Source organism: Octodon degus, unplaced genomic scaffold (genome assembly GCF_000260255.1).
Source record: "Octodon degus isolate 3935 unplaced genomic scaffold, OctDeg1.0 scaffold00211, whole genome shotgun sequence".
NCBI classification, from domain to species: Eukaryota; Metazoa; Chordata; class Mammalia; order Rodentia; family Octodontidae; genus Octodon; species Octodon degus.
This window is the reverse complement of record NW_004524787.1, coordinates 3,258,461-3,330,549: the sequence shown is the minus strand read 5'-3', so window position 1 is coordinate 3,330,549 and position 72,089 is coordinate 3,258,461. Positions and strand designations below refer to the sequence as shown.

Sequence of the window (72,089 nt, the reverse complement as noted above, 5' to 3'; positions counted from 1 at the left end):
TTGAAAGACAAACACTAAATGTCCTGGAAAAGAAAGTAGGAGGAACTCTTGAAGACATAGGGGTAGGCTAAGAATTCATGAACAGAAATCAAATTGCATGGGAAACAGTTGAAAGATTAACAACTGGGACCTGCTCCTATTGAGAAGTTTTTCATGTCAAAATAAATTACCAACAAAGTGAAAAGACAACCCACAAATTTGGAAAAAAGATCATGACAAATAAGTACTCAGACAAAAGTCTGCTCTCTAGAACATATAAAGAACTAAAAATCACTAGGGCCCCAAAATTTAAAGACCCAGTCCAGAAATGGGCATCCGAGATGGACCCACACTTCTCAGAGGAAGAAATTAAGGAAGCAAATAAATAAATGAAAAAATGCTCCACATCACTGGCCATCTGTGAAATGCAAATTAAAACAACACTGAGATATCATCTCACGCCAGAAATAATGGCTGTCATAAAGAAATCATCCAACAACAAATGTTGGAGAGGCTGTGGGGAAAAAGTAACCATTCTCCACTGGTGGTGGGAATGTAGAGTGGAGCAACCATTATGGAAATCAATGTAGAGACTCCTTAGAAAACTTGGACTGGAAATCCCATTTAATCCAGCTATTCCTCTACTGGGAATCTTCCTGTAGGATCTGAAAGCATCATATCATAGTGATATATGTGTGCCTATGTTTGTAGCAGCACAATTTGTGATAGCCAAATCTTGGAAACAACCAAGATGCCCATCACCTGAGGAATGGATGTAACACATGTGGTATTTTTATACAATGGAGTATTACTCAGCTATAAAAATGATAAATTTGAGGTCTTTATATTGAAGTGGATGCCACTTGAACATATACTCATAAGTAAAATAAACCAGACATATATTTGTGAATATTGTATAGTTTCCCTAGTATAAGAACACAAAAGAAGAAATACAAATAGAAAGGTATAATACAACTAAAAGGAAAGGAAGAATTTGAGGACTAGGCAATAAAAAGAGAGCAAAGAGAAGAGTTAGGAAACATGACAGGGACAAGCCATACAGTTATATGTAGAAGATGGGTAAGGCAATGATCCTGAGAATCTCCAGAAGATTTTTTAATCTAGCAGTTAATTGGAATAATTCTCACCCTGACTAACTATATATACAGACACCTGTGAATTAAGCAACTGCACTGAAGATGGCAATTTGTAATAGTAGGTTCATGCTTGGAGTGCCTGTCATTCTGGGCTTCTGAATACAGGCTGCTTGTCAGGACATGCCAGTTGCTGCCATGCTGCCTCTCGGATAGATGACTGTTCAAAAAGAAGGGGTTGGTGAATGAAGGCAGGAGACAGGAAAAGGAATGTTGTGGGACTGTCCTGCTACAAGGTTGTATATGGTTAGATTTCTTGACTTATGTGTGAACATAAGAATTATATAATTCTTTATGCATATTTTTAAAATATATTTTAATTTTTTAAACATTTTTTCATCATATTCTGTACGGACTTAATGTTCAACATATCAATTCTTGATGAAAAATACCTGTTCCATGTTATGCCTAAGATGTTTGATATGCAGACAGATAGTGAGGTTAAGCTTAACAGCCTAGGTTGTATGGCAATAACAATAAGCTTCTTTTCTGGAGGGTTAACAACCTAAGTTTGCAGAACAAAATTAGAGAAAAAGGAGGGCCGCAAGGAAAACCAACGTTTAGGCCCTAGCCTTCCAAGGTCAATTAAGACTCAGGACATACGAAAACTTGTACTGTAATGTCACGTAACTCAGTAGTGTCCCAAATTTTCTGATCAAGATTATGGGGCCAAAGAGGAAAGTGTTTGATGATGTAGAGTGTGCCTAAGGAGAGTCACATGGAGAGAAAACATTCTCTCAGGCTGTCACAGACAGCATAATGTCTAAGCAATGGCTGTGACTCATCCACATGCCTGACACTGAGAAAGGATCTACAATGTGAGGTACAGGGTCTCAGGATAAATCCTGAGGGGATTTGACTGACCTTATGAGATACAAATGCTATAATTCTTGTTACATATGTCTTGCTTTATGTTGGTCTTAAGCATCCAGCAGAAAAGTATAACATTGAAGTATAAGAAGTAAAGCCATGCTGTTATGTTGAGCTGTAGGGGACTCTTGTCAACAATTTCTGACACTGCCAGTCAAGCGGAAGACCCAATACTATTTTGGACTACTGGACTCTTAGAATATTTTGCTGTTTTAACACAACTATAATATTCAAATGATGGACTAAACAAAAAAGGGTATACAGATGAATTTCCACTTTGTATCTGTGTATTCAAAATGGTTAGGATAGATACATAGTTACATTCTCTTAATGAATAGAGGGATTTGTTGTAATAGTGTTTATAAATAGGATATCATTTCTGCATCTTGTATAGCAAATAACCATTAGGAAGAGAGTATGCAATGTGTTATTTATTGAAACTGTCATAACAATTTGATTTGAAACTGTCTCATTGCTATTTGTCTCTCAATAAAATTATGGCAAAAACAATCCATTTAGCAATAAGTAACGCAAGTACATCCTTCTTTATGGCTGAATCATATTCCATTGTATTAAAAAAAAACTTTATTTTTAAAAGTCTGTCCATTGGCTGATGTCCATTGTGGTTGTTCCGAAGATTTATCAATTACAAACTGTGCTGCTACAGATATGGGTGCACATATATAGCTATGGTATAATGCTTTTAATTCTTTTGGAAAGATCCCAAGAAAGGGAATAGCTGAATCAAATGGGACTGGTGGTCTTTAGTTTTTGAGGAATCGCTACATTGATTTCTGTAGTGGTTGCACCAGTCTACACTCACTCCAATAGTGGATAAGGGTTCTTTTTCTTCACATCCCTGTTAGCATTTGTTATTGATTGATTTCTTTTTTCTTTTTCTTTCTTTTTTTTTTGTTTTTGGCAGAACCAGGGATTGAGCGCAGGCCCTTGTGCTTGCCAGGGAAGCACTTATTCTCTGTCTCCCTGGCCCATTGATTGATTTCTTGATAATAGAGATTTTTTTTCTGGAGGAAGATGGAATCTTAGTGCTGTTTTTATTTGCATCTCTGGAGTGACCAGTTATGTTAACATTTTTTCACATATTTTTTGTCATTTGCATTTCTTCATGTGATAAATATGTTTTCACCTCTAATGGCCATTTTTGAATTTGGTCTTTAAATTTTGGAGGTCTGATTGTCTTTGAACTTTTATATGTTCTGGATATCAGTCCTTTCTCTGAGGAAAATATGGATAAAAGATTTCTGTGCAAAACTTTTTAATAAGATTGAGTTCCCAGTTGTTGACCCCTTGTAGTACTACTGGTGAATTCATGGTTTCGTTCCTGAAGTCTTTGCCTATACATGTATCTTCGAGAAAACCAAGCCTCTCTTCTAGCAGATTTAGCATTTAGATTTTATTTTTATTTATTTATTTTTTTTTTTGCATTTTAGGGAAAGGTCTACAGAGTGTTCAGGATCTCACTGCTAGATGTGACTCGCAGTGATTCTCCTGTTACAGCCTCCCAAGGACTAGGATTACAGGCACGTGCCACCACGCCCAGTCTCAATCGTGGTCTCAGTGTACCCCGGGGCAGGGCTGGAACAGGCCCTGGGATTGAACCCCCAGGCCCTGCGCCTGCTTGCAGGCCCTTTAATCCACTGAGCTATTTGGCTGGCCCTTAGTGTTTAGATTTTAATATTTAGATTTTAATCAATTTTAATTTTAGCCTAGGGGATAGTGAAAGATGTGGTTCTAGTTTCAAGCTTGGAAATGTGGAAAACCATTTTTTTCAGCACCGTTTATTAAAGAGGCTGTCTTTCTTCAAAACAAATTGTTTAGCCTTTTTGTCAAAGATAAGGTGGCTGAGTGTGCTTGCAGTTGTTTCTACATCTTTTAATTTCTTCCATTGATCCTCAGGTCTTGTTTGTTTGCTGTTGCTACTGTTTTGCTAGTACTGTGCTATTTTTATCCTAGTGATGTAGTATAAATTCATGTCAGGAATAGTGACGACTTTTGCCTTTCCTTTGTTGTACAACAATGTTTTTGCTCTTCTAGGACTCTTTTGGTTCCAAATGAATTTTAGGAAGGTCCTCTCTAGTTCTATGAAGTATGATAATGGTATTTTGATTGAGATTTTATTAATAATCTGTATAACAATTTCAGAATATGGCCATTTTCACTACTTTGGCCCATTTACCAAAAAGCAATGAATATCTTTATATTTTCTGACATTCTCTTCAATCTTCTTTTTCAGAGTGCTGTACTTTTCAGTGTAGAGATCTTCTACTTCCTTTGCTAGAGTGATTCCTAAGTATTTCATTTTACTTGATCATACTGTGAAAGGTATTGTTTCTCTAATTTCTCTGAGTGAATTTACTTGTGTACAGCAATACTACTTATTTTTAAGTTTTTGGTTTTTGTGTGTGTGTGTGTGTGTGTGTGTGTGTGTCCGCGCGCGCGCAGGGTCTCACTATACAGCTTGGACTCCACCTTCCTCTTTTCTGCCTCCCTAATGTTGGGATTACAGGTGTGCACCACCATGCCCAGACTGTATTTTTAAGTTTTGACTTTGTGTCCAGGTACTATACTGAATCTGGGTATTAAATCTGGAAGTCCTTTGGTGGAGTTTTTGCATTTTTTTTTGTAGAGTATCATGTCATCTCCAAATAACAATTCAGCTTCTTTCTTTCCTATTGTTATATCACCTATTTTCTCTCTTTTCTAATATATCTTGCTAACATTTCCAAAACTGTATCCAATGAGTGTGGTAAGAGTAGGCATCATTGTTGTGCTGCTGACTTTAGAGTGAAAGATAATTATTTCTGATATGCATTGGCTCACCCTTTTCATATTATTTTTATGCTGTTGTTTCCCTATCCTTCACTTCTGCTCATTACTTGCCTGACTTGGTGGCTTCTTCCTAACAGTGTTTTTTAAAAAATTGTTGTCTTTTCTATCTCTTTCTGGAATATCTTTCAAAAATGTATTGATATGATTTGGTGGTTATGAATTTCTTCAAGTGCTCTTTCTCATGGAAGTATCTTATTTCTCTATTAATTCTGAAAGATAGTTTGCAATGTACATCAATCTGGGTTGAAAGATGTTTTCTTTCAGGACTTGAAATACTTCACTCCAAGTTCTCCTTGATTTGAGGGTTTGAGGTGAGAAGTCTGCCATGATTGTGATGTGCTTTCTTTTATAGACGATTTGTTTCTTTTCTGCAATAGCTTTTAGTAGTCTGTTCTTTTGCTGAATTTATGAAATCTTGATTATTATATTTCTTTGTTATAGATCTGTTTTGGTCATGACTAACTGGAGTTCTATATAGCTCACTTAACTTTATGTTAAATTATTTTTCCATGCTTGTGAAGTTTTCTGCCATTACTATTTTAAGCAGGTTTTTTATGTCTTCTGTGCAGACTCCTTTTTTATTGACTCAAATCAATCTTACTGTTCTTTGCATCATTTAGCAGCTTTTGGATTGCTGTTTCATTGTCCCTTGTTATTTTTAGGAGATCTTTCTTTTTGTGACCACTAACTGCAATCTTGTCTTCCACTTCTGATATTCTGTCTTCAATTTTGTTCAATTAATTTCGCACACTTTAAATATAATTTTTTTATTTTCTGGATATCTGTTTGAATCTGCTCATGGATTCCATTTCTTTCCTATGTTGGGCATTCTTATTTTCCATCCTTTTCCTATGGTCCTCTAATCCCATCTACTCTCAAGTCCTTCGTTATAGTCATCATCTGTTTTTCTTCCTCAGATTTCCTGTATTGTCTCATATATCTCTATACATTTTTAATTCTGCAACTATCATTTTATAAAATTCATGTGGGTGTTTTCTGATTTCCTCTATCTTATTGTTCGCTGGGTGTGTCCTGGGTGGGATAAAAGTCTGGTGTTGCATTTTGCTTTCACATTTTGTTCTTTTCTTTTTAATTTTAACTTGTTTTCTATGTTGTTCCTTGTATTTTTCTTATGTTAAGTACTTTTATCGCTGGTATTTAGGCTTTCCTTGGAAATATCTATTCCTCAGAGGTGCTTTGTAGGTGTAGGTGCCTCTTGGTTTTTGTGTCTTTCTGAAGATCCAACCTTCCCCCTTTAGTAAGGAAGAGAAGTTGCTATGTATTTGGATCAGCACCCAGTCCTTTTGTACTTGAGTATGGGGATAGGTATGAATCCAGACAATCACTGTGTTGTCATATAAGGGTGAGCAACTGATTGCAACAGCATCCTGGCTAAAGTAGTACAATTAGCAATAACACTGTCATCAAGCAAGCATAGAAACCGACAAACTATTATAACTGTTAATTTGGTATCTCTAGCCATAGGGGGGAAAATATAATTACATAACAACATCCAACCTAAAACAGGAATTTGTATGCAGTAAGTTTTCTCCTTTTGGTGAATGAAAATTTAAGAGGGATAGAGGACAAAACAGAATAATACCTAAAAAGAAATATAATAAAAGCAAGGCTGAAGGACCAAGAACAATCACCCAAGCTTTGTGAAGCTGCAGAAGAGGACACTAAAGAAACAATGGCCTCAAGGGCCAGGGTTGGATCCCTGGTGTGCTTTGCCAGCCCTGCCCCTGGGAAGTGCTGAGATGGCAATTGAGACTAGGTGTGGTGGTGCGTGCCTGTAATCCCAGTGCTTGGGAGGCTGAAAATAGGATAATCACTACGAGTTTGATCTACATAGTGAGACCCTGTGAACCCTGTAGGCCCTGCCTTAAATACATAAAAAAGAAACAATGGAAAAAGGAAAAGAATATTAAGGTGAATCAGAAAGACTAGAGACCATGTTCATTTACATGAAAGTATCAAAAAAAATCTAGAAAGCCAATTGAGGAAAATGATAAACAGGGCAAAATAAACAAAACAATAAAAGTCAAAATCTAAACCCCCAACAAAGAAAAACATGAAGACAGAAAGAGTGAAATAAAAGAATCTAATAAATGAAGAGAGATAAAGGAAGAAAAGTAAATTTCTCTGGTGCCTCCCAGTTCTGTGTTAGTATCCAAGTCAAAGCTGGAATTTGTGTGCTGAGTAACCTTAACAAGACTGCAGTAGGATTATTGCTGGGTGCAGGGCTTATCTTAGACACACCACTGACTCCTCTTACAGATTGGTTGTAGATCAGGGGGATTTTCCTTGTCCCACCACCAGCCAAGGCCACTAGCCTGCTCATGCTGCTGGTTATAGCTAGGACTGAAACTAGCTTTTGATGGCCACTGGAACAGAATCTGGGTGTTCCCATCCCCTACGCAGTAAATTTCCCCTCAGTCTTCTGTCCAACTGCTGGCAGTCTACTACGACTGGAGAGTCCTTTCCTAATTCCTCTCTTGGAGGCTGGCAGCGAAAAGACCTGGGGGCTATTCTGTTGCGGGAGTTCTAGCATGCAGCCCTTTGAAATAAAATGGTGGCCCTGTCCACCTGCTGCTGCTATTCTGTGTGACTGTATGCCAGAGGTCCACTGTGCCTCAGTCACTGACCACTGACACTGGGGACTCTTGTGAAATCGCATCCTGTGTTCGCATTGCTGCCTCCAACTGCATAAGATTCTCCCAGTGTAGGTCAGTTCTTCCTTTTTGCTGTCTCCCCACCAGGTTGGATACACAGCTACTCTTGCTGAACTGTGCAATCTCTGGTCTGAGTTGTGAGCTAGTTCTTTTGCAGCAATCAATCATATTTTGTTCTTCTCCTCTGTCAATTCCCTCATGGTTCCTATGAGTGCTCCACTCAGTTTGGTTTCTCTCTTGGCCATTGTATTCTAGATATTATATTTCAGAACTTACCACTCTTCCAATGTTTTTGCTCTCTCATATACACCTTTCTGTTATAGAAATAGGTATATAGCCAGTGACAGTGAACATTTGAGAGACTGATGCTCAAACTGAAAATCAAAGCATTTTACTTACTGAAAAGGGCCAACACTGCAATTAAACCTGATTGCTTCCCTTCTGGGGCAATGCTGGGGCAAACTGCTCATGTATCAACAAAGAGTACTCTGCATACCTGCTGCGGCATGTATGCCATACTTTCACTATTACTGTTCTAAGATTTTCATTATTGTTATTCCTTTGTTTTGTTTTAAAGGCAGAGTCTTACTATGTACTTCAGACTGCCTTAAGCTCATTATGTAGCCCAGGCTGGACTCAAACGAGCAGTTTTCCTTCCTCAGCCTTCTGGGTGCTAGAATTACCGGCATATGCTGCCATACTCTATAATATTTCATAATAAAAGTACCCACATTTTATTAAATTCTGTGCTTTCTTTTTTTAAGCTAAAAAGTTTAACCATTCAATCAAGACATGGGTAGTTGAGGCCCTCTTTGTACTCCTGGGTCAATAAATATACCATGTCAAGTGCCAGCTTCTTGTGGCCTCAGTTCCCCTATCTGAATCAGGATGGTATTGGACCTGATGAGATTTCCGGCTTTACCAGCCCTGACATTTTATTTGGTTCTTTTTATAATGTTCTGTGGCATTCTATGTCCCTTTCCCCTTACCAAGTAGAGCTAAGTCATTTTTAAAAGTTTTTTTCAACTTTAATATCTAATCCTACTCATTCAAGCTTCCAAAACTTTCCATAATATGCTAGTCCCACTCATATCTTTTAGACTATATCCACCACTGCTGCTGTCTGCAGCAGGGTACAGACTTCTCTAATCTATTTGTAAGTGCTAATCACCCACCTCTGATGCTGGTGAGATACAATATTCCTCTGAGGTGATGGAACTCCCAGCTCTGTCATTTTTTCCATTTGTTCCCTTTACAAAATTCTCCCCTTTTTTATTTCCATTTGTTAACTTTAGAAAATTTTCCCCCTTTTTAGACACCATTTTCTTTCTTCTGTAGCTTAAAGTGAAGTAGACTAGAACTGTCTCTGAAATTGGAGTAGCAAATTGTTCCAAAATCTTCTCCTAGGAAAGAAAAAGATAAATATTGCCTTCAATATTTTACAGTGATCTCAACTCCCTTCAGTACTTCTTAAATAGCAAGCTATCTCCCACCTCTGGTAAGTACCCAGGATTTTTACCAGTATGCCCTAAAGAGGTCAGCCAGCCTTCTCTTCCCCAATTCTTGGACCTGTTTTCTTCCCTTCCTACCACATTCCCAGAACAAACAAAATGTTTTATCTTGAAGTCAAGCTATCTGTGATTGATAATATATATTTTTCAATAATTTTAATGAGAAACCAATAGCAATGAGACAGTTTCAAATCCGATTAGTAGGATAGTTTCAATAATTAATACATTGTAGGGCTGGTGAGATGGCTCAGTGGTCTAAAGCACCTACTTAGAACAAGCTTAGCAAAGCACAGGGACCGCGGTTCAATCCCCCAGCACCACATGCCAGCCAGCCCCGCACCCTGGTGGGCTGAGCTGGCCACACACACACACACACACACACACACACACAAATAAATAAATTAAAAAAATAATTAATACATTGTATATTGTTGTCTTAGTGGTTATTCATTGTACAAGATGCAGACATGATATCCTGCTTATCAACACTATCAGAACAAATTTTTCTATTCATTGAGAGAATGTAGCTGTATATCTATCTTATTTTGAATATACAGACACAAAATGGTCCTTCATTTGTATCCCCGTTTTTGTTCAGTTTTGTCAGAGAAGGGCATTTCATTGTCATTTAAATATTATGGTGCATGAATTCAGCAAAATATTCCAATATAATCCAGTAGTCCATAACAGTAGTGGGTTTTCCATAAGACTGACAATGTCAGAAGTTGTTGAATTGAGCATTTTACAGCTCAGCATATTAATATGGCTTTACTTTTTATATTTTGTTTTATATGTTTTTCTGCTGGACGGTTAAGATCAAGATAAAGCAGGATCTATATAACAGGAAATGTAGCTAAATTTCTAGGTTTTTTTGTTATTGTTTTTCTTTCTTTTTTTGGGGGGAGGAACCGGGATTGAACTCAGACACTTGTGCTTGCCAGGGAAGCGTTTATTCTACTGAGCCATCTCCCCAGCCCCTATTGATAATATTTGATTGTGGAAAACAGAGTAAGGGTAGAACACTGATTTTTACTCTATCAAATGATTTGCCTACAGGCTCATTTCATAATTTTCTTGTACCAAGTATATCACTTTTGATGTCTACAAGCCTCTCTCAGAAAATCCACAGAACACTGTGGAATGGAGATTTCATAGAATATTTTACTAAATTTTTGTGAAATAATTTATTCTCATAGCTTCAGCAATGGTGAAGGTTCATTTCAACCTTCAAGCTCAGTTTGGTTGTCTGGGTTACTTCCAAAGACAGCCCAATGTCTTGATTTAAAGTCAGAACTGATCAATGAGGATTCAGGACATAGGAGAACCTATACTGTAACATCCTGTAACTTAGTGGTGCCCCAAATTTCTGATCAAGGAGATTATGGGGCCACAGAGGAAAGTGATCGATGATGTAGAGTGTGCCTAAGGAGAGTCACATGGAGAGAAAACATTCTCTCAGGCTTTCACGGAGAGCAAATTGGTCAAGCAATGGCTGTGACTCATCCACATGGCTGACACTGACAAAGGATCTACAAACTGTGGTACAGGGTTTTAGGATAAATCCTGAGGGAATTCGACTGACCTTGTCAGATACAAAAGTTACATTTATTGTTGTATAGGTCTTGCTTTATCTTGGTCTTAACTATCCAGCAGAAAAGTATAAAAACAAAGTATAAAAAGTAAAACCATATTAATATGCTGAGCTATAAAAGGCTCAAGTCAGCAACTTCTGACATTGCCAGTCCTACAGATAATCCACTACTACTATGGACTACTGGATTATATTGGATTATTTTGGTGAATTCACTCATCTACAATATTTAAATGATAATGGAATACCCTTTTCTGACAAAACTAAACAAAAAAGGGGATACAAACGAAGGACCAATTTGTATCTGTATATTCAAAATAGGATAGATATACAGCTACTTTCTCTTAGTTCAATGAATAGAAACATTTGTTCTAATAGTGTTTGTGGACAGGATATCATGTCTGCATCTTGTACTATGAATAACCACTAAGAAGACAATAATATGCAATGTATTAATTATTGAAACTGTCCTACTAATCGGATTTGAAACTGTCTCATAGCTATTTGTTTCACAATAAAATTGTTTTTAAAAATGAAGTCAGACCTGAGGAGATTCTTATCTATAACCAGCAACTGAGTCTTGACAAATGGGCTTATTATAGGATCCCACTTGGTCTTAGTTTCTAGTGAGCCAGAGCTATGACATTCTGGTACTGGAAGTTGACTAGAAGCATAGGTATTAACATTAGTGCACAGGTTCAAGTGACTATGACAGCAGCAGTGAGTTGGCCCACAACAGATGCAGACAAATATCCTCATAGCCAGTAGTGCTGGCAGTTATGATAGTCCATTAGAGACATATAAAATATCTCAAGTAGAACTCACCTTGACCTTTCATGAACATGCCCAACAAGTGCACATAGTGCAAGGGTGAGCCAAAGAGGCACACACCTCTTTCCAGGAAGAATGGAAGGAATGAACCAGGACTCTCAGGTCTAGTGACTTTTTAAGAAAGCTCAGGAGATGAACCACTTTTAAAACACAGAACAAATGGCCCCTGGGGTGAATCTAACATGAGTTCAGTCTTGTCACATATCACCAATTTCACTAGCATAGGGAACAAACTAAAAATATTGGCCAAGTTGAGAAGGCTACACAGGGCATAAAATGGCCTGTGCAAAAAGTTCAGTTCCAAATCAAAGGATACAGAGAATGACTAGATGCAGCAGATGTGGGCCACAATAGTAAACAAGACTGTTGATTTGCTGCTTTTGCTGCAGACTTACTCCCACCTTGACTCCATGTCTTATAGGCATGAAATTGACAGAGAAATAATCTGGCTGGATTTCTGTCTCTTGGGAAATGATGACAAAGACCCAAACCACAAAGAGTGTGAAGATCAGGAAATGGCACTGGCAAAAAAGAAGCCTGTCAGAAGGCTCATTAACTAGTTATCCCTCACCTTCCTCACTACACATCAGCCCTTTTTTCCTTTCAAACTGTACTGAGAGGAAATGTACAAATTTATGTCCCAAGTACCCTGCTAAGTGTGAGGTAGTTGTGGTAACTTGGAAGGGCCTTTGGTGGAATAAGACTAGAATGGTGCCACATATTGTTAATGAGTTGCCTTGGCCCTTAGGGATTATTGAGATTGACCAAGAAGTAGCTAGAGCCATAGTTTTCAAGCATTACATAGCCCCTGGCCTTCGGTTGGGTTCAGCAGAACGTGTTTATCAACATGAACATTCTCACAGGCCTTCCTAAGTCAGGAAATCCTGGGCACAGGTCTCCTTTCCACTTAGATTGATCCAGTGGCAAAGTGCCAATGGTGCCTCCATCAGACCCCGAAAAGCCAACTACTCTTCTTGGGCAACACAACATACAGGGCAGTGTAGCTGCCAAGTATAGCAGTACACTAACACACAGCTAAAGAACTCAGGATTTGTGTCAAAGAAAAAAATCTAGGACTGGTGAAACCTGGGCATCTGGGGTGTCAGGTAGGGGTTGCTCCATCATTTTGTAGAGTCAGGTGCTTCAAAAGCCTGCATAACTTCTGACGTAGGTTTTGTAGCACATGCTACCACACTGAAGATCAGTTAATCATTGAAGACTTTCATGGCAATTTGTGAACCTGTTCCATATATGGCTCAGGATGGGTCCTTACTCTCCTTTCTCAGACTTGACCAGGTCAGTGAGTATGTAAATGTCCACAAAATGATATGGCATCTCAGGTAACCATGGGAGGCAACCCAAGGCAGAAAGTTGGACAGATCTTCCCAAGTCTTCAGAAAACAGGACAGCACACTCACAGGTGTGAGTATAGTGACTAGATAGAATCTTTCCTGGGCCCAGAAATTCCAGGAGAAAAAAAGCCCAGTGTGGAAACGTTTCTTTCAGGGGCTCTTGGGAAATGATTGATTCCTTAGAGAGAATAATTGTGACATGTTACACAGCTGGGGAAGTCACAGACAGGCCACCATACACTAGATTCTGAAGAAGAAGACAAGGATGTCACTTAACTCTATGTTAAAACATTGAAAATTTGTAATGAGGTGCCATAAAATGATATGGTGAAGGGTAGATTGGTGAAAGGAGTAAAGAAAAATAGGAGCTTCCAAGGAAAGCTAAATGCAGGGGATGGGGAATAGAGATGAAGATGGCAGGAGAAGCTAGAATTCCTGAGAAATTCCTAGAGAGTAGGAGGTTCTTGAATTGAAAAACTAGCTGGGAGAAGGCAGAGCTGAAAGAAATGCTTTTTTTTTTCTTAAACTCTGAATTCCATGGTACCTGAATTTGAGCACTCAGCAGTAGTAGCAAAAGCACTAGCAGCATCAGCATCATCCATCTTTGCAGGTTTCTCTACCGGGCACCTTAACTCTGCTTTGGGTTTAATGATTTCCTTTCCTGGGAATCGACAGGAATTAAAAACACAGTGGAGGGACAGAGGTAAAAGAGACCAGGAAGAGCACAGAAAGGCAAACCAGCAGTGAGGAGTTCAAACATCTACTCAAATCAACATTTTACTATCTTCACCCACAACAGGCATCATGCCCTGTTTGTCTCTCCATGTATGTTCATGAAAGGAAGAAAGAAGAAAGGGTAGATACTCCAAGCTAGAAAGCCCATCCTCACTTCCATCTAGACCCTGTTCATTCATCTGATTGTTTTGCATGGTTCATGAATATCATCAGTGAAGAGAACACCAGCTGGCCTGGCAGTGGAATTGGAGAAGGTGGGGTGGTTGGTGTGACCAACATTTCTGTCATCTCTGGAGTTTGTTGCTGTCCAGAGGAACAAGTGCCAAGAAGCAACTACCAGACACAGAGTTTATATGTGTCTCTACCTGTTTGTCTAGAGAGGCTGTCCTGGCTACCAGTCTGCATTGGAATCAGATATGTGATCCTGGCCAACTTTTCTGTTCATCCTCCCCTGGCTCAGTTCTGTGCCAGGGCAGAGGGAGAAGAGGAGGCAGCTGGAGGAATAACAGGAAGTTAGGTGTCCAGCCAAAAAGCTACCTCACAAGACCAGATAGTATTTATAAAACATTCCCTTAACCCCACCCAGCCCCTCTATAATTCTCCTGCCTGTCCCCAATTCTAGTATACTCTTCTGGTCAGAAGCCTACAAAGGTGGAAGGAGTATCAAGGAGAAGGGAAAACAAGGGCCAGGAGAGAGTCTGCGAGCCTGATGTGCTCCTGGCTGCATCCAGCTGTTTAAATTTTCTTTCCTTTTTTTTCCTTGGTGCCCACAATGGGGCCAGTGGTATGAAAAGGACTGGGACACAGACAGGGCCAAGACTTCAGCCCCTTTGAGACAGCCACACACCATCTTCTCGTTATCCTGCTTCATTTCTGTTTCCAAGACCACCCCTTCTTGTGGTTAGGCAAGAATCTTGTTTTATGTTACAGATAAGAGTTTGCAAATAGAACACCCAGATGATTCTGATCCAATATAGCTCTGGCCCTATCCCTTCGCCCAGACTTTATGCCTCCTCACAAACATTATGAGAATAAAGATCCCTACCACAAACCAACAATTTCCCCAACTTTTCCTTTTCAACCCATCTCTCTCTCACACAACCCAAATGAACTGAGAATACTAAGACAGGTGAACAGACTTTTTGGGACCAGACCATGTAAGGGTTAAATTGCAGACCATTAAGAGACTTCTGGCCCTGTTGGCAAAGCTCATATTCACAGTGCTCTAAAGTCAAGATAACAGGACAACTAAGGCAGCCAAGGACACAGGCTGTTGATACCCTGTTCCAGAGCAATAAAGCAACCAACTTTAGAGAGAAAAAAAAAAAAACACTTCTCTAAATACATAAAATTTACTGCCCTTGTTCTAACTTTGTGAGTTTTCAACTTTTATACCCTCCATTTCCTGAAATCCCCTAATCTGTCAATTAAATATGGGTGGTTTCAACAAACTATTGTCCTTATCCCCAGAGAGTTACGACCTTCCTGGATTCCCCCAAAATCATACCATTTGTCTCTTTTTATTTAAGCCTTTGCTGTAACTCCTTTAGGGAGGATGGGGGCCTTACTAGTCCCCCGTAACTCTTGACACCTCTTCCTTCTTGGTCACTGTCTTTCTATGGGGCTGAAGGAAAAGGGTATTTGACTTAATATATTCATAACTCCTAAGGGTTAGAATATGGACATTTTGGTGGCTCATATGGCTTGTGTCTAGATGGCCTCCCTAAGCCTCATGCAGTCATGGGGGCGGGTTTTTCAGATGTGTTTGTATCTACAGTGCTTGGTGTTTGGATCAAGGGTGTGTGATTAGTAAATCAGTCCACTGATTGGTTGCACATAGCTCTGGTTAAGTTTAAGGATGTGAGTACTACACTTGCCCTTGGGTGAATAGCTTGTATAACATATAAGAGACAGAAAGATGCTTGTACCCCCATTCCTTGTTGTATTTGCTATCTTGTGGGTACCATCAACTGTTACCTGCAATGTCCCTTTGCCAGGCCACTCTGCCTTGGAGCCAGCCAATTATGGACTGAAATATCTACAATCTGTGAGCCAAATAAGCCTTTCCTCGTTTAACTTTGGGAATCATGCATTTTGTCTCAGGGATGGGAAAAGTAATTAAGATAGGGATATTATTCTTCTTACTGCACTCTTCTGAACTGTGAGTTCTCAAAGGCCTGAACTATGCCTGATTTCTCATTGTAACCCTCAAACCTACATTCTGCATCCAGCCATGTGCCTGGCAATGAGTGAATACTCATTGACTATTGAACAGATATGGTCTAGTCTTTTATGGTTACCAGCTCTCTTCATTTCTCAATCCCATCTGGTTTGTTATCCTAATTGGACTGATATCAGCTCCTATAATGCCTGACCCCATTTGCCATTTGCTCCTAGCTGGTAAAGCCCAACTTGAAACAAAGTACAGGTCTCCAGGATGGCTCTCCTAGCCTAGCCTAGCCTAGCCTAGCCTAGCCTATCCTTCTTGTTCCCAATAGGTCAGATCTTTTGTTTCTACCATCTTAGTTTCTAGAGAGGTACTCTCTTAAGAGTAGAATACATGTTTCAGGAAGGCCCACTTCTGCACAGTGCTCTTCCAGGCTTCTCCTTTTGATCTCTCACGATTCCACCTAGGTTTGCATGTCCCACTTACCTTAACTGGTTTTTTTTTTTTTAGCTTTGTACTTTCATGAGGGAGTGGGACTTGCCTTTTTCAGTCTGGAGGACTGGAACTCTGTCCATATTTTGAGAGTCTTTCCCTTTATAGAGAGCTAGGCATGTGAAAAGGCCAGTGTAAACCCAGACTCTGGCCGCAAACTATTTTTGCAGACTTCTCTTCTTCCATCATCTTGCCACCTCAAACTACTCCCTACTTGCCCAAAACACCACAAATACATTCACCTTCTATTTAGCCTTACGCTAATCCTTCTTTCCAGAATGCTTGCCTTTCTCTCATTTCCTGTTGTTTCTCCTGTCCCTCTTCAGAGTCTTTTCACTTCAAAGTCCAGATCAAATGATTCATCCTCTGTAAGATCTTCCTCACCATCTGATTAGAATTTATTCTCCTCTCTTCTCTGGTGGTTTTTTATTTTTCTTTGTTTACTTATGTTTCCCTACAGGCTGGTAAACACATTTGGAGACTGTTCACCTTGGTTGCCCACCCACCATTCACCCCACTGCCACCTACTACCACAGCCTTGCCTCCCTCACAATGTACCTGGCACCATGTTTATAACTAGTCAGGGTTTATTCAGCAAATGAATGGCTTTCTCATCTTTTCTTTGGTACCATGGAAGACTCAGAGAAAATTCTGCACCATGTCTTGCAAAACTCTCCTGCTTCTCTAACCACTTCCCAATTTTATACAACATGCTGTGACCTTTGTATTTTTTCTATATTCAGTCTTTGTGTTGCAAATGCAAAAAAAGGTCAGGTACATACTTCTATATTTGCAGGGTTATGATGATAGAAGGGATGTCAGTGACTTCTTCCTCTTTCACAAAATGAGGAGCTGAGGCTTGTGGAGGGTAAGGAATTTATCCAAGCACCATTATTACACTGATAATCTAGGCAGAACCAAAGCCCTGAAATTTCTTTCAGGTTTTTAAGTTTAATTTGTTTATGCAGTCCCTTTGCCTTTAACCCAATTACACAGAAATGTGGGTAAATGGTGCCACACAGTGGCCAAGAAGTTTACTTTACCTAACGAGTCTTGTTTCTGGTAAGTGAAATTCCAAGCCACATCCTGCTCTCCTTTTTTCCCCAGAAGAATGAGGGGTAGGGAGGTCATCTTCTATAAATAACCCACAAGATATCAACATGATACAGGTTCTGTAGGCAGGAAACAAGAGCCCACCGTGTCATTCAGCATCTTCAAGAAGGCTGGAAACAGAGATAGCATGCAGCTTAAGAGGCAGTCAGCATTTAATCCTTAAATTCCATTTCTTTTGTTCCAATTCCATCATCTTGGTCTTCTAAATGAGTACTGTTTCTAATGTCATGTGAATTAGTACTATTCTCTCTTTAATGTAAACTTTTTTAAAAGGTATTAAAGGAGAAAGAGAGACATGAACAAGAATTTAAGGGGGCTGGAGAGATGGCTCAGTGGTCTAAAGCACCTACTTGAAACAAGCTTGGCAAAGCACAGGGACCTCGGTTCGATCCTCCAGCACCACATGCCAGCCAGCCCGCCCCCTGGTGGGCTGAGCTGGCCACACACACACACACACACACACACAATAAATAAATGTAATAAATAAAAATAAATAAATATTAAAAAAACAAGAATTTAAGACTTTTTAAAAAGCAAGCAGTAATAATCATGTGCAATCTTACATAACTACATCTGTTAATCTGAGCAACAGATTTGACAATGAAATAATCTATTAACTATTGTCAATTAGCTATTCTTGTTTTGAAAATCTGTAATGTATGTATGGTTGTATGTTACCCTGTTTCTGTCTTTGTTTCTTATTTTTGCTCTTGCGTTTGTTTTTACTTTTCAAAAAAAATACCATTATAAAAAAAGAGGCAGTCAGGTTTCCTAAAAGAATTTAGAAGAGGGTACGCAGAGCTTCCTTCCCTAGGGGAACCAGTTAGAATGTTATTATGGGGCCTGTGCTACTGGGATTGTTGCTCTTCTTAGTGTTACTTGTCACATGTAGCTGCTAAGAACTGACTTCACATATTGGTATGGGCTTTCTCCCCAAAGTATGCAAATCCAAAGGTCTACGCTAGATAGGTGAGCACCATTACATTTTTTTTTCAATAAGGATTTTAACAAGCTAGTTTGGAGGTTTAGAAACTGAGCCTTTCTTTCACAGAGAACTGAGCTCACACTGACCCTCAGGTCTTCATAGTTCTGACCTTAGTAGGAATCTTGGACAATGTAGGTCAGGGGAAACAGAAGAGGGGAGGGGAATCAGGATTTCTCCTACCTGATAAGATCTGACAGCATGACTCATCTGGCAACGGAGATTCTCAGAAGTTTAGGAGAAAACAAGAAGCTCCCTAGAGCTGAATTTTGATGAGAACCACCTCTTTTGGCACTCCAATGAGCCATGGTTCTTGACCATCAGTTGTCTTATGGTACCTACAGGGAAGGAAAGTAAAGGAAGAGTTTGGCTGACTGAACATGAGGCTTGGAATTAGCTAGATTCTGGAATTAAGTTGGAGACAGATGACTGAAAATCTGGTTATGACCCAATGACAAATTATGCAAGAGTTCTGAGATAAATGAATCTTTCCTTATTCCCCTTCTTCCTGGGTTGTGAGTTCCAGGAATCTCTCCAAAGAATGGAGCACTGATTGAGCTGATTCCTAGAAGAATGAGGAGAGTGGAACACTTGAAAACTGGGAGAGTGATGGTAGTGGATGGAAAATAGTGCTTGAGTGTGGCAGGGCTTAGGCATATGACTGAAATGTATTTTGTGGGCTTGGATAGAATTTATGTAGTCAAATGATGTTTACATTAAACAATCCTAAACATTAATTTCCTGGTTGGCTTGGAAATCATAAACACCCTTCCCCACATCTAGGTCTCAGATCACAAATTCCTCTTTCATCCACTCTCTTCCTTATACACAGGGCACATGAAACCATTGGAGGCACTGGTTTTGCTTTTTTTTAACTGAATATGTACATGGGAATTACTCTTTTTTACAGTAATTAATACATGGCATATTGTTGACTTTGTAGTAGTTATTCCTAGTACAAGATGCAGACATGATATCTTGTCTAAACACTATTAGTTCAAAACCTTCTTCTCATCGAACTAAGAAAAAATAGCTATATATTTATGGTATTTTGTATATATAGATTATCTATCTATCTATATATATATTCCGCTATAAAATCATCCATTTATATCCCCTTTTTTGTTTACTTTTGTCAGAGATGTGTATTCCATTGCCATTCATATATTTTAGGTGCATGAATTCAGCAGAGTAATCCAATATAGTCCAGTAGTCTATAATAATAATGGGTTATCCGCAAGACTGGCAGTGTCAGAAGTTGTTGACTTGAACCTTTTACAGCTCAGCATATTAACATGGATTTACTTTTTATACCTTGATTTTATACTTTTCTGCTGGATGGTTAAGAACAAGATAAAGCATGACCTATATAACAAAAAAATGTAAATATTGCATCTGACAATAAGGTCAGTCAAATCCCCTCAGGACTTACCCTGAAACCCTGTACAGCAGTTTGTAGATTTTTTGTCACTGTCAGCCATGTGGATGAGTCAGGGCCATTGCTTGACCAATTTGCTCTCTGTGAAAGCCTGAGAGATGGAGGCACTGGTTTTGGAGCTGGGATGTTTCTGACACTTGTCACTGAAGCCCTTGAATTTATAAAGTAGTCCATTATAGTACATCTACAACCTTTCAGCATCTAACAATTATATCACAGGACTAGTCTGCCCATGACAGGATACCACAAGGATGGCCACCTAACTAGCACTTCATAGCTCTGTGAAGTGGGATAGACAGAGTGGAATTATCTGCACCGCACAGATGAAAAAAATTGAGGCTTGGAGAAATGTTCATTAACTCATATTCTCAGTGTTGGAGATAGCTCAGATTACTTCAGTCAAAATAACCTTTTGATGCTCAAGTCCCAACTCCTCGCACTCCATAATGCCCATTTTCACTAACTGGGTAGCACTATTTAAGTACACATTGCAACTGGGTGATCACCATGATCTGAGAGGCTTTGCCCAAAGCCCACAGCTTAGTAAGTACAATATCAGAACTACAAACCCAGTACTTAGGCCAAGTTCAGGGAAAAGCTGACATATGACTTTTGGGGTCCTTATTATTTCCCACATGTTTTATTCTTACATGGCTTTAGCTAGTTTGTACCAGACATACTCTTATGTTGTAATAAAGTCAAGTCTCAAGCAGGGGAGGGGAAAAACTATCTGAGCATAGAGAATAACAAACAATGAAACGCTAAAATGAGTCATTATCCTAGAACATCATCTGGACCAGGATGAGGATAGGAGATGTGGTGGAGCTGAGGTGGGAGGAAAGAGGAAATCTAACAAATGCCAATAACCCAGGAGACTTAAAGAGTATCTAGCTGGCCTGGAATTAAACATTTGGGTGACAGGAAAAGGCAACAACTGGCCAGATAGCTCAGTGGACTGAAGCACCTGCTTAGGCAGAGGACAGCAGCTGGGGTTCGACACCTGGTGTACTGTGCCGGCCCTGCCCCCAGGGCATGCTGAGAGGGGCACTTGAAACTAGGTGCGGTGGTGCGCACCTGTAACCCCAGCTCTTGGGAGGCTGAACACAGGCAGAGCATTACGAGTCTGATCTATGTAGTGACACCCTGTAGACCCTGTACTAAACACATAAGAAAAGGCAATAACATTGGGTCTAATCCCAATTTGGGGTGCTGCTCTAGTTGGGCTTCTTTGTGCAGACCATTCAGGTTAGCTTCCATGGTGCAGATAAACTCATCCTTTGTCAGAGTGCCAAAGTCTAAAGTTTTAAAAAGAGGAATCCAGTTCTCTTCTAGCTTAAGCAGCTGTTTTGGAGTTAGGGGACAAAACGGGGATATTCCAGAGCCAGAGAAGCTAACCCTGAAAATAACAGTGTCAGTGTTACTATTACATAAATAATAGTTGCCACACACAAAACAATTATTAGTAGGAATAATGTAGCTCAGGGAGAAGTTACTGTGCATATGACAATAAAATTAAACAGAAAAAAATTTTAAAAAAATTAAATTAAACAGACCATTTTGTCAGTTCCCGTCAATATGATTCACCTAATTACTTCAGTGGAAAAAAAGCACTCAACTTTCTTGGCATGAAACTGATCAAATAAACAATTTCTCCAGCAAAAGGTTTTACTTTTCTACTCCTGATTTTTGATTGACAGAGACACTAAGTCTGGGCCTGATTTGATTTTCTGTTGTTCTCATCCCATCTGATATTCAATAGAAAAGGCAGAGGCATTCTTGTACCAATTCCATGGCCACAGCACCATAGTTGCTTCACTGCTCATCCTGCCTTTGCTAGGGCTAGACTCCATCTCCAAGTAAGAACAAGCTCCTACAGGATATCATGGCCGGCATGGTGGTCCACACCTGTAATCCCAGCACTAGGAAGGCTGAGGCAGGAGGATTGCCATGAATTTGAGACTAGCCTGATTTATACAGTGAATTTAAGGCTAGCTTGAACTACAGAGTAAGAAATTGACTCAAAAAAAATCCTATAGGATAGTAATAAGGTTCTTCCTCAGGATGCTAGGGATTTAACTCAAGGGTGGTCTACATTGAAATATACTCCCAGCTCTCCTTATTTCTGAGATAGGATCTCACTGAGTTGTGCAGGCTGAATTCAAATTTGTGATTCTCCTGATTCAGCCTCCTTAAAGTAGCTGTGATTAAAGGCTTGCACTGCCATGCCTAGATCATCTCCCTGTGCTACTTTCCTCTTTCCCTCTTGTGGTGGGTTGACAACTAGCAGTCAACTTGTAACACCCAGCTGAACTGAACCAGTGTGGTGCTGTGTATGGGAGGCCTACTTGAGGATCGCTGCCAACAAAATTAAAAGGACTGAAGAAGAGGAGACGCTATTTGGAGATATTGGTTCTTTTAGGCTGTTGGTACTCTTGGAGGAGCTTGTCATACTGGCTTTCCTGATGAACTTGGCTGCTCTCATTGTCAAAGGAGCTCCATACATTGTTGTTGCTGAGAATGGCTACACTTTAGGGGGCCCTCTGGTCCTTACTTTGAGTATCACTTCTTGGTTCCAGAGAAGATGGTAAAACATTCAATGTCCTGGAGAAGCTTGTCATGCTAGCTTTCCTGATAGGACCTCAGTTATTCTCATCACCAGAGAAGCTTGAGACCTCGCTGTTGCTGAGGCTGGCTGTGGTACCTTTTGGGGGAACTCTGGTTCTCACTTTGAGCACTGCTTCATGGCTCCAGTACAGATCTTGTAGCCTGCTAGCATAGATCCTTCATCCCACTGGAATAGACTTTCTAGCTTCCACCACTGACTTTGGGGCCTTCTTAGTGCAGATCCTTGAATTAAGCCTGCATGAGACATTGTCATGGGCTCTTAGCCTCCAGTTGGACTTGTGGGAGGCATTGTTAAGAGTTCTAGGTCTTTACCTGGATTCAAGCAGGACATTACTGTGGGATCCAGGCCCTCAGCTGGATTCTTGATCTTTAATGTGCAGACAAATTTCTTGTACTCTCTTGGTATATGACTCTGAGTAATTATTATAAAATAATCTTATAAACTATGTCCTGTATTATTCCCCATGTAAACCCCAAATTATAGCACTTCTCCCCTCTCATTTTTTATCTCCTCTCATGGAAATATGAAGGACCTTGAATTTCTGACACATTTCCCATACTTCTGTACATTACTGGTAGGTGCACTACATAATCCAGATTACTCACTCACCATTTACTCACTGTCTTCAGCAGTAGCCCTCTTTAGCGAGAACCAAGAAATTAGTAAGAATAGAAATGATTTCCTTTTCCTCTTGTGACTTAGGGAAACAATGAGGGGAGAGGAGAGCCATTTCCATACTGAGAAAAGCAGTCTCCTGTTCCTCACACTGCCTTCTCTTGGAACACACTCTGGTAAGGAGCCTTTGGTCCATTTTATAGAAAATAAGGAGAAGAAATTTTCTAAGGAGCAAGGACAAGGGAAGGGAAGGGAAGAGAATGGAGTCTTTCTCAATGGAAATGAACAAAACTGAACCCTGAGTTCTCACTGAAGACCCTGACACCAGTGAATGCTCTATATCTGTATCTTCTCCAGCCTATTTTATTTTTCCCAGAAGTTACTGACCCACATTTTGTAGAACTAATTTAACTGAATATATTTATGAGTGTTTATTTTGGATGTTTGTGGTGAAAGAGTGATAGATAAAAAGCTAAAACAATGAAAGATGGAAGGAAGAATCTTGAGGAAGGAGAGTAGCATAAAATGAAAGGGTAAAAGTAGTTAAAATCAGAAAGGAGAGCAGGTTGTCCAGAGCAAAATTTCTTAAAGATAGGTTTGAGTTCCCAGCACCCCCAAAATCAATTTGCTAACTCATCCCACTCTCATATGGTGCTGCCATCTAGAACAATTGAAGAATGTCACTTCAACAAATAAATAGGGAGGTCTGCCTCTTCAGTAAGGGACCAAATTATGAAGGCCACTTGACAACTTCTATAAAAACACTCCACCAAGAGAATAGCTAATGAATACTAAGGTATGCATTTTTGAGATAGATTCATGTCTCTGAAGTGGGATCTCGGAGTCCATTTTACCCACTGCTTCTCTCTTGTCCCACAGCACTGCTTCAGAGGTGAAGAGACTGAAAGTGAAATTATGACAGCAGCTAGTCACAGCTATAGGGAAGATGACGAGAAATGTTGTTTTGTAACCATGACTCCTTAACAGAAATAAGGGTTTTCAAAGGGTAGATTTTCGGTGCACTGGTAGAGTAGGGAGTAATGTATCAGAGATTAAGACCCTCCATCAGAGTATCCCTATACACATATCAAAAGATGAAAATACTGACACGTACAACTTTATACTGAAAAATCCTAATTCTGGATGCTAAAAAGCAGGTGAAGGGCTGGTGAGATGGCTCAGTGGTCTAAAGCACCTACTTAGAACAAGCTTAGCAAAGCATAGGGACCGCGGTTCAATCCCCCAGCACCACATGCCAGCCAGCCCCGCCCCCTGCTGGGTTGAGCTGGCCACACACACACACACACACATACACACACAAATAAATAAATAAAATTTTAAAAAAAGCAGGTGAAGACCATATACACCCCCTATTATCTTGTCCCCATTCCAAATATCCAGATCACCCACTGTTCAGGCCTTCCTGCCAATCAAGAAAGTCATATACCTTTATCTAGAGCCCTGAAAACAACATAGGACAAGTTGACAGTGTCTTAAAATGAATAAAAACCAGGTAAGTACTAGCACTGGACATACAAAGTTGAAAAGTATGCACAGGAAGGCAAAAATCTATTAAAAACCTCCACCTAAACAACAAAGTCTCCTCACTTTTCTAGTTCTTAATATGTATACAAAAACACAGATACACATAGGAGCATGGGAAAGTAAGGGAACAGAAGAAGTTTCCTGAGGTCTCCCAACTCTCCCAAGGAAAAATGCAAGGTCACAAAGGAAGAAGAAAACAAACACCAGGTAGCAGAACCCTGAAAAGTTTTTACAAGGAATAAATCAAATAGCTAAGTTGAAAGAAAAAAAAAAAGAAATCAAAAGTTGCTGCAAATTCTCTCTATGTCCCCATGGAGAATTTTAGGGAAATAGGTAAAAAACTGAATGAGCTAACTAAAACAGTTCAAACTTTAAACTACAGATTTAACAAGGACATGAAATCCTCAAAAAGATGTCAGGCAGACATACCTAACATAAACTGTAGAATTTATAAATTGTAGAAATGACCAATGTGCAGAGTGTCTTAAATTGAGGACAAAATAGTGAATTACAGTGAAGTACTCAAAGAAGCTACAAAGAAAATAAGAGAATATGAGAAAATTATCCAGTAGCTACTATACAACAACAAAACCAATCTAAGGCAAACTGGGTTTAAAGAAAAACTAAAAGAGTGCACAGATTGATTTACTAACATGCTTACAGAAATCACAAAAGAAAATTTCCAAATATAAAAGTTTAAAATACAAGTAAGTGATACATACAGAATACTAAACAAATATGATGAAAAAAGCTTGCCAAGGCACATCCTTATTAAGTTATCAGATATCCAGTTAAAAATGATTTTAAAAGCAGAAAAAAGGAGCCCAACAGAGACCGTGGTAGAAAGGCTTCATCCTTTTCGTCTGGTGGCAGCCAGCAGGTAAGCCAAGATGGGTGCAGACAAGTACATCCAGGAGCTGTGGCGGAATAAGCAGTCTGATGGGATGCACTTTCTGCTGCAGGTCTGCTGCTGGCAGTACCGCCAGCTCTCGGCGCTCCACAGGGCTCCTCGCCCCAAGCAGCTGGACAAATGTCACAGACTGGGATATAAGGCCAACCAAGGGCATGTCATATACAGGATTCGAGTGCACTGTGGTGGCCGCAAACATCCAGTTCCTAAGGGAGCAACTTATGGCAAGCCTGTCCATCATGGTGTCAATCAAGAAGAGATAACGCCACCTGAAATATGGAAATTAAAACAAAACTGAGCACTGGGGTAATAGCTCAGTGGTCTAAGCTCAACAGTCTAAGGGCCTGCCCGGCAAGTGCAAGGACCTGGGTTGAATCCTGTACTGCATGCTGTGAGGACCCTGGAACCCCAACAAGCCATAGTGGCCACTGAAACCAGACATGGTGGCACAAGCTACCGGAGGTTTCAGTCCATACTCAGCTAGCTCCAATGCAGACTGGCACATGGCAGAGTGCAGCAGTTCATGGGGCAGAAAAAAAGGAGGAGTAATGGCAACAATGGCTACAGAAAGCAAGTCTGTCTCCCTTACGTTGCATTCAGGCTGTCCACTCCAGGCTGGGTGTAGTACTCACACCCATAATTCCAGTGGATAATGAGTTATTCAAAAACTCTAGAAATCCACCTAGGACTGCATGAGGCTTTTTGGGGGGATAATTAGACACAAACTGTAACACCTGTAATCCCAGCACCAGGGAGGAGACAGGAGGATCACTGAGACAGGAGGATCACTACCAGTCTGAGCTGTGTAACAAGACCCTGTACTAAATAAATAAATAAAATATAAAAACCAACACTGAGATTCCATCTCATCTCAGCAAGAATGCCTATCATCAGTAAATCAATCAATAACAAATGCTCAAGGGATTAAGGAGAAAAAGGCATCTTCACTTTTGTACAGGGTGTAGACTGTACAACCACTGCGGAAATCAGTCTGGAGATTCCTAAAAACACTAAGATTAGAGGTCTTATGTTACTCAGGTATTCCTCTCCTGGGTATCTTCCCCAAAGAATTAAAAACATCTGAGCACAGTGATATATGTACATTCATATTTATAGCAGTAGAATTTTTAATAGCTAAATTTAGAAACAACCCAAATGTCCACGTTTCGAGGAATGGATAAAAACATGATATTTTTATACAGTGGAGTACTACTCAGCCATGAAAAAGATAACCTTGAGGCTTTTACAGGTAAATGAATTTAACTTGAGACCATACTCATAGCTGAAATAAATCAGACTCCTAAGTGTGAATATCATATTCTCTCCCTGGTGTGAGAAACCAAAAGAGTAATTAAGTTATGTAATACACAGTAGATAGTGTGACATCAGAAGAAATTATTCAAAATGAAAAGGAACTAGGATGTCTAAAAGGAAAAAGGACACTAAGGAAAAGGGAAAAATGCAAGTCAGTTATACTAATAATGTCCTTTAGTTCATTAAAAAGGAAGGTTTGTGCTAATGTCTACTGGAGAAATTTTATGCCCATATTGTATACCCTAAGCAAATAATTTAAAGATAGCAACATGTAATCTATTAACTATTATTATTCTCTTATACTTTCATAATGAAACCTTGTTTTACATTTTTTCCATTAAATAAAAAGTCATAGCAAATATATAAAAACGAAAAAAAGTATGATGTTATCAATAGATAGTGAAAAAGCCTTTGACAAAATCCAACATTATTAAAGCCGGCCAAATAGCTCAGTGGATTAAAGCACCTGCAAGCAGGTGCAAGTACCAGGGCTTTGATCTCCAGGCCTGCCGTGCCGGCCCCGCCCCTGGGGCGCACTGAGATGGCAATTGAGACTGGTCGGGGTGGCACGAGCCTGTAATCCCAGCTCTTGAGAGGCTGTAAACAGGAGAATCACTACGAGTCCGATCTAGTAGTGAGACCCTGAACACCATGTAGACCCTTCCCTAAATATAAAAAAGTAAAAAAAGTCCAACATTATTTTATGATTAAAAATAAAATCTGAGGATAACAGGTATACAAAGACTATACCTCAAAATGATGAATGCTGTTTAAGACAAACCAATAGCTAGCATCATACCAAAACGAACAAAATGAAAATCATTCCCCCTAAAATAGGGAATAAGAGAAGGACATCCACTATCACCCTTTTATTAAATAGAGTAATTGAAACATTAGCCCGAGCAACTAGGCAGTGGAAGGAAATAAAAGAATACATACACAAAAGGAAGAACTCAGATTATCATTATTTACGGATGCTATGATACTCCAGATAGAAGACCTAAAGAATTACACCAAAAAGCTCTTAAAGTGAATAGCTAACTCCAATAACATAGTAGAATGTAAGAGCAGCACACAAACATACGAGTGTATATCAGCCTAATCCATAGTAGCTAAACCCTGGAAGTATCCTGTATGCTTACCAACAGATAATTAGACAACCCAAATGCCCATCAACCGAGGAATGAATGAAAAAGATATGGCATTTTCACACAATGGAGTATTACTCAGCTACAAAAAAGGATAAATTTGAGGGTTTTATTAGTAAATGGATGCAACTAGAGACCATATTCATAAATGAAAATAAATCAGACCTGCAAGTGTAAACATCATATCATCTTGCTACTGTAAGAACCTTAAACAGTAAATAAAATCTGAAAGGTACACTAGATACTGTAAAAAGGGAATGCATATGTTCAAAGGGAAGGTATTACTGGGATGAGAAGAAGGACAGGAGAGTGAGGAAGGGGGGAAAGAAATTTGTGTATGTATGTAAGCAGGATGACTTTATACAATTTACTAATACACTTTAATGAAAAAAAAAGGAAACAGTAAGTGGTGTTTTCTGAGCCTGGACTCACTGCATGGGAGAGGCATTTTGAATCTGCAGACATACAGTAACTGTTGGTGACCCTGGGGAACTCCGCAGAGAAACACACCAGTGGAGCAGAGAAGTACGTGCAGCAGACTGCAGTGGCCAGTGAGTTGTGCCTATTTAGCCATTCCTTAAGAGAAGGCAATTGGCTCAGAGCCATCTTGGAGAGAGGCCAAGTGAGCTTAGGACTTGGAGCAACTGCTTGCTCCACATAGTGGCTCTGAGCCCAGTTCAGATCTTCAGGGGGCACAGGCCTGGCTCAAGCCTGGCAAGCAGAGGTTAGCCTGAACTTCAGTGGAAAGAGGGGTGCAGGCTCACTGGGATTATCCGCTAGCTCCCCATAGAGCTACTGCTGGCTCGTTGGGATTGATTGACACAGATATGGACTCTATCTGCCCCTGTTGCCTACTTAGAGGCAGAAGAGACTTGAAGTGCACATTTTAAAAAAATCTCTCTTGATTTGTTTCATTTTTCCTATTTTTTTTTTTGGGGGGGGGCTGGCTCAGGCTGCCTTAAGGGCAGGTCTGGGAATCTAACTGCAGTATCCTGAGCCTAACTGCATTTGCATAAGCAGGTGCTTAAACAAGTGAGCTAACCAGGAGGCCCCCTCCTATTTGTTCTTGTTTTTATGAGTGTTCGATTCCCAGGGTCGATTCTAGGGTTTTTTGTGGTAGTTGTTCTGTTCTGTTCTTGTTTTTATTTCTTTCTTTTCTCTTTCATTCTAGTCTTCTTCATTAGTTTCCAAAAGTTTGCATGATCCTCATTTGTACTTCAGTATTGCTTCTAATCTCTTGCTTTTCTTCTATTTATCTATTTTTTCCCTTCGCCATTTTTAAATTTTTTACCCTGAGGGTAAAGTTGCTACATCGAGGGCTACTATACTGCATATAATTTTCTGGTTAAGTTTATATTTTGTTATATAACCGGAAATCTAATTCATATGGTTCAATGTGGCAAACTAATACTGCAGTTTGTCATTTTCTAGGTTGTGTTTGATGCTGTTGTTATTGCTGGTTGTACCACACTAGCCAAAGTGGCATAACCGTTCTAACCAGTTGTTCTTTCTATTATACCAAGAGTGTAAAAAAAGTACTATAGGTCAGTGTCAAAGAACCATGGGCTGAGCCAAGTAGTTAGCAACTTCTCATTCCAAACAAATTGAAAAGGTAGGCTTCTGCAAGAGACTCAAATCCCAAAAGTCAGCTACACCTGAATGACACTTATGAGTAGTCACTTCCTAAAGGTTCTAAATACTAGCAACAACTCACCACAGACAATTTATAAGCATCAACCCAGGAATTAAACTAAAAAAATACAGACTGAGAAGACACTTAAAAATGATGCAGGGCCACTGAGCTAGCTCAACAGACTAAAGCACCTGCTTAGGCAAGCTTAGGCAAGTGCAGGAACCGTGGTTCGATCCCTGGCACCACATACTGTGCCAGCCCCACCTGCAGGGCAGGCTGAGCTGGCCAGAGTCTGGGAATAGTGGCACACGCCTTCAATCCCAGTGTAGGGGAGGATGAACGCAGGAGGATCACTAGGAGTCGAAGCTGCATAGTGTGACCCTGCAACAGCCAAATACATTTTTAAAAAATCATGCAACTCCAGACATCCAGCACTCTAAAGGTAAACCCAAGGAGCAATGAGGTAGGACAATGTGAAAGCCACCCTCCTGGACTTTCTGAAGTGGTAACAGTGAAAGTAATGAATGAGTCTCTAGAAAAAAATCAAATCAGAAATAATTACTCAGATAACTGCAGAGATAGTGACCACAATGAAAAACATGCTTAGAGACTCTAGAGCAGATGCTGATGAAAAAATTAGAGGAGCTTATGAAAACTATGGAAACCATCAATACCCAATATAGGAAAGAAATGGAATTCATTAAACAGATTAAAGCAGATATCCAGGAGATTAAAAAGTTCTGTTGAAAGTATACACAACAGAATGAGCCAATGTAAGCACAGAATCTCAGATACAGAAGACAGGATTGTGGTTAATGATCATGAAAAGAAGGATTTCTTACCTGAGTATATATGTAAACACTATTTTCTATAAATCACCTATTTTTTTTCCTCTTTTCTACACTTGTTTAAAGAGGTTCAGAGTTAAATCTTGTTGCTAGCCTAGAAATACTACCTTACCTAAATATTCTGGGTGATTTTTATAACAAAAGGGCTCGACTGTATTTTTCAATTTAAATAAAGTTATTTGAATTTAAAAAAAAGAAAGAGGATTTCTTAAAAATAGCAATGGACCAGAAGAAATTGGGGCCGGGGAGATGGCTCAGTAGAATAAGCGCTTGCCTGGCAAGCGCAAGGGCCTGAGTTCAATCCCCAGTTCCACAAAAAGAAAAGAAATCAATCTAGCAGCTGCTAGATAACTCCAAGAAAAGAACAAGATTGATCAGAGCCAAGTAAAAAGCAGGAGATAGTACAAATGACATAAAAAATCTGTTCACAGAAATTATGGTAGAAAGTTTCCCTTCAATTAGCCAAGATTAAAAAAAAAAAACCTACAGCAAGACACATAATAGTCAAAATTCTAGAACAGCTTTTATAATAGTAAAAATTATTAGAAAAAAACAATGAATCACCTAATAAGGAAAGCCCATCAGAGTCATGGCAGACTTCTCAACACAAATGTTCAAGTCAAGGAGAATTTGGAGTGAAGTACTTAAAGCCCTAAAAGAAAACAAAATGCAATGCACATTTATGTATCCTGCAAAACTATCTTTCAAAATTGATGGTGTAACAAGATACTTTCATACAAAGAACATCAGAAAATTCATGAATACCAAACTAGCACTCCAAAATGCAAAGAATCAATGAATTGAAGAGTTGGTCTTTTGAAAGAGAAAATAAAATCAACAAACTCTTAGCCAATTAGAGATCCTTTCCACAGCACCAGTTACCACAAACATTTGTAGTTGGTCCCCAATTTCCTGCCCAGGTTACAGTGCCTGGTGAGAATAAAAAGAGAGCAAGAGACAAAACAGAGGGATGCAGCATGACTTTGGGATAACCAGTTGCTCACAGGGAACGAAAGGCCCAGTGTCTCAAGCTTGCCACCATCTTTCTTAGCCCATGCAGGGTGAGCGATAATAATATTTTTTTCCTGAAACAATATAGAAGTAGTGGTTGGATGGGCAATTTTAACATAAAGGAAACAAGTTAAGATTCATCACCACAGCTGGCTGTTAGTGTCCCTACACCTGAGTGTTAGTATTCCTGTGTTGTCCTCAGCAGACTTTATCCTGCTTTATGAACCTCAATAACCTAGAGAAATCAGGCTGTTCACATTCCAAAACTGGTCCACAAGACAAGAGCAAGCCAATATATGATTTGTGATCCCCAACACCAACCTTATCAAAAAAAAGGGGAAAAAATTCTCAAATCCATGCAATTAAGAATGAAAAGAGTGAAATCACAACAGATCCTGCAGAAACCCAGAAGATTATCTATACCTACTCTGAAAACTTGTATTTTATCATTTTTTAAATTATTATTTAAAAAATTTTTTTTGGTGGAACCGGGGATTGAACTCAGATCCTTGTGTTTGCCAGTCAAGTGCTTATCCTACTGAGCCATCTCCCTGGCCCCCAAACTTGTACTTTAATAAGATGAAAAATGCAAAAGTAATGGACAGATTCCTAGGTATATATGAATTACCAAAGCTAAAGCAAGATTACATAAAAATTCTAAATAACCAAATATTAGCCAATGAAATTGAAGATGTAATTAAAAATTTCTCAACAAAGTACAGTCCCTGATGGATTCATTGCTGAATTATACAAGAAATTTAGAGAAGATATAGTACTGCTACTTCTCAAGCCCTTTAATGAAATTGAAAGGGAAGCTATACTCTCAAATTCATCCTGGAAGCATTAGCCTGATATGAAATTAGGCTTGAACCCAACCAAGAAAGAGAACTACAAGACAATCTCCCTAATGAACATAGATGCTAGCAAACAGAATGCAGCAAATCATTAAGAAGATTATATAAATGACCAAGTATGCTTCAGCCCAGGGATACGGGGATGGTTAAACATATGCAAATCAATAAACTCAATACACCATATTAGGGAAACAAAAGACAAAAATCATATGATCATTTCAATGGATGTACAAAAATTATTTGACAAAGCCTAACACTTATAATAAAATAGCAAATTGGAATAGTCTTTATCTCCACCTGATAAAAGTAATATTAAAAAAATCTGATAAAAGTTATCTATGACAAAGCAACAGCCAAGGTCAAACTAAAGGGACAGAAACTGAAAGCTTTCACTCTAAAATCAGGAACAAGACAAGGATGTCCACTGCCACCATTTATTCGATACGGTTCTGCAAACATTAGCAAGAGTTATTAAACAAGAGAATAAAAAGGAATAAGGATAGGAAAGGAAGAAGTCAAATTATCATTACTTGTGGATAACATGATCCTCTACATAGAAGACCAAAAAAACTCCAAAAGACTTGTAGATTTACTAACTAAATTTAGTAGCATAGCTGGATACAATATTAATGCTCAAATATCATTAGCATTCCTACACCAGAATAACAAGCTGCAGGGAGAGAAATAAGGGAAACAACGGGCATACTGATCCCTTTCTGTTGTCATGTGAGCCACGTTGCCCAAGCATTACTCCAAAAACTGACCATTCAGGTTTAATTGCATTGTTGGCACTGTAATAAACAACTGGGTTTTGCGTTGCAGTTTTGAAACAGAAGATTAGGGCATGGAAAAGCTAGCTGGGGAATAGGTGTGACCTGCGAATTGCAAGATCCCAGAACACACGTGCAGAACAGTTCCCAAACTGAACTTCTGGTGAGAACACACTCCAGCAGGTTTTTAATAGGATGGCCTACACTTGGTGTCAGCCTGATATGTGAGATTCCAGAACTTCCCTCGGGATCTGTATGTAGAAGTTCTCACAGGTTTCCTCAAGATTTAAACAGCATCAAAGGACACAGATTCTAAGAAAAGCTTGTGATTGTGGCTTTCCTCAGGATAGTCTGCCCTGGGTCCTCCATGGTATAATTTTATTTGCTTTTTCTTCTTTTACTCAGACCAAGCTCAGTGCACTGAGCCAGTTATTCCCTCACTCTTTCACTTATTTCAGATAAACTTTGTCAATGCTTTTTGTGTATTTCCCTCATTTCTCTGTTGGAGATGAGAATAACCTAGAATCCAACTCTAGGAGAGGAAAGCAACTTGAAACCTGGGAACATTTAGCCAATTCTAGAAGGAGCTGCCCAATAACACCTCTGCCATGTGCCCCCCTGTCCGGGAGCCAGCCTAATATGGACTGAAACCTCCACATACTGTGAGCTAAATAAACCTTTCCTTCCTTAATTCTAGGTGTTGAGTATTTTATACTACCAACTAGGGAAAAGTAACAAAGATGGCAGGCTTTGTTAATATCCTCAAATTTGAGGATTCTAAGGAGGATGAGAGAGTATTAGAAAGAAAGGGGCTATGGTATGCCTTTTCCCCTTCTGCCATCTCCCTCTGTGGTTAGAGGCTGGACCAGTGACTCCATTTCACATATCACTACCTAACTCCCATTATTCCAACTGACAGTTTTAATGTTAGATAGAAAGTCATAAAAAAAGAAAGTCATTAGCAAGGGCTGGCTAGAAAGCTCAGTGGATCAAAGTGATTCTTAGACAGATGTAGGAAACACGGTTTGATCACCAGCATGCTGTGCTGGCCCCACCCATGGGGTGGGCTAAAATGGTGACTGAGACTGGGTGTGGTGGTACACACCTATAATCCCTTGGGAGCTAAAAACAGGAGGATCACTATGAGTCCAATCTATGCAGTGAGACCCTATCGACCCTGTACTAAATACATTTTTTTTTAAAAAAAGGCATTAGCAAGCTGGAGATAGGTTGGCTGAAGGGCTATTTAAAAAGTGTAGATAAGATTTTTCTTGACTTGTAATCATTAGCTGTAGATAAGACTCCCATAAGCTTGTGGTTTCAAACTTTAGTTCAAGAGAATGTAAATCTCTAAATGTGCTGATAAGGTCCAGGGTCAATATAAAGTTCAGACTATTAGTGAGGGCTTCAGAAAAAAACTCAAGTTCTTTAAGTGGAGACCTCCATCTAAGTAAATAGGGCTCTACTTCTTTCTGAATTAGGTAAACACAGCCCATTATATTTTTACAAGGACAGTAAGATCATTAGGGATGACAACAGGCATGAACAAAGAGGCAAAATATCCTGGGTTTTTACCTACTCCCCATTAAAAACATGATTTATGTTTTTCCCCCAAGATGGCCAGAGACTTAAAAGACATTTTTGCTATTCAACTTAACTCTTCACTCAGGCCCACAGATGCCCATCAAAGTTTGACTTTCCCTCAGTGTCCCATAAAAAAAATATGGAGATTTGTGTTTCTTGGAGGAAATGACATAAGAGATCAGAATGTAGCAAAGTTGGCTGGGTAAGTAGGCATTGTTGCAGGTAGCTAAGTGTGATAGAACTATTATAGGCAGTCAGATAGATAGACCCTGGAAGGAGCCAGTCTGTGGCTCACTACAGCTGTGAGCCAGACTTCTAGACAAAAGAATAAACAAATGCAGCCAAAATCTCACTGAGGGGGGCCAGGGCAATAGCTCAGTAGAATAAGTGCTTGCCTGGCAAGCAGAAGGGCCTGAGTTCAATCCCTGGTTCTGCAAAAACAAAACAAAACAAAACAAAACAAAACAAAACAAAACAAAACAAAACAAAACAAAACCTCACTAGGGATAGACATCAGGGATTGATATTTTAAATAGGTATCAGGCACCTTGAAAGATCCAGGAAGAGTCACTAACCTAACCGGTCTGTATTCTCATGGTGGCTTGCTATATGACTTGCTTCCCCATTTGATCCTGATTTAATCAATTTTACCTGAGCAATTATGCTTGTAATCTTATTGGTTGACCACTGATTTGTTCCATCTCATGCCCACCTAGCGAGTTCCATGTTTCCCCACCTTAGACCCACCTCATCTTGTGGATTTGCTCTATAAAAATCCCTAGAAAAGGCAGGTTCCTGGGCAAGCCACTTGGTTCCCTTTCTGTCCATCTCAGACAGTAACTTTCTTTCCTCCAATAAATATATTCTGCTCTTAACTTCCATTGTTCCTGAACTTCATTCTTCCATTTTAGAGAACACGAACTTGTCCCATTATCTTCCAGGTTGGGAGTTTCTTTCCCCTATATCAGGAATGACCTATTAATTACAAGATCCTGAAACACATGCACAGAACAGTTCCCAAAGCCCTGCACATGGACTTCTTGGGAGAACTTTGGAGCTTCAACAGGACTCTCTGCTTCCTTTAAGATGTAATTTTATCTACGTTTTTCCTCTTCTATTGAGACAAAACTTGTTTTGCAGGGCCAAGTTTTCTCTCACTTTTTACTTTTGTTTTCCTTTCATTCTTTTTTTCTATGTACTTGGTACAGGGTCTCACTATGTAGCTCAGACTTGTAGTGATCCTCCTGTTTTCAGCCTTCCCAGTGATGGGACTACAGGGGTGCACCAATATACCTGGACTCAGTCGCTGGCTTAGCACACCAGGGGGCAGGACCAGCATGGCACGTGGTGCTGGGGATCAAACCCAGTACCTTTGCTTGCCTAAGTAGGCACTTAGTCCATTGAGCTATTTCCCTGGCCCTTTACTTTTATTTGACAAATAAACTCTGCCATTGCAAAAAAAAAAAATTGACTTTTGTGTCCTTCATTGCTATAAAATTTGCATCACATCTCTTCTCAGCTCTATGTTTACATATGCTTCTCCTTTAGGAATTGTCTGTCCAAAAATTGGCAAGAAAAAGGTTGATTAGGCCTGAATTTACAAAATCTTATGCCCTTCAAGATTAAAGATAACAGTGATATAAGGGAATGGAAGTCCCAGTGTGAAAGATACATGGGACAAGTGAATTTTAAGAACAGAGGTTAAGAGCAGAATATATTTTTTTTGGGAAAGCTTCTATCTCTCTGTCAGAGAGAGGGACAGAAGGGGACCTGAGTGGGTTGCCAAGAAATTTGCCCTTTTGGGGCATTTTTATAGTGCAAAACTATGAGGTGAGGAGGGTCTAAATTGGGAAACATGGGAACTCACATATGAAGTGTTGTGGAGGACCACCTGAGCAGCTCTCCTTGAAAGGAGAGCGATTGTCTCCATTTTGGTCTAGCCTAACCCTATTTCCTTGTATTGATATGTACAGATCTGGTTAAGACTTCGCTTTATCCTTTCAACTGGCCTTAAGCAATGTATGTTGGTCTAGCCGAAGTGCTGGTGATAGTCTTTGAAGGTGGCATGCGTGTTTCCCTGATAACCCATACTTCCTGCTCTCCAATATGAGCTGGGGCGAGACAGGATGAATAGCCAGTGCTCCACGCTGTTGGCTGGGTTTGAGCCTGGAGAACCAGGGTATCACTACCTGGGGCTTGAAAGATTACACATCATAGCTGAAGCACCAGAACCCCGAAACATTAGATATTATCTCAACAGCATAATGCAAATTACTTTCTCCGTATATCCTCTCTGTATATGGCAGAGGTAAACACAGGCCACTTACATAGCCCAGCTCGCAGTACTCACCTACTTCCCACAGTTCTTTTCCTCAAGCACTCCTCCTTCTCAGCTGAATAAAACCCACATGTGAGCCCTGGGTTGGTCTCTTTGTTCTGGAAAGCCATCTTCCTGGCTGGACTTATGTCTTAGTGTCTTTGTTTTTGCCATGGGTTGCACTGGGAGTGACAGATTGTAATTAACTTGGTCGAATTCCAATAACATATTTTTGGGATTATAAATTTAAACTTCTTGGGCAGAGATGAGAAGCAGGAAGGGACTCCTACAAAGTGGGACAAAGTTGTGGTCAATCAATAAGATTACAAGCAAAATTACTAAGGTAAAATTGATTAAATCAGGGGCAAATGGCGAAGGAAGTCACATAGCAAGTGGACATGAATACAGAACAGGGGATTTTCCTATAGGGTTTGACTTAGTGACCCTTTCTGGCTCTTTCAAGGTGACTGATATCTATTCAGATTATCAATCTCTGATGCCCATCCCTAGGAAGGTCATAATGTGGCTGAATTTGTTTAATCTTTTGTCTTGAATTCTGGCCCACAGTGGGAGTGTCTGTCTCCCACAGTTGCAAGGTACCTTGTCCTCTGTATTGTCTCTTTCAAGGACCTAGCCCTTTCTAACTGCTTATAATATTTGTATCTTAACTCAGCTGCATAAAACAGTGATATAGGGACCTCCAAATGATACAGGGGAAAAAAATGAAATTCCCAAACTGAAAAGTAACTTGGATGAGTTCATGCTCTCTAAAACCAAAGAATGAATTTTAGGAACAAACGGAGGTTATGAGCAGAATATATTTATTGGGGGAAAGAAAGCTCTTGTCTGAGAGAGGGACAGGAGGGGGGCCCCAAGCAGTTGGTCCCTGGGAAGCTATCTCTTCCAGGGACTTTTATAGAGAAAACCATGTGGTGAGGCAGAGTTAAGGTGGAGAACATGGGAACTCACTTGGGTGAGCATGAGGTGGGAGAAAACTGGTCATCCAATGAGATTACAATCACCATTGCTCAGGTAAAATTGATTAAGTCCAGGACCAAATGGGGAAGCGAGTCACATAGCAAGTGGGCACAAATATTGAATAGAACTTTGTCCAGTAGCCAGGCGATAGCAGTTAGAATAGTAACTCTTTGTGGATTCCTTAGGGTGATGATCAATCCCAGATGCTAATCTTTAGGGAGGTAAGCATTTGTTTGATATTTGCTCTCTAGGTCTGGCCCACAGCAGGTACATCCATCCTTCTTACAGTTGTAAGATATCTTGCCTTCATTTTTTTCTCCTTGAGGGTCTGGCCCTGTCTGACTGCCTATAATATTTCTATCTAATTTAGCTGTCTACAACAACATGACACAGGCACCCACCTAGCAAGCACAAGTTCCTCAGTTTGATTCCCAGTACCTAAATACAACAAAACCAAACCAAGATTAAAGACAACAGGGTGGGCAATTTCTAGGGACATAAAACTATGTTTGAGAAGTCTCCAGACTTCCTTTACGTGTTTATCTTAATCACCTAGAAACAAATCCATCCTCCAGATGTAAAGATTCCAGAGCTACAGGACTGAGATAATGATAAACTGCACCCAGCTCACCAGCTAATCCCTAAAAGTGGGCCTCCTGCCTCAATGGGTAGGCCAGTATTGAAGTATGTCCCCACCAAAATTATTTATATATTTCTCATATACGTGAAACCATGTGATATTTAAGTTTGTGTTAAAGTCTCTGGCCAATAGAGAAATACAAATTAAAATAACTGAGATTTTATTTACTCCAGAAAGAAGGACTAGGGGCCGGGGAGATAGCTGAATAGAATAAGCGCTTGCCAGGCAAACACAATGGCCTGAGTTCAATCCCCGGTTCTGAAAAAAAAAAGAAAGAAAGAAATCTTCAGAAAGAAGGACTATCAAGAAATCAAATAATCAGAGGCCTGCCCCTTAGCTCAGTTCTTTATGTGGTTGCTTCAACAAAGCAGTCAGGCTCAGGTTGTTGTGGTTCAATCCCCAGAACTCAAGCCAGCCAAACCTGCCCTGAAGGCATTCGGAGCCAAAAAAAAAAATCCTTCAAGAAATCAAATAATCAAATAGTAACAAATACTGGTGATGTGTACAGGAAAAAAAAAGATATCAGCACTTGGGAGGCTGAGGCTGCAAATTTCAGTCCAGCCTGAGATACAAAGTGAGCTCAAGGTCAGCCTGAATTGCATAGCAAGACCCTATCTGAAAAAGACAAAACAAAAAGGAACCCTTCTTTATTACTGGTAGGAATGCAAACTACTACAACTGTTGTTTAGATAAAACAACATAGAGATAGATAAAAAATATAGGCAGTCAGACAGGACTGGGCCCTTGCATGAAGATAAGATACTTTACAAGTAGACAGACAGGCACCTGTACACTGGGACAGACCTCAAGACAAAAGATGAACACATGCAGCCACATATCTCCCTAGGGATGGACATCAAGGACTGATAGTCTAAATAGGTAGCAGTCACCTTGAAAAAGCCAGGAAGAGTCACTAAACCAACCCCCTCCAGGAAAATCTCCTGTTCTGTATTCATGTTCTGTATTCATATTCATGTTCAGGTGACTCCCTTCCTCATTTGATTCTGATTTAATTAATTTTACTTTAGCAATTGTGATTGTAATCTTACAGGTTGACCATAGCTTTGTTCCACTCCATACCCACCTCGGGAATTCCCATGTTTCCCACCTTAGATCTGCCTCATCTTGTGGATTTGCTCTATAAAAATCCTTACAAAAGGCAGGTTTCTTGGCAACCCACTCGGTTCCTCTTCTGTCCCTGTGTCAGACAGAAGCTTTCTTTCCCCCAATAAAGATTTTCTACTCTTAACCTCTAGTGTTCTTAAAATTAATTCTTTTATTTTAGAGAACATGAATTTGGCCTAGATATCTGGCCTGTTGGGAGCTTCTTTCCTGTATATCATAACCACTATGGGAAACACGTACACTCCTCAAAAAAACATAATTGAGTACCATAGACATATTATTTCCTCATCACAGAGAAAATAAGCACCTTACTACATATTTGTGTTTCTGAAAGACCAAGTTTAGGGATTATTATTATCACCATAACTTGGATGCTCATTAGAAATAAAAAAATATTGGATCCTACCCAGACCTACAGAATCAGAGACTCAGTGGTAGAGGCTTAGCAATCTGAGTTTTAGCAAGCACATCAGGTGATTTTGGAACACAGAAGTTCTGAAATAATGGGTGGTGGGGTCCAGGACATGCTTCTGAGTTCTTCTGTGATGAACAAAAAACTGGATGTGGCACAAGGAAAAAGCAATAAAGTTTGCTTAGGTGATAGTACGTTTAATGAGCAGGCTCATGCTTGTAACAGGAAAATGGCATAAGTGCTAAAGACATGGGATATAGGAGTTCAAAATGTTGGGATGCAGCTGGGGGAGATATCTTAGTAGTCTAAGCGCCTGCTTGGCAAGCACAGGACCCAGGTTTGATCCCTTGTACCACATGCCATACCAGGCGCACCGTGTAGGCCCCAAAACTGGGTGTGGTAGTGCACAACTATAATCTCAGTGCTGGGCAGGCTGAGATAGGAGAATTACTATGAGTCCGTGCTGTGTAGGGAGACCCTGTACCAAACAAATAAGTAAATAATTAAAAATAATAACAATAAATAAATAAACTGTTGGGTTGTTTTGGGTGCACCTCCTAGTGGAGTATGACTGACATGCACAGGGTGCTGTGTCTATTTTTATTTTATTTTATTTTGTGGCTGGATAGGCCAGCCCTAGGGGCAGGGCTGGCATGGCATGTGATGCTGGGGATCAAACTGTGGTCCCTGTGCTTGCCTAAGCAGTCACTTTAGACCACTGAGCTATCTCGCTGGCCCTGGTGCTATGTATATTGCATACGTCATTTCAAAATAATTTACCTTGCTATAATTGTATGCAATGAGAGGTAGTCTATATGCATGAATCTTCAATGAGCTAGGTGAAGAAAGATTAGTGCAGGTCATGTTGGAAGATCTGGTGTGTATGTGTCCTGGTTTGGAATTTTGAATTTTTCAGGACTGGCTTGTGGGGGTCTTTGCTTTTTTATCTGTCTCCATACAGTAAGCCTTTTGATAAAGGTGAGGGGCTTATCCTGGAGTGTTGCTCAGGTTTAGGTGAATGAAGGGAAGCATCTACATAGCTCCAACTGTATTATGTATAGTACTTTTATCTTGTATACCTAAGTTTGCCTTAGAAAGTAGTAATGCAATATCATTTTAAGGGTACTAGAAAATAAGACCACCAAAAAAATAGTGGTGTTTTATGCAGTTATAAACATACTCTTCATGTAAATGTGAACAGTACCATATGGAGTTGTGCAGTGTAGGTCTGCCAATAAAGACACTGTCCCTGTTTCTACAGCATCACCAGAGTGAACAAATGAAAATCAAGAACATAATACCACATGTCTTCTAGAACCTGACAATAATGCTCTGGAGCTGGCTCACACAGGCTGGAGTCAGTTGCATGCATTTCTTCCTGACTCTGCATTTAGTGAACAAAATCTACCATGGCAAGAGTATTTACATCATGGAAATTACAAGTACTAGGGCTGGGGAGATGGCTCAGTAGCATAAGTGCTTCCCTGGCAAGCGCAAGGGACTCAGTTCAATCCCTGGTTCCGCTTAAAAAAAAAAAAAAGAAATTACAAGTACTGCAAATCAAGGCTTTGTTTTGTCAGTGTCATATACTGAACCCAGGACCTCAGAAATGGTAGACAAGTACTCTACCACTGAGCAACATCCTAGCCCCCCTTTCTTTAAATTTTATTTTGTGATAAGATCTCACTAAATTGCTTTTGATTTTGCAATCCTCTTGTCTGGGCATCTTGAATAGCTCAGATTGTAGGCAGGAGCCCCACACCTAGAAGTTGCTTTGTTTTTTGAGCGTTTGTTTTGTTATTGTTACATACCTCTGCGGTAAAATTCACGTAAAATAGTACTTTGGAAGGGCCAGGCTTGGCAGTGTGTGCATGTGCTGCCAGCACTTCAGAGGCTAATGTAAGGCTGGGTTACATAGCAAATTCAAGGCCACCCCGGACTAATAGGCTGTGTGTCAAGACAACAGAAAAAGTTACTTAGAAGTTTTTCAGGAATGAGGGTATAATTCATTGGCAGAACACATGCTTAGCAGGTACAAGGCCCCTAGTTCAATCCTCAGAAGCACAAACACAAAAACCTTTTTTTTTTTTTTTAACTTTAGGGAAGGGTCTACAGGGTGTTCAGGGTCTACTAGATCGGACTCACAGTGATCCACCTGTTTACAGCTTCCCAAGAGCTGGGATTACAGGCGCGTACCACCATGCCCAGTCTCAATTTCCGGGTCAGCGTGCCCCGGGGGCGGGGCCGGCAAGGCAGGCTGGGGGATTGAACTCCGGGCCCCTGAGCGTGCCTAAACAGGCGCCTTAATCCGTTGGCGGCCGGCCCTTTATCAGATATCTTCTATGTAGTCCTGCTTCAGGATCTAAAGTGGTCACTGGATTAGGCCTGTGATTCATGGCAACAAAATCCTACCTAAAAGCGCAATTCCAGAAAGTCCACAGGTTGATTATAATTCCATAGTCGTCCGCCAAGGGGCGCAAAATATTTTCCCGCAGTTTAAACACACCCTTTCCGGTCTGCGCTCAAGTCTGTCAGCAACCTAAAAATTGGCGGAATCTAAGGGCTGAACACTTGCAGGCAGTCGAGCGGATTTGGGAAAAGAACACTTCCGGGCGGCGAGGAAGTGTTCTTTTCTTATCGCACGGGAAGTAGTTCTCTTTTGGGAAGGGCAGCCCTACGCTCCGATTGGCTAGGATAGCGCTAGGAGGCGGGCCTCAGTCAGGGTCACTCTCTTCCATTGGGTGTTGTGGCGGCGGCGGTTTGGAGTGAGGGTGGCACGTTGAGTGGAAGACTGTGTGGAAGGTTCCGGCGTGGAGCCTGGCAGAAATCTCATTTCTGGTGGAAATCCCGTGCTGTGTCCCTGAGGGATGGATCGAGTATGGAGTGCATGGTACGGAAAGTGTATCAAAGAAAAAAAACTGACACCACCATGGGCTCAGAGCATCATGGTCGCCTGGCTCAGCAGGGCTGAATGGGACCAGGTGACGGTCTATCTGTTCTGTGATGACCATAAACTGCAGCGGTATGCACTGAACCGTATCACGGTGTGGAGGAGCAGGTAAGATAGTGGCGGGGTTGGACCTTTCGGCTCCGTGCTGGTGTCTTTTCACCTCTTTGTGGAGTTCGTAAAAGGGCCTAGTCTAAGATCTCATTGCCCAGGGGAAAGTCTCAGGCAAGCTTTCGCAGGAATTCCGTTTGTGGATGAAAAGAGGTGTGTCTCAACGAGCCTCTTCTTGAATCTGAGGTCTAACCTTTGCTTCCAAAAAGTAACCTTTCTGCTTTCTTGTAGAGGGTGCTGGAAGGCCTGACTTAAAGTTTAACAAGTAGATTAACACCTTAAGGTGGATATCTGATTCGAGTTAGGGGGAGTGGGAAAAAGTCTTGCCCGCCCCCCAGCATGTTTGAGTTGGGTGCCTCAGTCCAGTTAACGTTGAGTTGACAACAGTCTTAAGGGGTATGGGGTTTGAGGGTTTCAAGGTGAAACGGGTGTGTGCACAAACTGTTCATTGACAGTCTAGCAAATAGATGTTTTGTATACTCTCTAGTCAGCCTCTTATGCCCTGGATTACTGTTGGATTTTATGGACATTACTTTGTCTCTTGCCTTTTTGTTTGGTATTTTCATGCACCCTTGAGACAGTGTATAGTGAGAATATCCTGCAGCAGCCAAGATTCTGAGGTAGAGAGGATGAATCAGTATAAAGGACTTTTGTGATGGTGCTGGATTGTGGCCCTTTAGGTTAGGCAACGAACTCCCCCTGGCAGTGGCTTCTACTGCTGACCTGATACGCTGTAAGCTCATGGATGTAACTGGTGGCTTGGGCACTGATGAACTTAGACTGCTCTATGGCATGGCATTGGTCAGGTAAGCTCTGCATGGTGGGGGGGTGGCTTTGGGAACTGGAGTGTGGTAAGCATGTGATAAGCAAAGCGTGACTTCAGGTGGTATCTGAAGCAGAAAAGTCTGAGTATGAGTCAGCCTGTGACTTGTTGAATTAACAGCTTTTGGTACTTCCATCAACATAATATTTTTCTTTCCTTTTCCTGGAATCCCCTCTTTTCCATTTTCCCTTCCTTTTAGAATGTATGTGTGGAAAAGTGAGGATGATTCAGACCAGGTGATCTTTATTTATACAACTTTAAAAAGTTATACAACTTTGGCAACCTTATTTCCCCTCTTACTCCTTAACCAGAGGAACTTGCCCATGGCTGTGATTTAGTTTGGGTTTCCCAACTTTATTCCATACATATAGCACTACCTTTTGCCATTTTCTCTCCTCCACAAACACTGAAAGTTTGCCAAGTTGTGAAAGAAGACATGGGCTGGGAGGTCCTCACTTACAAAGTGACTCAGTTGTTATAGCTGTCCCCATACACATCAGGAAAAAGATTGCTACTGAGTTTTCTCATACGTCAAAGCCTTTTCTCATCTCATACTGACCCAATGTCTGCCTTGAGATCCTCTTTTTCTCCTTTTACCTTTTCCATCATTTAACTGTGTTCCCCATGTAATCTAATATAGTCCTTTGTTCTACTTTAATAACATACTATATTCTAGTGTAACCTGTTATATCCTTATTTGTCTTAGGCTTGTCAAGCCAGAACAGTGTCTAATTTATCTGTATGACTTTAGTACAGGGTTTACTAGATAAGTGTTGGAGTGGATGGAACTATCCTTTCTCTGATTGACACCAACCATCAAAACAGGATAGTCAGTAGAAAGATTGTAAAAATGCAAGATTTCAGTAACTAGGTGTTTTGACCAAAACTGTCACTTAGGCTGTGCAACTTACTTCTCGCCCCATACTAGGTTTGTGAATCTTATCTCTGAAAGGAAGACAAAGTTTACCAAGCTCCCACTCAAGTTCCTGGCCCAGGAGGTATGTAAAATAAAATGGCCTTGCTCGATTCTTTCCAGAAAAGCTTCTTAAATGGGGAAAGAGGTAAGGTGTGCATACAGTCAGACTAGCTCATCCCATCACTACTATCTAAGACCAGCAAGGACCCCAGAGCTTTTGCTTTTACCTTAAAATTAGCAGATTTGTTCTCTTGTTCTTCATGACTTGCATCTCAGATGATTTGGTGAGCCTAGCTTGCTGTGAATGGCCTGGGAATGGTGCAGTGAAGCTGAAGAGCCTAGATGTAACTTTGTGTGGGGACAGGAAAGAGTGGCAGTCACATCACCCGCTGTTTGGGACCTGATTGTCTGGAAAAGGAGGTATCTTAGTTAAGGAACATGAAAATGCTAGGGATTCCTGTCCTGAATGAGAATCTAGTGTGAGGTTTAGATGGTAGATTTGTAATCCATCTAGAGAAGCTTACTGGAGGAGGTAGGGGAGGAAAAGACAGTTAAGGGGAGGCAGGAAGACAGAGGGCAGAAGGAGGCTAAAAAAGATGAATATTAAAGCTAATTCATACTCCCATTAGAGAGTGGTTGGTGGTTGGGGAAGGTGGATACCTTTTCTGACTTTTAAGATAACCTCTATGAAAGACTAAAAAATAATCAGATTTGGTTTTTATCTCTGTCCTGTCAATAGTGCTGGACTCTTTTCTCAGGACTTTGGTTTCTCTATTGGTAAAACAGAGAGAATGGTCAGACTAACTTATATTTGGTTCTCTTCCAGTTTTAATATTTTCTCATTTCTATGTTTACCTCCTCCCATCAGGTAAACATTCCAGATTGGATTGTTGAACTTCGTCATGAGTTGACACACAAGAAAATGCCCCATATAAATGACTGTCGCAGGGGTAAGTTCCCTAGGGTTATTCCTATTACAGGTAAGGCCTGGGCTGCATGGCATTTGGGGTAGTAGGGTAGGCAGGAGCTTACAACTTGAGTTCAGGGCAGGCGCTATCATGAAACTGGTGAGAGATTTGTCTTGAGTGCAAAATTTAAGGGGCTATCAAAGTTCAATGATCATGATTCATAACATTTTATTATGGAGAATTTTGTGATGAACAAAAGAAAAAAAGCAGATGAACATTACGGAATTTTTTTGTTTCAAGCTCACATATGGCTTGGTAGGGAGCTGTTCTGATCCTGTTGTGATACATTGATTAGAGTTTTTTATACTCCCTTTAAATTTTGCTCTTGGGGCCGGGGAGATGGCTCAGTGGAATAGGCGCTTCCCTGGCAAGCACAAGGGCCTGAGTTCAATCCCCGGTTCCGCCAAAAAAATAAAAATAAAAATAAATAAATAAATTTTGCTCCTAAGGTGGTCTCTCATTAGCCTCATCCTGGTAGGTGCAAGAAGAGTAAGTTGAGAGCTATGAACCATTAAAACTTATAACCCAAGAGTTGTTTTTTTTTTTTTAGATTAAAAGCAGAATATATTTATTGGAGGAAAGAAAGCTTCTGTTCGAGAGAGGGACTGGAGGGAGGCCCTAGTGAGTTATGCCACAAGAACCCTTAATTTAACCTTGCCTTTTGCAGTAGGAAAACTGAGGACCAGAGAGAGAATTGGCAAAGGCCATATCATAAACCAGTAGCACTGGGCCCTAGTTTTTCCACTTAGAACCTTTGTTTTATTTTTGGCATCTTATCTCTTAAGTCCTATACAAATTTTTTCTAGGAAAGGTTCTGGTAAATATGAGGAAGCAGAAAATGGGGATAACCTGGAGTGAGCGTGACTATCTGGCTACGCGAGATTTGAGTCTTGGAGCCAAGCCTCTTCCTTTGGGTTTTTTCCATAATGCTTACAAAATGAGGAGGTCCAGAGGGCCAAGGACGTGTTCACTGTTTGCCTGTGTGTGTTCCTATGGTGCTTCTTTCTTTCCTTACCTTTTTTAGGCTGCTACTTTGTCCTGGATTGGCTCCAGAAGACCTACTGGTGCCACCAACTGGAGAACAGCCTGAGAGACAGTTGGGAGTTGGAAGAGGACAGGATAGACATGGAAGAAGACCAAGAGGAAGATAAAAACATTAGTGTTGATAATGACATGGAACAGGGACCAGAGCCTGAGGACCATGGGAAAGGTACAGAGTTGGATGTCAAAGCTGATGGAGACAGTAAAGGCACTGAAGAGGTGGATTCTCATTGGGAAAAGGCTCTGCGACATAAGGAGTTATATGGTAGGTATCTATGGCAGGAAAGAGGGAACTATAAACCTGGAGTGTTTAGTCTAACGGTTAGTGTTGGTTATTGCCCTGGTTCAGCATCTCCTCTTTGGTGTTTTTTTGGCTTAAAAACCACCCTGTCAAGTTTCCATGGTATTGTGGTTACTATTACATTTGCTTTATAAGCCATCTTCCTTTGTCACTGAAGTATATGGGGAAGGAATTCTAGTGCTCAGTTTATGTCTCCTCGGATAAAAAGTGAGGGAGTCTCTTAGGAGATGCTGTAAGTTGGGTTGGCCATCCTGTCTATCTCCCCATTCTCTTTTCAGAAAGAGCTCGAGAATTGCTAGTTTCATATGAAGAGGAACAATTTAAGGTAAGTACCCTTGACCTGACATGTTCTCACTTGCTCCAGCCATTTCTTTTGCCAGCTACCTGAGAAGTTTTGAAAAGGAATTTGAAAGGACATTAACAAAGCATGAGGGAACTCCTCAGAAAGATGGGAGGGGGTACTAGGAAGGAGACAAGAGGAACAGAGTCCAATTGGAAGATCCTCCACTGATGGCAGGGAGCAGATGATGGAGTTTGTGGATAATTTGCCCATGGGTGATAGAGAACAACTGGGAATGGGTAGTTCCATAACCCTTCAATTCTACATCTGATGAGCAAGTGGGGGGAAAGACCTTCCCTAGATTAGGTGAGCTAGAGTAGTGCAGTTTTACTAGGGAGGTAGCTTAGAAACTCTTTAGTTTAGCTCTCTCCATTCACAAATGAAGAAATTGAAGCTACGGATGAGTGAGGGCACAGACCCAAGATCACATACATAGTCAGTTAAAGAACCAGGATAAGAACTTGGGTCCGCTGATAACATTTCATAACCCATTGTCTCCTCTTATTCTCACCTTTTGTCCCAAAGAGCTCTTTCCATCTCCAACTAAAAAGTTCTCATTGAACATCTTAGCATTGGCATATCTAATAATTGGAAGCCACAGGATATTCAGGGGAGGGACAGGCAGGAGGAGAAAAAGGTCTGTTATTTGAAGGGTTTGTTTTATTTTTGGTTGCAGGGCCAACAGGGGAGTTATGGGCCTACCCCTGCATGCCCCCAAAGGGCATCCCTAAGGTTCTATGGGAAGAGATTCTGGAGGGTTGGGAATGGGTTGTGTGGCTAACCCAGCCTTCTGATGAGACACTTTATACTGGCAGGTGCTGGAGAAATTTAAGCATTTACCTCAGGCCATTAAGGTGTGGAATAATCTATCTCCGCATTTAGAAAGCATCTTGGCAGAGATCAAGAGTATTGCTTGGGAGGACAGGTATGTAAGTAGGTAATGAAGTGGTGCCTGCTATTTAGGGAAGGGGGTAGTAGCCGTATTGAAATAGGTGTCCTTGTCCTATTTACCACCCTATGGTGTAGGAAACCCAGGATAATATTGGTCCCCCACATGGTGACCCTGTTTTCTGCATGACCTCCTGTCCTTGCCTCTGCCAGCTATCAGGTGGGAGTTACCTACTGTGAGTCAGTAGAATGGTTGCTGGTAGGAATATCTGTTGTCGTCCTTCCTAGTCATGTATCATCTGGCCAGGTTTTTTCCTGTCAGGAAGGATGAGACACTTGGCAAATAGGAAAAGCTCGTAATTCTTTGCACCTTGCTGCATAGCCATTGTCCCAAGTTTGAGGTAAAAGGTGTGTGGTAGGCACTGTTAATCTGTTCTTGGAAACTGCTGTTGTAGGCTGTGAGCATTCCTTGGTAGAAAGTAGGGACAGACATCGTGTTTTCTTAGTACCAGCTACTAGAGGTCAAGTTCTCTTAATATAGGCTGGGATGGACCTTAGACTTTTCTCTTTATTTTTAAGACAAGACTAGTGCTAAAGGTGTTTTTTCAGTCTCCCAGCCTAGATTTCTTAACCCTGCCCTTTAGCAAAGGGGTAGCTTGTGGTGAGAAAACTGTGCTTGCATACCTGCTTTGTAATTCCTGCCTGGTAGTGCTACACAAGCACCTGGTGGGCTGCTTGAAGTATTCTTAGATATTGACATGAGATTAACTATTTTCTTTTCTAATTTGATTCACTGCAGGAAGAAATCTGAGGATAGTCTCAACCCTTCAGGCACTGGATACTTTCAGAACTCTTTTTCTTCCTGTAGACATGATTAGCTAGGAAAGTCTTTTGGGAAGCTACTAGCTCTAGAGGAATCAGCTTACTGTTTCTGGTTTAGTTTTGAATTAGATGGGAAAGATAGATTACTCACATATTTTACTTCTTCAAACTCCCATTTTGTTTTGGGTTCTTGGAGTCCCTAGGAAAAAGGCCTGTGAAATATATCTGGGCCCAAAAATTGAGTCACCAAGATTTCTTCTAGGATCTAAAAGAGCAGCCATAGAGAGGTGGGGCAGTGTGGGGAACTTGTTAACGTTAGAAAAATACTGTAGAAACTAAAATCTGAAAGCTCTTGACCATGACCCTAGGCATTTAACTCTTCTGTGGACCTGAGATTTTCATTGCATCTGTCTTTTGAGGCATATTCAGCCACTGCTGCCCATATTTGGGGCTTTAGGCCAGCATATGCTTGGTAAATATATGTTAAAAACCTACTGATCTTATCCCCTGGCTCAGCCTCTGCTCCAGGAGGCTAAAGCCTAAGATCAACTGTCTCTTGTCCCATCTTCTGCAAGAATGCTTTGGCTACTTGAACCAGAGACATGAACTGCTTTGAGGATGGGTAGGGCAATAGGTGAGTCTTCTCTAAGGTCAAATTGCTAAACTAGTGTCTTTTTAATTTTTTTATTCTTTGTGGTACTAGTGATCAAGCTAGTGCTGATCACTGAGACAAACGTGAGCCCCTTCCTCAAGTCTTTTCAGCTTTAAATAACTAATAACCGAATTCAGTATATTTGGAGATGGCCTTTTTTGAAACAAAATCTTAGTATATTACTCAAGATGGCCCTGAACTCCTTTACTCAAAGCAATCCTCCTATCTCATCTTCCTGAGTAGCTGGGACTACAGCTGTTCATTACCATGTTTCACTAGTGTCCTCTTATTACAGGGCTGCTGTGCTGGATGCTTTTCTGGATGATGGCTTTCTCATTCCTACATCTGAGCAGATGGTAGCTTTGCAGATAGAGTATGAAGGTAGGGCCCTAGGGGCTCATTGAAGCCTTGGGGTTCTGTGTTTACTGGGTGGGAATACTGAAGGTGACCTGGGAGCTTGGGGTCAAGGGTAGAAACCCTTCAGCCCTTCTGGCTAAGTAGAACAACTAGCCTTATTGATATGCAGTTGTGGCCAATCCTTAGGTGGCTTGCAGTTGGGTGGGCTGTGGTGGGGTGGGCAGGGTTGGTGGAGTCTCAATGCTGTTATTGTGCTGTTTTTAATTGTGATTTAGCCTCTAGCTAGAGAGCTAGAAGAGCTGCACTGGAAAGGCCTTGTGAGGTCATGTAGTCCAACATCCTCATGTTACAGATGGGCATACTGAGGTCCAGAGAAGGGAAGGTACTGACCCAAAGTCACACAGTGAGTTATTGAAAAACGTTGAAGCTAGAACCAGAATTCTTTTTATTTTATACTTTATTTGAATCAGTTGTTGGCTGCTCAATACTAACTGGTTTCTCTTTCTCATGTGTTTTCTTTCCTCCTGTTCTGCGATGTCAATTCTATTGTTGGTGGGGCTTGTGTCCTGGTCTCTCTTCTCTTTTTCTCTATCCTTCCCTTAACCTTCCCTCCATCACAAAACAGAAAACATGGATTTGAATGACGTCTTGCTACCAAAGCCATTCTCTCAGTTCTGGCAACCACTGCTTAGGGGCCTGCACTCCCAGACCTTCACGCAGGCGCTGTTGGAGAGGATGTTCTCTGAGCTTCCAGCCTTAGGGAACACTGGAATCCGGCCCAGTTACATCCTTAGATGGACCATTGAACTGATCGTGGCCAACACTAAGTCTGGTGAGGGAGACTAGCCCTGGCCCCAGGGCCTAAGGCAGCCCAGGCTGGAGTTTTACTGCTATTCACAGCTCTCTGTTGAAAGACCTGAAGGGCTCAAGATTTAGGTATTGGCGAATTTCTGTAATCCCAGCACTCAAGATGGTGAGGTAGGAGTTCAAGGCCAGCCTAGGCTACAGAGTGAGTTTAGGCCAGCCTGAACTGCATAGAGAAACTCTGTCCCAAAAAAAGATCAATTAAGCCAAAGCAAAACAAAACCAACAAACAAAAACAGATTTTGGTTTGCTGGGGAGATCCCTGAGAGAGTCAATATCAAATCTCCCTTTTCTTATCAGAGCCAACTAAAATAGGGTGGGGCAAAGTACCCTGGACACTTTAAGCATTTGGGAAGTATGGGGTGGAATGGGGAAGGATAGGGCCAAACTCCTCAAGGCTTGGGTGGGATCTCAGTGGTTTCTTATCCTCAGGGCCTCTTTTCTCTCTTAGGACCAAATGCTCATCGATTCTCTGCAAGCCAGTGGGAAGCAAGAAGGAGCTGGAGGTTGTTCAACTGCTCTGCCTCCCTTGACTGGCCCCAGGTGGTTGAGTCCTGCTTGGGCTCACCTTGCTGGGCCAGCCCCCAACTCCTTCAGCTGTAAGTCTTTTCAATTGCATCTGGTAAGAGGGTGAGGCCCTGCAAGCTTCAGGGCCACACAGCCTTAGAATGGACCTTTCGAGGACATCTAGCTCAGTCTCCTACTAACAGATAGGAGAACAGAATCCAGAGGGGAGAGATAGGATATCCTCACCTGAGATCATACGGTTTCACACCTGGCTGATGTGAATCCAGCGTGAGAGTGCTTAGCACAGTGGCCTGCACAGAGTAAGTGTGTAATAAATGGTAGCTGCTGTTTATCATTGAACCCAGGTCTAATGACTCCAAGGCCAGTGCTGTCTATTATCTTCCCAAAGTACAGTTTTGATAATTGTCTAACAACCTTCAGCCAGCAGTTCCCTGTTGCCTTCTTGGTGAAGTTAAGAATTTGTAGCCTGATGTTCAAAAGTTTTTCTGATGCTGGCCCTACCTGTCATGGTAACCATACATCCCTTGTTTCCCCTTTTGCCCAGTTTGCCCTGAGTTCTATGATCAAACTGAATATTGCGCTGGTTCTTGTAAATACTTGTGGTTGTCTCCCTTTTCTTTTCTGTCATTTCCTGACCCCAAGCCACTTCCTGCATTCTCATGAACGCCTTCAGTTCCTAATTCTCATTCTGCTTTTCTGAAGTATTTCCTGTTTCAGTTGGGTGATCCATTTGACACTGCAGCACATCAACTCCAGTGACTTTCATTTTGTACTACTGTCAGCAATCCATTTCCATCACTCAGAGCTGTTGCACCTTTGAAAGCTGATGTCTGAGCATCCCACCTCTAGTCCTTCTAGTTCTCACCCTCACATCTCATGATACCTGCTCTTTGCCTGCATCTGGAGCCCCATCCCACCATCTCCCCTGTCCCTTGACCTTGATTCTGCTCAATCCTGTCTGATTGATTACTTTAGCCACTCATCAGCACCCTCAGCTCTATTCATCCTCTGACTGTATCTGACTTGTAAGTGCCCAAGCTGGGATTGGTCTTTACCACTCTGATTTCCCCCACGCCTCAGCTCGGGCAGCTGAGCACTGCTGGAGAAAACCACATTGCCCTGAGGATTGCTGCCACTGCAGAGGTATGATTTTTAATCTTGGGCTAGGCCTCAGTTCTGCTTGTCTGAACTTTTGCTTGTTTTCTGACCACTTTCTCTTTCATTCTCTGACTAATCTAAATCCTTACCACTCACCTGAAGCCCCTCCTTTCCTATTTCACCCTAGCTTCCTCGAGCACACGGAGGCATCCAACAGGGCTCCCTTGACCTGAGGTCCAGCCCTCGTGAACTGATCTGCAGTCAACCTTCTCGCCAATCTCAGGATGAGGTGGCCTTGCCCCTCCTCAAAGCCTGCTCCTCCTCGTATGCTCTGGAGCCACCTCTGCCAGTCTCACTGGGGTCTCATCCCAGGCTCTCCCTTGCTCTGCTGGCTTTTGCTCTTCAGTTTGAGTGTGTTGTGGTTTTCTCACTTTAAAACAACAGTAACAACAGCATAAGAAAAATCTGCTTTGACCGTACAGTTTTCTGTTAAGTTAATGTAAGCTTATTACGCCTTCCCCTCCCATCTCAATAGAGTAGTCCTCACTCAGGAGTCTCAATTTTCTGAGTACACTCTTACTCCTTAACCTGTTGCAATTTGGTGCTCAATCCCAGAGCTACTTTGACCTGATTACCAAATCCAGTTGAACTTTATTGGTCTCTGTGTCTGCTACACTGATGGTATTTACCACTCCCTCCTAGAAATGCCTGTATTTATTAATAGCTACTATAAAGAACAGAGGCCAAAGTTACTATGTAGCCCAGGCTTTTCCTCCACAGTTCAACTTCCTATATTCAACTGCATGCCCAACATCTCCACTTGGATGATTGACAGGCACCTTACTGTAAGCATTAGACAAACTGATCATCGGTGCTTCCCACCGAACTCCAAATGATCTTTTGCCCTATCTCACTTGGTGTTAGCGCCATCTACCCTTCCTATTGACTCCAGAGTACTTCTCAAATCTGAGACTTTGTGTTTCTATTCTCCTTACCCCAGTGTTTTCTTCCCCCTATCAGACTAAGTTTTTTTCAAGGGCAATGGCTGTGCATTAGCTCTCTGTACCTCGCACACCACACAAATCCAAACAGCCTCAGTAAATATAAACAAATTCAACTGTGTTGCTGTCTCATTGTCAGCGATATTGTCCTTGGTGGGAGCTGGCTCCATGATTGAGGAAGGAGTTGTGGAAATGGGATACCAAGATGCTTGGTCCTGACTACCTGTTGAATCCGGAAGCCTTTCTTGAGTCTTTATTTCATTTGGGGCACAGTAGTGTTTGTAAGATAAAAAATATGGCCTTGTAGACACAGCCAAAGGAAGACTTCTGGGAGAAGGGACTGAGCCAAACAGCCACATTGCCAGATATGCATACTCTAGAAGTGACACGGATGGGGGCGAGAAACTGGGAGGAGAAGCAAAAGGGCCTGGGAGAATCAGGAAGGCATTCAGATGAGGCATCTGAACAGTTCACGCAGGAAAAAGAATAAATTTCAAAGTTCAGAAGCAACATGACATGTCTGCACTGGGGATGGGGAATAAAAGGAGCAGCAGGGAGAGGTTTGGATAGGTGGCTTTCTAGGTACTTTCCAACTCTAAGTGCCTACAGAGTGGAAGCTGCTGGTGTCGGAGAAGTCTGGACCACAGAGATCTTCTCCCCACCCAAGCATACCAGAGGGATGCGACACATGCCAGCAGTAACAGCGGCTCTCTTGGGTATGATTCCTTGTGCACACATCCTGCATTCCAAGATAATCAACTATTTAGTGAACTTAGTCCTAACCACTTCGTTACACAGCGAAATAGAGGATATCCCCAGGTATTATGCTGCAAGTCAGAGCTGAAGCCAGGATCCAAACGTCTTGCCCTTAGTCCTCTGTTCTATAATGTTCCACTAGATTATACTGTCTCGGAAATTATTTGTTATTAGATGAATACAGAACTTGAATTTTGTTTTCCTCAGAAAAATAAAAGATACCACTGGCAATTAAGTGTCAGGCATGGTGCTGTGGTTTTTTGGGGGGAGTGAGTTATTTTACACTTGGCAAGTGGAGGTATGATATCCTTTGGCAGATAAGACACTAAGGTTCTGAAGAGTGAAGTGACAATGCCAAAGTCATATGGTTTGTTGACAGACAGGGATGAACCCTTGTCCCGAGTGCATATCTGCCTTCTTTTCACCATCCTGAACCTATCATCTCAGTCCTGAGCTGTGACCAGGCACACCCAAAAAAGCAGATATATTTTAGGACTCATTGTCACCTCTGCAAAGTGGCCAGACCAGATAGCCAGATAGCATACAGGCAGTAATAAACTGGTGATAAGGCATCTTCCAATATCAAGTGCCTGGGGATATTTATTATTAATCACACTAATGGACCCTAGTGAGGGGGCAGAGAGTTTCTCTCTAGCTTTTCCTCTAATGAAGTTGGAGGCTTTCTATGACCTTCCCTCAACCAGCCAGTATCAATTTATTTGAGCCCGTCACTTAGAATATGAAATTACCCCACAGAGAGGGTCTCCTCATCTCCATTTTGAGTCTGTCACCTTGCCTTGTCCCAAGATGTATAGTTAGGCAGTGAGAGAGAAAACAGGCCATTGGACATACGGTCCTTCTGTGAGCAAACACATGATTCACAATTAGTACAACTAGAAGGGCACGTGCTGGCCCTCCACTCAGCCCACACAGCCAGCAACGGCTGGGCTTGTTGGGTGCCAGGTTCTAACGTGAGGCTCCATGCAGCATGCTTGCCCTCTTCCTCCCCCTGTTCTGTGTCTGTTGGTTGTTGGTGATTTGCTGTTAGTACTGTCTGTTGTGTGCATGTCATCATCTTTAATTCTCTGCTCAACCCTTGCCACCAGTCACTAAGCCTTGTTCTTTGTCTGTTTGTCCTTCACAGCTTTTCCCTCCCATTTCTACTGCTAGTGCCCTAGGTCAGCCCTCACTGACTCTAGCCTGAAATGTCTAAATAGGCTTGTGCCTGGTCTCCCTGCCTCCAGGCTGCCATGCCCAGGCCATCTTCCATATGGGAATGCTCTGTGTGGTCACTGTGGCGGTCTTCAGCAATGCCCTTCACCCATCCTCAGGGTGACCTAACTCCTAATAACTACCCCCCAGACTTCAGCCATCATCCTTTGCTCCCATGGCTCTTCAGCATAGGCCTTGTCCTCTAGCCAGGCTACTGTATGGTGTGCTTGCTCTTGTCTCTGGGCCTCCTGGGCCTCAGCTCCAGCACAAAGCCCTCCATTGATTTCTTCTCCCTCCTGTGCTCTCTGCGTCTCCCCAGCTGCCTTAGTGCCTGCAGTAGGTCCACAGTGCCTATTGGGCCTCCTTTCTACATTCTGCTTTGCCTTGTCAATTGCTGTTTCCCCTCCTCTGTTCTGGACAGGTGTCTAGCTGCTCCTGTAGAAGTATCACACTACTTCCATGCCTACGGACCCCAGCACCCTTGAAGGCACATCCTTGGAGCTCAGTATAGAGTACAAAGCTAGGCTAGAGAAGAGGGTCTCTGCCATTCCCATTTCCAGCCTTTCAGGCCTATTGGATGGTTGTTATATTAATGTAGCATTTCAGTGCAGACTAATTGCTATCATTTATTGCATGCCCACTATGTGCCTGACACTGTGCCAGGCATTCTATATGAGTGTTCTCATGTATTCCAAGAACCCTAGAAGTTAGGTGTCAGTATTATCCTCATTTTACTGACATTGAAACTGAGGAACAGAGATGAATTGCAGAGATTGTTTAGAGTCCATGGCCATTTCGTTTCTGTGTTTTGTCTGCTCTACTGCCTTTCAGAGGCAGGCGTGAATGCTCAGGGACCAGTTCAAACTCTAGAATATTGGGGTATGAAGTGATTTGGAAGTTTGAATCTTTCCTACCCAATCCCTTCCTTTGCTCAGTGTCTTCAAAGCCATGGGACAGATCCTGCCTGATGGGGAACAGGAGAAATTGCTGCGCATCTGTTCCATTTATACTCAGAATGGATTAAACAACTTGAAGAAGGAGGGCTCAGAGGTCTCCCACGTTGAGAAGTCTCCATACACACTGGACAGCTTGTACTGGGGACTCAAGCCAGCTAGTTCCAACTGTGGGTCTGAAGGAAAGGCCCAGCAGCAGGGGGAGCAGGGTACCCCTAATGGTGGTAATGAAGAGGAGGAGAAAAAGACCCTGCAGGACCAGATGGAGGGAGAGGAGGAAGAGGAAGAAGATGACTTAGAAGAGGAAGATAAAGATGGTAATGAAGATGATGAGGATGATGATGAGGATGAGGAGGAGGAGGAGGAGGATGAGGATGATGAGGAAGAAGGAGGCAAAATGGATGTGGGGCCTTTCTGTGTTGTGCATGAGTCACCTACCATTGAGAATGCCAGGCTTCTGGCCCAGAAAAAAGGAGTTTTGGAGGGCTCTGCATGGCAAGTTAGCTCAGGTAAGTGTTCTTGATATTCACTTTTTCTCTTCATCAGTTTCTTGCCTGCCTGGATGGCTTTTGAGGCTTCTATTTGCTCTAGAAAGAGATGGAAAGTGGAAGCAAGTAGCCAGTGCCATGGCAAGCTGGTGAGGCAGCCAGTTACATGGTGACAAATGGTTTTGCTTATCCTCTTCATGGAGCATGTGAGGGCAGAGGTCCCTTATCAGGCTGGTACATGCAAAGAGTACATTCAAAGCAGTTGCTCAGAGTACAAGACAGACTAGAGATAGATCCCAGGCCATTGAGTCAGAGCAACTTTGAAGTGAGCTCAGATGGCAGAATGTATAGTACTATGGATTTTATGTATTCACAGAAGTACAAAAGATCCAGGAGAGGGTGCAGGGAATGGTAATGATAGAATTGTACCCTCATTTAGGTTGGGGATCAGGAGCCTCGAGTTAGGCAGACTCACAGAGATGGGCAGAATAGATTCATGTAAGTGTGATGGGTCGTGAGATGGAACCAGTGGGGAAGTAGTTGATGAGCTTATGGGGAGAGGTTATTTTGCTGTTGGATGGACAGGTGTGGGAGGGCTAAGAGGCATAAAGACCACAAATGGCAGTGTTAGGGATGAATGAGCACATTTATGTCTGGGTGTGTGTGTGTGTGCACATTTATGTTTGCTAGATAAACTGTATGACAGTCAGAAAAATGGCTTCAGACAAGGAAGGCTGTCTTTGGGGAATCTTTGTAAATAAAGAAAGGGACACTGGCACAGGCAGAATTGTATTGTAGAAGAGAAAAATAGGGGCAATGAAGTTACTGAGAAGCAGCTTGTAGCATAGCTGTGCTATGCACTTTTGGTTACATATGTTTTTGAAACAGTAGGCAGGGTCAGTAAGCCCCCAAAAGATTTTATGTCCCTGCTGTCTCTAAAGAGACATGTGTACGAGGGTTTTAGGCTAAAGAGGCAGAGACAATGAAGCGCACAGAGTTGGAGGTGTTAATAATGATGAGCATGGTTAATTTCTGTCAGAGACAATGAGTGGAGTGGCCCCTATGGTATCTCTGTATTGTAGGGGAATGCAGGATATTGCAAAGGTGCTTATAAGAAAGCTAGGGGAGGAGGGATGAAGAAGCAGAGAAATAACCCTTCCTTTATTTTTCCCTGTTCTGGAGATGGAATCCAGGGCTTTGGCATGCTAGGCAATTGCTCTACATAGTAGCTACACCTCTAGCCCATCTTCTTCATTGTATTTATGGAATATAGTATAATCATTTGACACATTACACAATTTTGGAACATGCCCTCTTTTTTTTTCCGGAACCGGGGATTGAACTCAGGCCCTTACACTTGCCAGGGAAGCACTTATTCCACTGAGCCATTTCCCTGTCCCTTGAGGGGCTTTTTTATGGGTTGTGAAAAAAGCTGGTCCATAATAAGGATGACAGAGACATTTGAATAAGAGGGGAATGTGCGAATCTAGAAACAGAATTGAAGGAACTTGGTCGTGAAGGTTGCTCTTATAAACAATGATGCATTTATGTAAGGATGAGGAGAAGCGATATGTAATAATACTGTGGGGAGTTTGTTTTTTTAGATAGATACTGTTATTTTTATTGCTTACCTTTTTCTTTTTTAAAGAGAATAAAAATAGTAAAAAAAAACCAGAAATGATAAAGAATTTCACTAAACAACATAATAGGAATTCTACAATGGCTGTTATATTGTATATTGTTGTCTTCAAATTAGTTGTTCAGATTATCAGGTATAAGCATGCAAAATTGGTAAAAAAAAGATATAAAAAATTAAAAAGGAGAAAAAAGTAAGCATTAACTGCTTCTTTCAGTAGAACAGCAGCTGAGTTCAATCCTCCGTTCCGCAAAAATATCATCATCATCATCATCATCATCGCCATCATCATCATCATCCATAGGCCCGCAGAAATCAACAGTACAGTTTTACAAGCTATCCTATATATGTATGTAAAGATATCTTTCTCCCTTCTTTCTTTTCTCTTTTCCCTCATCCCAGTTGTTCCTTGCCTTTGAACAGATTCTTTCCCTTTCACAGTATCTGTTGTACATTTCAGATTTTATTTACTCTTTCAGCTTCTCACACTAGTGAGACACTACAATGTTTGCACATGCTGGTCTGATTTAGATCACTGAACTTGAGTTTCTCTTTTTTTATATATTTATTTTCCATTTGTATTTCTGCATCTTGGAGTTTTAAAGTGATAAGACGGGAGCACAGGGAGTGTGTCATCGTTTGTCCTATGGCAGAATGTGTGTGTGTGTGTGTGTGTGTGTGTGTGTGTGTGTGTGTGTGTTGAGGGAAGGTAATAGGAGGTTAGGGTGTTAATCTTTTTCCCTCTTCTTGCCATTGTTCCTTTTGTGTGTGCATGCACGCATGTGTGTGCACACATGCAGGAAGATAGGGACAAGATTTCTTGTTTGTATGCCTGTGAATGAGAAGTGTCAAGAAGTGAAATGGAGGAGGCTGGGGAAATAGCTCAGTAGAATAAATGCTTGCCTGGCAAGCGCAAGGGCCTGAGTTCTGAAAAAAAAAAAAAGTGAAATGGAGAACATTCACTGAATAGAGGAATTGATATATGTGTGTTTCCAAGTATAGCCTGGGAGGCAATAGAGCTCTAGTGACGTATGTAAATATGCCTTTCCTTAAAGAAACAGTGTTCTTTGTGTGTGTATCTGGGTGCATGAAAACCTTGCTGTGAGAAGGGAGAACAGGTTACTTCTTTTTTTTTCTCCATAATTTTATTGAGAGACAAATAGCAATGAGACAGTTTCAAATCAAATTGGTAGGACAGTTTCAATAATTAACACATTGCATACATTCTTCCTAGTGGTTAATTGCTGTACAAGATGCAGACAAGATATCCTATTTTCAAACACTAAACACAAGTCCCTCTATTCATTAAGAGAATGCAACTATATATCTATCCTAACCATGTTGAATACACAGATACAAAATGGACATTCATCTGTATCCCCTTTTTTGATAAGTTCAGTTATTTGAATATTATGTGTGTTAACTCAGCAAAATATTCTAAAAGAGTCCGGTAGTGCATAATAGTATTGGGTCTTCCGCTTCACTGGTAATGTCAGAAATTATTGACCTGAGTCCCCTACAGCTCAACATAACATCATGGCTTTACTTCTTTTACTTCGTTTTTATACTTTTCTGCTGGATGGTTAAGACCAAGATAAAGCTGGACCTATACAACAAGAGTTGTAGCTTTTGGATCTGATAAGGTCAGTGAAATCCCCTCAGGATTTATCCTGAGATTGTGTACCTCAGATTGTAGATCCTTTGTCAGTGTCATCCATGTTGATGAGTAAGAACAGGTTACTTCTTCGATAGGTCCCATACTGAGATGAGGTTGCACTTCTCTATTCATAAGACGACTAAGAGCATTCAAATACATCAGAGTTGTATATATAAATGTGTAGGAAATAAGTCATTTTTATGTTCTGAGGTTTCTTTGGGTTTGGAGAGGGGATGCTGTAGGATTTCTAGGACTTTCAGGAGGGAATGGAGGATAGAGGTTCAGGCAGTGATATACTCAGATCTGAAAATGTTAGTGTCTATATGGAGGTATGTCTGGGAAAATGGGGGGAAGAAGATAGGAACAAAGGTATTTGTAGGGCCAGGGAGATAGCTTATCAGCTTAAGTGCCTGCTTGACAAACTCAAGGTCATGAGTTCAATCCTTAGTACTGAGAAAAAAAAACGAAAAGCAACCCACAGAAATATTTGTAGCTCTGTGCTTGTGTGCATGAACACATAGGAAGAAGGGCCATAAAAGTGTATGGTGGGATGCTATGGCAGAGAGATGCTCATGAGAAGTGAGTAGAGTGAAGTTGAGGGTACACAGAGACTGTATTGAATGGGCTGATGGGCTGGGTAGATGGACAGCATTGGTGGGCCTCTGCACTGATTAGATAACCAACTCATCAGCTTATTCTTTCCACCTCTGTTTCCTCTTCAGAAGATGTGCGGTGGGGCACATTCCCCTTAGGCCGCATGCCAGGTCAGACGGAGGACCCAGCAGAGCTTATGTTGGAGAATTATGACACCATGTATCTTTTCGATCAGCCTGTGCTAGAGCAGCGGCTGGAACCCCCATTGTCCAAGACTAGGTGAGTGCCCCTGGCAACAGAATTTCTCAGCAGTAGTCTACCACTTGTGGGAGGAAGGGAAGGAGACAAAGTGGGGTGGGTCCTTACACAACTATCCTTAGAGCTAGTAAAGTAGCTATGTAGAGCTGTTTGGCACCCCTTGCAGTTTGTGTTCAGTTCATGTGTGTGTAGCTTTGTGTTTGCATGCACATATGCATCTGCATTTTGGGAGGGAGAGGAGTCCATACCTTTCAATGAATTCTCTAAATTGTCCACCATTGCTAAAAGGTCAAGAACAGATGTTCTAACTGAGCTTCCTTCTATTCCTGATAAGTAAACTGGGACCCAGAACAGGAAGGAATTTGTCCAAAGGTATATAGAATGATCGGTTGGCTGCCTGCACTATCATATGATCTTAGTAGCAAGACCTGCACAGGGTTCTGTGGTTTCTCTCAAAATTTACTTTTGGATTGTAAGCATGCAAGACGTTGGGTCATTAGGGAGCCAGGAACTAGCAGCCCTTATTGAAGGGCAAACTCAAAGGAGCCTGGCCAGAGGCCTGTATATTCCAGAATACTTGGTTATTGTGACCAGGAGAATCCTGTGCATATCAGAGAGAGACCCCTGCAGGCCCCTGAAATTGAGAGCCATTTCTGTGGTGTTTGCCTGTTTCCTAAGAGACAATCCCCTTTTTTGTGAGTATTCTTGGAGAAGGTGCTAAAACCCAAGTGATCTATAAGCAGGCCAGGCCTAAGGCAAAGCTGTGGACTCTATCCAAGACTAGGGAACATCAGGCCTCTTAGGAGCTAGCCAGTTTGCAATGAGATTCACATGTCTAAAAACTCTTCTTGTCAGGCCCCACTGGCTAGGCCTTGTGTAGAGCTGACTTGATGAGTACCAGTTTATTAAGGGTGAAGTGTGGGCCGCTAAAGCTGTTATATCAAGAAGGAAGCTCATTTGACTCATGCCCTAGACCACCTATAGTAAGGAGGCTTCCTCTGCTGGAGCAGAGCATGCTCACTCCTTGTCTCAGCTCCACCCTTGACTTGCCTGTGTAGCCTTGGGGAAGTCTTTTCTTATATCTAGTCCTCAATTTTTTTGTCTGCAAAATTGTGGGTGATGGGAGTGGATAGGACTAGATCATCTCAAAGGGTTTTTTTCTTTCTTTTTTTTGTGGTATCGGGCATTGAACTCAGGACCCTGTGCTTGCCAGGCAAGTGCTTATTCTACTGAGCTATCTCCCTGGCCCTCAAAGGGTTTTTTCAGCTGCAGGAGTATAACCATGGATCTGCTGGAGGGGAGTGATGATAGCTTTGTGCTCATCTGTTACCTCATCCAGGTGGAAGAACCTTTGTTCTGCAGGAAGCAAAAGTATTCTGATCTGGGTGAGAGAGAAGAGGCCATTTTGCTCCCTTAAGCAGTCTTAGAAATTTTGGGATGGGAGATGGGCCTATCCCTACAGAGAAAATCTGGCTTTGGGCCCCCCTTACCTATGGATTAGATGTGGGAGGGATCCAGTCCAGAGTTTTCTGGGCCTACAAGCTTGGAAAGAAGCCCTGTAAAGGCAACCATTTTCAGTGTCTTCCTCAAGGTGGGACCCCTCTTTTACCTCAACTCAAACAGTTCTGCATGTATTTTTCTGTACCGGAGCTTTGTATAATGCTTCATTTGAACAGTTCCATATTTCCTTTCCTTCCTTCATCATCTAGGGGAGGCTGGGACCCTACCTGAAATTGCTTCTCAGATTTGTTGCAGTCTCTATAAAACTAGACAGGAGAGAGTAAGCCCTTCCCACAGACACACACACATCTCAGGTACTTTTAGTTAGTCTAGATACTAAAGCTGCATCCTTCCCTGACTGACTTCCCACTCTCTCCACAGTACTCTGGGCCTAACTTGTGGTATCGGCAGTGGCAACTGCAGCAATAGCAGCAGCACCTTGGATGGCCTTCTCTGGAGCCAGGGGCAGATGCATGGGCTTAAAACTGGCCTGCAGCTATTCTGATGCCTGCCTTAATGGAAGTGTTCATTCCTGCCAGAGCAACAGCCCACCCCAGTGAGCACCTGATCTTCCATGATACAGTCTGGGAAACAGCCTAGATCAGCCACATCAATGCAGCTTTCCACTACAATAGAATGTGGAAGACCTTTTCCTTTTGTTTTCTTTTTTGTTTTGTTTTGAAAAAAAAATAAATAAGAAACTGTAGTTTTGATATTTGTGAGATAAGGTTATGTATATATATAACAGGCAGATTAGTAAAGTTCTTCCTTTAGGGACTCCAGAGAAGTTTGGATAATAAGGCTTTCAACAGGAGCTGAGTACTGAGGCCCCGTGGGCCCACTGGCTCTGATTGCCCCCATAGCCAGATTCTGCCCGTATCTTTACTGGTTCCTCAAACCATTTCCTCAGCCCTCGCTTATAGTTTGGAGCCAGTTCACTTGGAAGCACAAGCCCTAGTGGAAAGGCATTGCTTGTCATACTCTAGCTCACAACTGTGCTGTATTTATTGGAGGTGGGTTGCTCAGAGCCTTCCTCATAGTGGGAAGAAGACTCGAGTTTCCCTGTTTATTTCCTCTCCTGCCCTCAGTGGATACCAAACAATAGTTGAAAGCCAGAGATATACCTTTCTTTGTCTCTTCTCTTTTGCCATAGAAGAAACAGTGGACTTTCGCTGCAGCAGACATTAGAGCCAGAAAACTGTGTTAGGGCTGACACAGAGCCATTTGTTTGTTGTCACTTAATCCCTACAGGCACTCTTAACCTCATAGTGCCTACCCTATGTCATCCCTAAACTACTGAGAGATTCATAATAAATAAGCCATGTTTTCACCCTCAGTGTTTTCAGCCTGGTGAGGAAAGACAAATTTACTGAGTAATAACCTGTTACCTCTGCTAAGTGCCTGCCAGAGTTCCTCTAGATCATTGTGCAAAGAAATCGTGGAGAAGACTTGTTACAAAAGCACTAAGCAAAAATTTGGTGCAAGTGCTGTGCCAAAGCCCAATCAAGGGGTTTTTGTTTTGGGGTGCTGCGGATTGAACATAGAGCTTGTATGTATTAGTGATATACTCTATTACTGAGCTTCTCCCCTGGCAGTCTAATCAAGGATGTCAGCATGAGTTAGGCTCTAGGGAGTCAATAAAAGCCTGAAAGGATATACTGAATACCTTGGCAGTTATGTATATGTACATTATCATTTCTCTAGGGAGCTGGTCCATAGCTTTTATTATTGTCAAAGGGTTAATATGATCTAACCAGCTCAAAAGGGTTAATATTACTTTTCTCATATGGACCCAAACATTAGACATAGGCAAAGCAGTTTTCTGTACTGGTTAACACGAAGTAAGTTTCTCTCTAACTTTTCTCTCCCCTCACAATGGGAAAGGCTAAAATTTTCTCAACATACTGGAATGTCAGCTGGAAGAGTCCTCAAAGGATGTAGACCCTCTGCTAAAGGTACTTGAAAATATGGGCTTTGGTTAGGTATTCCAGCACCTGGGGAGATGGGTGCGACAAGTTCTTGGGTCCTTTGCACCCTTTCACCAGAGCAGCCCTGACTATTGTGCATGTATTGGGATCCTATGTATGATTTCTTTTGAGATGTGGAGTTTGACGTTAAAATAAGGTTTGAAAAATAAGTTTTTGTCTTGCTCTCTTGTTTGAAATGCATTGAGACCCAGAAGCAGACAAAAAGGGGAGGAATTTGCCCATAGCCACAGCGATTATTAGGTTGGAGTACATCTGTTTTCTTGCAACATCAGCATCACTTGAGTTCCTGTTAGGAAATCAAATTTTTGAACCCCATCAGACTTTTTGAATCAGAAAGGATGGGCAGCAGTCTGGTTTAATACACCCTTTTTGATTTTGATGCACACCAAAAGTTCAAAATGCAGTGGTAGAAGTTGCCCAAAACCTGAGTTCCAAGCAAGTTCCACCTCGTAATGGGAACAAGTTTGAGCAAGTCATGCCATATTTTTTTAATGTATTTAGTACAGGGTCTACAGGGTCTCAGTACACAGATGGGACTCCTAGTGATCCTGCTGTTTGCAGCCTGCCAAGTGCTGGGATTATAGGCATGTACCACCATGCCCAGTCTCAGTTGCTGTCTCAGAGTGCCCTGGGGGTGGAGCTGGCATGTCGTGGCACACAGGGGTTGAACTCTAGCTTCTCTGCTCTGCCTAAGAGGTGTTTTAATCCACTAAGCTATCTGGCCGGCCCTATGCCATATTTTTTCATCTGTAGAAGGATACTATTTGTATTACACAGTGTAAGGATAGAAACATAATAGGTTTAAAAGTGCTGTCTAAAGCATCAGATATTTTATATTTGTAAGTGGCAAGGATTCTTTCTAGTATTGTTGAGTTCTGAATTGAAGACTCAGGTCTCTATATAATTCACAATGTTGCTTTTTCCTGGGCCTCAAAGACTGACCAGAAAGAAGGAGCATATTACTTGAACTCATTTCTAGTGCAGAATTGGAGAAAGTAAGAGCCTAGGGTCATTATTATCTGGATTCCTGAAACCTAGGAACTGTGAGGTCAGATCCAAGCATTTCAGATGGCAGGAGCAGAAGCAGGTATGCTGTTACTAGGAAGTGACTAATTCTCTTGGACCTTTTTCTTATTAGAGATCAGTGACTGAGTAGAAGTCTTTTGAACTACATTTAACTGGGAGGCAGTGAGGAGAGGGGACATGAGAAGGGAACATAAACTGTTGAACAGTAGTTAATTGAGACCCTTGTCTGACAGGACATATTTCATCAGAATTGACTGCCAAAAAATGACAATAAAATGGTAAGTGCTAAGTAAGAAAGGTATTGTCCAAGAATCCTGTCAGGCCCACTGTGCGGACCAACTAAATGTCTGGACTACTAGTTGGAACTGTTTCTTAGGTGAAGTGACATCAGTACTGAATCTTGAAAAGCAAGACTTTAATAATCAGAGCAAGGAGTAAAAGGAAAGTTAAATTCTGAAGAACATGATTGGGAGCATCAGAGTAATTTCCATGATAACAGGAATATGGTGATGCAACTGTGTAGTTAAGTTATGAAGCCAGAGAGGTGAGCTGGAACAGTGCTATTGCCAGACCAGCTAAATTTTCATCTATGATTGGGGAAAAAGCATTGAATATTTACTTGTTTCCTCTTAGAATTCTAATTGTTCTTACCATTATCCCTATGCCCATGTTGCCATTGTCTTTGAAGAAATCTTAACGTTTTTATTCTGTCTGTTTCATTTGGGCCAGGGTTATAACCCAGTGGCACAAGTGTGTGCATGTGCATGTGCATGTGCACGTAAACACACACACACACACACACACACACACACACACACACACACGCTTCATTCTGTTCATTCTGCCACTCGAGGGCAAGTTCCCCCAAACAGGATCTGTTTTAGTCTAGTGAAAGCCAGGCACTGATTTGGTACCCAGAACTTGATACAGATATACCTGAGGAATGTGAGAGGAGGGAGCAAGAGAAAAGACAGAAAAGGAAAATGATAGGAAGAAATGAATACTCAGTCCCATGGAGGATGACTTAAAAAAAACTCTGAAGTTAACAAACTGTCCCTTCCAAAGGTTCTTAGGGCTGGACTTTACTGCAGCCACTGTGGCCACCTCTGTTTTAGAGTGAGACTGGTTTGGAATGGTGTGAGGAACACGTAGGAGGCTCCAGAGAGGGCTAAGAGAAGAGTGGACAACATGATGATAAATAAAGGATGTATTGGTCTGGGAGTTACAAGGCCTGGCCTTCCAGTGCTTCTGTTGCTACTAATTCTGTTGGGCCTTGGTCAGATCCCTTGAGCACTCATACCAGAGCTTCATTTCCTGCAAAATAACCTGAAAAAGGAACATGGCATAGGATGTTCTGCTGGCCCTGATATTCTGTCGTAGGTTCACAGATGATATCTTTGCGGCCTTGAGACTGTGGGGAGAAACTACAGCTTATGTATGTAAATAAGCAGGGCTGAATCTGCCATCTCATTTTGTCCCACCCATGGAAGCAGGCACTGCCTTATAGAAAAAAAAACTTGGTTGCATTTACTTAGTATACTATTAGTCTAGAAGTTATCTTAGTCCTCAAAACTTAGAGAATGTAGACGTACTGTGATAACATTCAGATGAACTCACTTGGGATGGGGCTCGCTTATCTCAAGATGCAAGTTAGTAGGACAGAAATGTAATGTTTTAGGAATAAAGTGAAATGTGTGTGCATGTTTGTATAGTATTGTTTTTGTTCTTAAAGAAAGAGTCATCAATACTTAGTAAACAAATAGTTTATGCAATAAAGTGTGGTTACAGTTCATTTTTGTCAACAATACAGCATTTCCATTATGATTATAGGTGAAACAAAACCTTATTAAATAGTCATAGCACATTCATACTAGAGAACATATTACAAAGCATTGCACATGCATTTTGGGGGCAGATGAAGCTAGGGAAAAGATACATTTTTCACTCACCTCTGGTTGGCTTTGTGTATTTTGTCATTGAGACTTACATTATGTTTGGGTCAAACAAGAAACCCAAAGAGGTTTTGTAAAAGTTTACAACCATTAAACGGTATTGTTTAATCCCACAAATGGATAAAGCAAACTACTATAGCTCAATGATACACAAACCAGGACTAAAAATAGTCAATATGCCTATGTATATAGCTAGCTATAATACAGTAGATATTGAATATGCCGAGTCTTTGCAAAGGCATTGACTACTTTAGACAAGCAGATACCAAAAATACTGGTTTGGTTTCCAATGAAAACTAACTGTAGTGCTATTTCAATTGAAGACTATACTCCCCAGTATGAGACCTGAGGAGAAGCAAACTAGGGGAAGGCAGAAAAAGGTTAGGAGACCTGAGCAGGGCTCTTTGGACATTTCAGCATTACTTTTCCCTGTGCAAATCCAGACCTGGTTCACAGAATAAAACAGTATGTATTGAAATTGTAGGCCCACCATAAGGGCATTTGTACGAAGTCCCTTAGTTACAGCATAAATAGAATAATACCTGGCTGCCTCTCAAAATGAATGAAAGAAATGAATTTTCTTCTTCCATGGTAGAAGAAAACTCAGTGATAAAGATTTATGGATACCAAGATTAAATTACTGTATAAAGATCATTTACTCCAAAATAGAAAAAATGAATTTAAGAGGAATATTCTAGAAACTCGCATGGGGCAGGTAGGGGGAAACAGAGAGGAGAAAATCATGCTATGTATTTCTTGTTTAGAAGAGGAAAAGTTTCATAGATCATTTCTGTAAGGCATCTGTCATATTTGCCATTCTCTGGTCTATACCTGGCACTGTAAGAGAGTGCAGTGGTTTGATGTTACCTTTGAAAAGCCTTTCCTGTTCTGTGAGCTGCTTTATAGATAGGGTTCCCTGGATTGACTGTGCCATATGAGGGTCCCATTTTTCCTTTATGTCAAAATGAAAACAGAGTCACACACAAAAAAACCACAGAACTATAAAATCTAAGGCCTTAATAGGCAAGGACTTACTATGAGGTCAGAAAATCAGTGGAAGAATTAAAATTACAAAGCACCTCTTACAAAATGTACTGTTTCTTGAAACCACACAAAATACTGTGCAGTAACTGTGCTGAGTGCTTAGAGGCAAATATCCTGAAGGACACATGCTAAACTTCATGAAGGAAGCTTGATTTTATTATTAAGGGAGCCAAGGAAATCCCAATGCTCTTTGTTATTTGCTGTTTTATAATTGTAGACAAAATGCAAAGGAAGAATGCAGATCTCAATATAAAGAATATGTCTCTCTAATATCTAAGAAACAAACTGGATTTATGTATCCATAGTTATATAGCTGTATTATAGATTCTTGCAGATGATTCATTAACACATTTTAAAAACCTAAAACCTCTATTATAAGGACATATTAAATCTAATAGGCTAACAAAAACATATGCAGTACTTGAAATTGTACACACAATACCTGTATGCTTAATAGTAAAGAGGCCTTGAGAAATTATCTTTAATTATAAACCAGCACTGCCCTTTGGAAATAAAAGCTCCCTCATAATCCCTGGGCTACTTCTCTGTGACCTTGTGACACACAGTGCCACAAACATCATGGAGAAAATTCAATACCAAACCTAGTTTAAGGTGAGTTTTGTACATTTATTTCTATACAATCAGGAAAAAAAGATACAATTTGTATCAACAAAAGGTCATTTCTGGTTATTTGAGGCATTGCTCCTAGCTACTTTGGTTTGTACACATTTTATGAGAAAAGAATGATAATTTGTTTTAGAAAAGAAAAGATACATGTAGTGTGCTACTAATATTTCCTGTAAGGGAAAGCTCACAGTTATTTTGAGTACTAAGTATGATTATATTCAAGATGAATTGCAGACAGTATTAATCTTGTGCTTTCCTATAAATTGTGCAATGAATGGATACTGCAGTGTCGTCACTCATTGATGATTTTGGTAGGAAGATTAGGTTTTCGAAAACCATGATCTTGACATGAGACAATTTAAAAGCTCCAAGACATTGAAGGTATGAAGAAGTGTTTTATGAAAAAGTAAGAACTGCAGTGGCAGTTATCACTCTCTGTGGATCAACCTGATAAAAACATTATTTTTACACTCCATCAATATGCTGGAGAATGAGATGATTAGAGGTTAGGAGATGAATGGGAAGCTACAGTTGAATGAAGAGAAACACTAGTTAAGATGCAGTATTGATCAACTAAGAGCCAGAAAGCAGCATGCAAGCCATTATCAAACCCCAGAAATAACCTTGACTACAGCCTCACATTCAGAGTGTTTCACAGTAAGAAACATTTATAGGCAGTGTCACACCTTCTCATGAAGAAACAAAAGGCCAAAGCCAGGCCCTCTCAACTTTCATGAAAAAAACCATTAAAGTTACCAAGTGCCAACTCAATACATAGTGAGCTGGGCATGGTCCAAAATGTTTTAAGTATATAATGGATTCAAAAAAGGGGTTCATTCAGTGCAACTTAACACATCAATAAACACCACTTCTAGAGACATTTAGCTACAAAGCTACAAAGGTTCCCACCCTGAGCAAGATACAAATTGCGCAAATAGTGCCACCCAACCCAAAAGTCATGCCTTCTCGAGTAATGTATCTAAGAATTATCTAATAGCAAGTGCACTCTGAATAGATTTGAAGTGCGTAACTGAGCCAGCAAAGATGCAACATTTCCTTTTGGAATCTGCCTTTCTTCCACCTAGAAAATCCCCTGGTTTTATTTCCTAAAGAAATTCTGCTTTAGCAATGATTGACCTTATTGCCCAAAGGGTGTACAGCAGGAGAAAGCCGATTACATGGCTATACACTGTCCTCCATTATATTTTATCCTATGATGCTTAATACTGCATAGGTCAGAAGTCCAAAAAGCATCCATTAGTCACTCCTTGTGTGAAGCTTTTGTATTTTCATACATTTTCATGTAGGCTTGGCCATCTTTCCTGGGATAAGGGAAGTGGACTTTGGTAGTCCTTTGGTTCTGGTCAGACTCTTCTACACTTTTGTATCATATACTATGTGTGAAATTTAAACTTAGTCAACAGATCCTCTGCAGAAGACTTCAGCCTGACCCCTAATTTGCTGAGGTGAAGAAACTTAGAAGCTAAGAACGGTTAATAAATGCTGGCAAGTAAAAAGGAAGAGAAGGAAAGGAAATAAAGCTGGTTTGCTCTGGTGCCTAAAAAAGCAATGTTCAAATATTAGCACATAATTTCACATTCAAATTGAGTTGAAACTATGAAATATGACAAAAATAAGATTCATGACCTATACAACTGTAGACTAGGACTGTAGAGCCGACCTTCTTAAAATTACTATATAAAAGTTATATCAGATATACACATATCAAACCAAATATATACACTCATACATGCAACATAATTGCTAATAATAGGGTTTAAATACAGCTCTAGAAGCTTCAATGTGACCCTATGGCTTGATTAATAAAGATATTGAATGATCAGATACACATGCAATAGAGTATGTATTTACTTTGAAATAGTTTTAAATATTTTTATTAAAACCCTAAAAGGTTAAATTCAGCACATTGTCTGATCCTGATGCTTTTGCTCTCTAAATTGGTTATATCATCCATACTTTGTAACATAGAACATGTGATTAAGAAAGCACTGGTAATGGAATGTCTTGGGATTTCTTGCACTTAGGCTTCTTCCCCTGGGTTTCATCTTTCATTACCTGCAATGGTACAGTGCAAAAGGGCAAAAGACTTGGAGTCAGAGGATTTGGGTATGTGTCTTGACTTGGTCATTTGCTAACAGCATAACCATGGCAAGTCACTTATATCTTACTGAGCTTCAGCTTCCTTCTCTATGAAATAGGATGTTAAGACCTATTTCATGGGGTTGTTGTGAGCTTAAATGATGTAAACATTCAGTAACTTTTAAAGCGCAGTGTAAATCATTAGTTACTATAATCATAGTACTAGTGTATTACTTGTATTTATGTGTGTATAAAGGACTAAGTCCTATGTCATGTCAGCGGGCAGCTCTAAGCTTTGCAACAATCAGAGCTGCCAGTTGCTGAGCATCTGATGTGTGAGGATTCTTCTCCATCACTGCAAGAACAATGTTAGAAGGGAAAATATTGCAAAGGTTCTTGTAGGTCTGGTATTGGTGCTCTGGAATCATATTCTCCCTTGAATCATTACACATTCCGACCCAAGGACTCCTCCAAAGCTGCTCCATCTTTTCAGGCATGCTCCGTACCATGACTGGCTCATAACACGGCTGCATGAGGCTGTTACTTAAGGGGCAGGAGTGATAGCCATAGG

General features: G+C 41.1%; 2 protein-coding genes across 5 annotated transcripts in view; one reads left to right on the top strand and one right to left on the bottom strand.

The window, feature by feature from the left end:
* Positions 1-42,827: 42,827 nt before the first annotated feature.
* Positions 42,828-63,494, top strand: Las1l (LAS1 like, ribosome biogenesis factor). Of its 4 annotated transcripts, XM_023705021.1 has the most exons (14): positions 42,828-43,128; positions 43,809-43,934; positions 44,880-44,949; positions 45,736-45,817; positions 46,860-47,141; positions 47,456-47,502; positions 48,333-48,442; positions 50,175-50,260; positions 50,589-50,639; positions 50,862-51,068; positions 51,552-51,699; positions 56,631-57,157; positions 61,152-61,302; positions 63,163-63,494. In XM_023705021.1, the coding sequence occupies exons 1-14, from the start codon at positions 42,938-42,940 to the stop codon at positions 63,284-63,286; spliced, it is 2,202 nt and encodes a 733-aa protein (XP_023560789.1). In that variant the 5' UTR covers positions 42,828-42,937; the 3' UTR covers positions 63,287-63,494. The 4 variants fall into 4 exon arrangements, with proteins under 4 accessions (XP_023560789.1, XP_023560790.1, XP_004644869.1 ...); XM_023705022.1 differs by lacking the exon at positions 43,809-43,934; XM_004644812.2 differs by lacking the exon at positions 50,589-50,639.
* Positions 63,495-67,592: 4,098 nt separating this feature from the next.
* Positions 67,593-72,089, bottom strand: part of Zc3h12b (zinc finger CCCH-type containing 12B) — a 173,124-nt gene continuing 168,627 nt past the window's right edge. Inside the window, exon 7 of the mRNA XM_004644811.2 lies at positions 67,593-72,089. This exon is cut by the window's right edge and continues 1,125 nt beyond it. Within this exon, the coding sequence (XP_004644868.1) occupies positions 71,794-72,089 (296 nt within the window). The 3' untranslated portion in view covers positions 67,593-71,793.

Coding starts and splice junctions, on each gene's coding strand:
- Las1l (XM_023705021.1), top strand. CDS start 42,938: ATGGATCGAGTATGGAGTGCATGGTACGGAAAGTGTATCAAAGAAAAA. Junction 43,935..44,879: donor TATGGCATGGCATTGGTCAG/GTAAGCTCTGCA, acceptor GCCCCATACTAG/GTTTGTGAATCTTATCTCTG. Junction 61,303..63,162: donor CCCCCATTGTCCAAGACTAG/GTGAGTGCCCCT, acceptor CTCTCTCCACAG/TACTCTGGGCCTAACTTGTG.